The sequence below is a fragment of the Acipenser ruthenus genome, chromosome 10 (genome assembly GCF_902713425.1).
Source record: "Acipenser ruthenus chromosome 10, fAciRut3.2 maternal haplotype, whole genome shotgun sequence".
NCBI lineage: Eukaryota > Metazoa > Chordata > Actinopteri > Acipenseriformes > Acipenseridae > Acipenser > Acipenser ruthenus.
This window is the reverse complement of record NC_081198.1, coordinates 5401239-5472801: the sequence shown is the minus strand read 5'-3', so window position 1 is coordinate 5472801 and position 71563 is coordinate 5401239. Positions and strand designations below refer to the sequence as shown.

Sequence of the window (71563 nt, the reverse complement as noted above, 5' to 3'; positions counted from 1 at the left end):
CGGATATTTATTTATCATAAAAATCCTGTTTTTCTTTACTGTACTAGTGGTTCTATATAATATAAAGTTATTTGTTTTAACAATTTTAAAGCTAATATGTTGTGTTTAGCAATTCACCTTTTAATTTAAAAGTACTGCCGTGGTACTAGCATGATTGTAATGACATCAAAACACGCTGTTTCCCTCCAAGATTGTCCTGTTTTTAAGTCTCGCTTCCAAACGCTGTTGGCAAACTTACTTGCCTCGTAACGAGATAATGCCATTACTACTACTCTCATAGCTATGCAACGCGGATATGATCGGGCTTGCATTCGTGTAGAAAACAAAAGCGTAGCGTGCAGTGTGTGAACAATGCTGTAAAAACAACACGTGTTTATAGTCCCTGTTTGAAATAAGGTACTGTCCACACTACATTATTATTTTGTTTATGAAATTTAAATTCTACTGGTATATAAATGGTGTGAATTGACTGTAGTGTAGTGCTTTCTACAAACCTGTATATATCCCAATTGTACAGATAGAATGCATGTGACAGTAAAGGGAATATCATTCAAAATTTTTCTAGTATAGAATCCCGAGTCTACTGCACGTGGAGCAGCATGCTGTTTTTATGGGGGGGGGGGGTCCTTTGTTAATCTGCGGGGTACACTGAGTGAATCGGATTCGATACATTTGATCAATTTTAGCGTAAACTCGATTGAAATTTGTCATAGCTGTTTTCTGACATGACTGAATAGATGTATTATTTGACATCTGTAAATAAGTGGTTCCTAATGAGTATGCAAAAAACAGCTTTCTGTTATATATGTGATGCGTGCTTAATAACGGCTGATGTTGCCCTATGCTACATTTTATTACGTGGCTTTTTTATTCATTTATTTGAATTAATGTATCCCCCCGCTCTTATTCCAGGATTCTTTTAGTAATTAAGATGGCCACCTCCTGCAGCTCTCAGTTGAGTAAATGCGTTAAGCAGCACTACTTGGATCTCCCGCAAGGTGACAAGGTGCAAGCTATGTACATCTGGATCGATGGAACGGGAGAGAGCGTTCGCTGCAAAACCCGAACACTGGACTCGGAGCCAAAAAGCATTGACGGTAATTAACAGTAGGAAAATGAAACGGCCATTGTATACCTGCAGCAAGCTAGGTTTTATTCTAACTTCTAAATGTTGATCACATCTGTTTGTATTATGTAGTAAGATTTCTGCTTGGCATAACTTGTTTTATTTTAAAATATTCAAGGCTTTTTAAATGCTTTGTAAATACTGAAATCAATCTTGTGCTTCCTCTCAATGCAGATCTGCCAGAGTGGAACTTTGATGGCTCCAGTACCTACCAGTCTGAAGGCTCCAACAGTGACATGTACCTGATTCCTGTTGCCATGTTCAGGGATCCCTTCCGGAAAGACCCCAACAAACTGGTCCTGTGTGAAGTGATGAAATACAACAGGAAACCTGCAGGTAAGCTTTGCTATTCGGAATCCATATCTATCAAAAGCCTTTCTTGAGCACAGTTCAGTTGAGTTTATGTTTTTGTTTTGTTTTTTTTAAACGCCACAGAAACAAACCTTCGTCATTCCTGTAAGAGAATCATGGAGATGGTGGCGAACCAGCACCCATGGTTTGGTATGGAGCAGGAATACACCATTCTTGGAACTGACGGGCACCCATTTGGCTGGCCTTCCAATGGTTTCCCTGGTCCTCAAGGTAAGGGGATAGTCCCCTTTTAAATAACTGCACATGTGTTCCAGCTTCAAAATCTGCACTTCCAACATCTCCTCATATGATGCTTAATCAAAAACTTGTGAACCCCTGCAGGTCCCTATTACTGTGGTGTTGGTGCAGACAAGGCCTATGGGAGAGATATTGTGGAAGCTCATTATAGAGCGTGCCTCTACGCTGGAGTAGAAATCTGTGGGACAAATGCTGAAGTCATGCCAGCTCAGGTGAATACCATGTTTCTTTAGTTGTGCCATTTTTAATTGCTGAACAGTTTTCAAATCTGATAACTTGGCATGCTTTGTGTCATTATATATCACCGTCAATACTGGAAACAAGGGCAGGGCCAGCGCCTGTTGTATTTCATGAGCAATATGCTTTGCTCATGAAGCATGAGGAATTCCCGCAGCTGTTTGTATTGCTGCTCTTCAGCTGTATCCTAGATACTCCTCTCTTTCTAGGACAGATCAAGCTCAGTCTGCTTTTCATACAGGGCTGCCAACTGGGACATGGATTGAGGGGTGTGTGTGGTTTTTTTTTTGACACATTTCGGGGGTTAACCTAAATCTGATTTCCTTTACAGTGGGAGTTCCAGGTTGGCCCCTCTGAAGGAATCAACATGGGAGACCACTTGTGGGCAGCCCGGTTTATCCTACACCGAGTTTGTGAAGATTTCGGAGTCATTGTCTCATTTGACCCCAAGCCGATCCCTGGCAACTGGAATGGAGCTGGCTGCCATACCAACTTCAGCACCAGGGAGATGAGGGAAGATGGAGGCTTGACGTGAGTTTAATCTTGGGCAGTGCTTTCTAATCCATGTGCTTTGCATTGTATTGGATATTGGAATACAATGCATAGTCACTCCGTTCAGGGAACATCTAATGCAATGCAGTCGTCGCACTTCTTTAAATGGTCAAGCAGAGCCACTGCAGTAGAGCAGAGGGGACTTGGTATAGGATGATGCCAGCTAGAAGAATGCAATGGATCTGTACTGCAAAGATTGTAATTAAGCATACCCTGCAGTAAAGCCTGAAGGGCTACAAGTGTAAAATTCATCCTCCATGAGATGAACACCTCTGCTCTGAGGAGGTAATGGAGTGCCATGATGGAGAATATCTCTGGGAAGGATACAGTGTTCTGATGCTTTGTCTGTTTCTCTCTATTCTTAGGTACATTGAGGAGTCCATTGAGAAGCTTGCCAAGAGGCATGACTATCACATCCGTGCCTATGATCCTAAGGGGGGGTTGGATAACGCCAGACGCCTGACCGGTCGCCATGAAACCTCCAACATCCATGAGTTCTCTGCCGGCGTCGCCAATCGTGGGGCTAGTATCCGAATCCCTCGGGCAGTGGGCCAGGATAAGAAGGGGTACTTTGAAGACCGCCGTCCTTCTGCCAACTGCGACCCCTACAGTGTAACAGAGGCACTGATTCGTACGTGTTTGCTTGGTGAAGAGGGGGAGGAGCCTGTGGAATACAAGAACTAAACTGAAAGACTGAACTTCACATTTTATTTAGCTGTGTTTATAAATTTGTTGGGGGGCAGGCTATGGGTCTAAAGCCAGTACTGTACTTTTTTATTCTTTGTGATGTGTTTTTTTTTTGGTTTTTTTTTAGGTCAAGGGGAGAAAGTTTGGGATGAGAAAGTAAATGTTGTCCATGTCTTTAATAGCTCTCCAGTAACATAAGTTGACAGGTCAACTAAAGCAAAATGAATTAATAATAAAAATAAAGTTTTAAAACAAATCTGAACCTGCTGTAGGACTTTGCAATGCCTGGGCACACCAGCATCCTACCTTTCTCTAAATAGAGAGAGAGGGAAAAAAAGCAAGAGCTCGCTAGTGTTAATGGTCAGTGACAACTGGTTTCATGCCCTTGGCAATCCTACCAAGTTGCACCAATGCTTATCATTCCTAAATAACTAGATTGGACTAACATCCCTAGTAACAATTTATGCTGGACACTAATATGTATACAGCTGGGGTGGAGATCTGATTTTTTTTTGGGGGTGGGAGTGCAAGAACATTAAAGTTCCCTGTATTTTGTATTTTGTATATTGAGATTGTTAATCCAGCATGTGACGTGGTGTGTTTAACTTGACCATCTGATCAGACACTAACCAGCAAGACACCATTTCTACAAAATAAAGTTGGTCACTGCCCTCCTTTCGATGTATTTTGTAGAATCCAATTACGATTTGAATCTTAAAATAAGACTTATGAAACTGACTGTTTCTGAGTCCAGACGCATTTTGTTGAATTATGCGTCAGGCTGTCTTGGAGGATTGTAATACTTGTTGCTTCTTTCTGTCTAGCATTGTCTAATAGATTTTATTTGGCATTTTGTTAGTCATTTACAAATAGTGAACATGGTGTTTTATTGAACCATTAAAACATTTGTTATATTTTTACCAACATTTGAATGCTTCCATTGCTTCTGAATTGCAGCTTCACTTTGATCAAGTATGGTGGCTCTGGGTCCTCTAGCTTCAATATCAAAGCACAGTGTGTTCTTTTAAAAGGTGCAGTCCCTCATTCGTTTACACAATGAAAGCTGGTAGTAACAGTCTGCATGCTGGTTTGACTATGTAATAGTAACAACACAGAAGTCATGTATAAAATGAAACACTGCAGTACACTACTGTGCAGAATACATCTTGCTGCCCACAGTGTGTAATGTGTCCAAATCTCCTGTAAGAAGCAAATGAGAAACCTAACACACAGATGGGAAGGAAGGCTGTTTTAAAACCTTTTTTCAAGTTCAATGGGATTGTCACTTGGTGCATGCTGCCCACTGGTGGCCACGTTGTAAATTACCTAGTTTAGCAGGGATATGCATACAGTACTATGAAATACTAACCAATGTCAAAAACATTATAGAAGCCTCCTTTAGGTTTTAATTATAATTACCTAACCTATTAGATATTGTGGAGGCACCAGTTACACACACATTTTTACCATACAGTATAGTGAAAGAAGCGCTTCCAATGATGGTCACCATTGATAAGGTCTTTAGCAAAACATATTGAAGGTATCAGAATTTGGGGATATACTTTGAAAATTTGCTGCTATAAAAGTAATACTTAATTAGTTTAACTTTGTCTGGAGTCCACAAGTTAAGATGAATTTTGACAACTGAGAAAGAAAGTATTATTACCGGTTCGTTTTACTGGTCTGCTTTTTTGAGTGGAGTTATCTTTCTTATACCCGTGCACAGGGATTCAGTGTTAAAAGAGTTCATTTAAAGATGACTTAGTAATTGACATGAAACGTAATAATTGGGCTTGTAAAAATTGTCCTTAACTGACACCGCCTTATTTTATTTAACTTAAATAGAAATAAATAAACAAATAAAAAGTAATTCATGAAACTGGTATATAGTTTTGGTTCAGTGTACGGTTTGTGTGTTTAAAAGTTTCCCTCAAGGCCATTTTCATTCTGAAGTTTGTGCTTAATCATGTCTGTGTTCTCTTGTAACAATGGAAACTAAATTAAAAATGGATGCTGTTAGAAAGCTATAGCTGTACATTCAGTGAAAGGCAATAAAAGTGCAGGCAAATTCATGGGAGGGTTTGGTTTCCTATTGATGAGTCAATGCTTTAAATTACTCACTAGACAAAGAGCACTAAATATATCATTTACCAGCCTGCGTAATCATGCTTGCCCCAACGTCCATTCTGCCTTCTGAACTTGTCATTCTGCAGACAGTTAAAACAAACATCCTGCTGCAATATCCTGTATTCTGAGTTTGGGGGTTTTTTGTCTCCCGACTGAGAAAAAAAAAACAAATGCTTTACTCTCCAAGCTTGTGTAACTGGTGGAGGCTGGGTTATGATCTCCAAGTGAGCGCCTTAACCAGTTATAAACCAGCGCTTTTACTGTGTGGTTATGTGTATCTTATCACCTCATCTCACTAGCGTGGCTCAGAAGTGTATTAGAAGCATTTTTTTAACCTTTGTAACACTAGTAGTGGGAAGCTATAGATGTTTCGCATTCTAATGAGAATACAATGCTAATGTAATGGCATTGTGGGGCAAATTGGAGCCATGAGCATACTGCATTATAACCTGTTCAATGGTATAACAAATCAGCTATTAATACCATATGTCCACTACAAAACCTACTCTATTGGTTCAGCCTTAACTTACTGTAGTTTTAATGAAGTCAAAGGCCCACACTCATAGTTTGTTGTACTGTAAATGTACATTTGAATGTTGTTGCCTCAAGATGTTTTCCTCACAGTTTGCTTCACATAAGATGGACACCATTTTGTGCATTACCATCTGTTATTCAGGCACACAGACCAGTGAACCAATCCATGTGTCCATATACTGTATCAACTATATAAATTGCATGTAAACCAGTCCAGGGGGTGTGTTTCCCGCAAGTAAAAAATTGGTATGAACCAATTCTCTAGTCGTTGGATTTGAATAAACCTTGGTTTAATTAAGACATCTGATTGTTTTAGATTCTATAACCTCAGTTTAATTAATTTATCCAATTAGGTCCTACGCTTCAATTTAGGGAAACCTAATAAACAGAAATAGAATTATATCACATTACATTTTGATGTGATCACAAGATTAAAGGAGATTATTATAAATTAACCACTGAAGCAAATGCATTGTGAGGCAGTGAGGCTGTGCACATTCAGGAAATGTTTTAAACAAAGTCACGTTATAGTTATAGTAAACTTTTTTAAGATGTCAGCGTCAAACAAAACCAAATAGAGCTGCACATACAGTATTTCTAAGGATCATTTTACAATCGTCAATGCAGCCCTATCTGGGAAGTTATAAGTGTGGCTTCTATTTTGCCTATAATATGCCTAAAGTGTCAGCACAGAAAAACATAATTTTGTGTTTTGTTGCTGTATAATGTTTGTGAGAATCTCATCTAGAAATATAAAATTTAGAAGGCTGTGTGGTCCAGTGGTTAAAGAAAAGGGCTTGTAACCAGGCGGTCCCCGGTTCAAATCCCCCCTCAGCCACTGACTCATTGTGTGATCCGGAGCAAGTCACTTAACCTCCTTGTGCTCTGTCTTTTAAGTGAGATGTAATTGTAAGTGACTGTACAGCTGATGCATAGTTCACACACCCTAGTCTCTGTAAGTCACCTTGGATAAAGGCGTCTGCTAAATAAACTAATAATAACAGTGCTTCATTTATAAATACTAAAAGAAGCATATTCAATTCAATGACAAACACATCAATTTAAAGTTTATTTGCAGTAGCATAGCCACAAATAGCAACAAATAGCCACCACCACAACCACTGCATTAATCATTTACCTCTTATTGATAATTCATTTCCCTGATTACATACATGTGTCTTCCTTTCATATGTCTGCCCCCCTTCTGTTTCCTGAAGATTAATATGCGCTGAGACTGGACTGAATTAAATATTGCTTAATCATTGCCAGTAAATGATTCCTCTAGCTTATTAGTTTGCAGTCAGTGCTACCCAGGAGTTTTCTCATAAGAAACCACATATAACAGCTGTGAAGTTGCTGCTACTTTTTTTCCTGTCCAGACCCACAGTCTGTGGAAGATACCTACACTAACAGTGCAGATTGATTTTCAGTCATGGTACTGTACAGGAGTTATTATTATTTTTTTATATTGGTATTTAGAGGAGGTTCAATCAAAAACAATACAGCACATTTCTGTCTTTTGATGGCTCTGCTGTTCAATGGAATTCATAGCCGACACACCATTGCATTTGTTATTACAGGCTGTTTACCATTATTTCAGTGACAAAATATTTGGAGGACGAATGATTATTTAAAAAAAAAGCTCCATTACACTGCATGAAGCACTGGCAAATAATGAAATAAGCACAGAAGCTGCCCATTGCATTTTGTGTTTAATTAGAGCAGTCTAGGTTACTAGATTATATGATGTGGAATTCTGTGGGCGCTGCTTTTAACCTTCCCCTTTTGTATTGGTTCACTTTAGTGAGACTAGCAAACAGTCCTGTCTCATTATTCTTCATATTCTTTGTCTAGTTTGCCAGTAAACAGTCAGGCAAGGACAAACCTGCCTCACACAAAACTTCTTGGAATATGTCTCAAGAACTTATTTACTTCTCTTTCTTATGTGCTGAATAATGTCCCCACCCTTATCTGGCAGGCACAACTGCTGTTTTTTTTTTTTTGCTTTTGGAAAATACCCGTCTGTCAAAGGCAAAAATATTTACAGACTCAGTCCCTTTCAGTACATCTGGGGGATGGGTCAAGAAGGGAAGCTTGTTTTTGGACCTTTTACCTACTTTTCTGTCCCCTAACAACAGATTGAAACACAGAGACGCTATTGGTGGGTCTTAAAACAGCCCAGCCAATTACAAAACACCAGAAATTCAGTTTCCTGTATGTGCTAAGCTTAGCAGTAAGCTATGTTGCTGGGAAGATACAGTTTGAAAATGAATAATATTATAACTTGAGAAATTACACGTGTTATCCTTCCTATAAAACACAGCTTGAAGCTTACACCCAAAAATAAAAGTATAAATGAAAACAAACAGAGGTTTAGTGAGGTATGCAAAGTACAGCAAAGCATAGTACATAAAACCAAAGCAGTGCATAGTGACATTTACTGAGATTTATACTGTAGTTAAGCAGGCAATGCATTGTGAATCATTGCATAGTGTACAGCAAGCATGGGTTCAACTGCATTTGGGAATGGGACACAAATGTTTAAAACAACACGTTATTGTGATTGTTAGACTGCAGTGCAGATAGTTTCATATCTACACAGTTGGTCAGCAGATGGTTCACTGGGTCTCCAGGAAGCCTGACTGTTTAAATTATGCAGTAACCTTCGGTTATGTAATTCTGACTTCCAGACATAAATTGAAAACACAACCATTTACCTTTAATGAATGCCACAGCAAAACAGGGATGTCATATTATTAAAAGTGCTGTATTGTCATTTTGCATTTCTGTTTATTTATTTGTAATTATAATTTCTTTACTGACATTTAAATCACTAGCTGAGCCTGCATACATAATTCACTTATGAAGAATTTCTTTTAGAAAAATACATTATTTATCACAACCCCCCCCCCCCCCCCCCCCCATCTTCCCTTGTTTGAACTGCAGGGTGAGCTAATGCTGCTGTGGACAGCTAGCTGTAACCCTTCACCCATATACTTCATTCCAGGTGTGCTGTGTTTATGACACAGCTAGACACCAAGATCTCTAAATTTAACAGGGAGTCCTAAACACGGTTGGCTCCACCCCTCCTTGGGAAATTGTGCCTTAATCTGAAGCCCAGCTCTGTTTCTTCACACACTAGGATGTCTGGGATTTATTACATGTGCTTCCAATCTTATTGGAACATGAAAACACCACTGTGTGTTCCAGAATTCTGTACATTTTGTGCATTCTCAGTACTGTAGAACAATAATAACAAGAAAAATCTGCCAAAATATAGTTATTATAACTAGCTATTCCTAATTAAGATGCACATTTAATTCCTTCACACAGATTGTCTTTTACTTCACATGAATATATTTATGCATGTCAGATTTTGTCTGTTCTATTTATATTCTGGTCTTTTTTTGGTCCCAGTAATGTGGGCTTGTGTGTTGTTTTGATATTCCAATGAGTCTTATAAACAGAATACCTATGGAAATTAATTATTTAATGGTCATTAATTTATTTTTTTCTTAAAATAAAAACTGGACGTGTAAAGCAATTATTATAGTGATTTAAAAAAAAAAAAATGCATTACCTATTTTGACCTGGAATGAATACACATTTCAAGTGCATTTTTCAAATTTCTCATAGATGGTGATCAGCTCATTTTGCTGTTGAATACACCCACTTCAGTCACGGTGTGTATATTTGTTCCATATTAACTTTCCAATCTATAGATCTACTTTATATTATAATGCATACATGTGCATGCAGTGTTGGGATTCTACCCCTAGAGTTCACAGAAACAGCTTTACAAATTTTTAAAAAATGTAATTAAAAAATCGTGACCAAAGGGGATATACGTTTAACCACACAGTAAAGTGGTTTATTCTCGTATTCCAAAATTCATATTTTAAATAAATACAAACATATGTCAATTTTCCATACTTGATACGTAAAGTGTAATCTGAGTTGGATTTTTGTATTAAATATTGATGATATAGTGAATTCTTCCTCAGAAATGTAATGTGGTCTGTTGTACACTGGTGCAGACTTGGAATTAACAGGTACGATGATAGAACAGTTTTTGGTTTTAGATTAAAAAGCTGTGTTTTATGTATATGACATATTTAATAAATAATACAACTACCATAGAAGAAGAGAAGACAGACATGTTTGACTGCAGTTCTTGATCCCTGTAGAGAGTTCTATTGCAGGAAGTCTCCTGTTGTGACAGGCTGGTTGTAATTGATCAGCTGCTGTTCGTAACTAGCTCATAAAGATAAAAATAAATACGTGGTAAGAATTGTAAGAAGATTGTTGATGGAGGAGTGATTTCTCTGTACTGTATCAGCACACTGGCGCTCCAGACTTTAAGGGCATCAGCAAATAAATTATCAAAAGCTTTTTACAGAGTCATGCATGAGTCACATGCCAAAGAGCTTCCAACAAGTGCAGTATAATGAAATACATAGGAAATGCAATTTAAAAAGTCAAATACAGCTAAAAGCATCTCCAATTAGACCAGTTGCAGCCTGTTTCAGTCCCTGACCTCATTCCAAACCGGTCATTTACTCTGAATACTGCTGTACTGTAAAGATCTCTGGTTGACCGCAGACCAGTTAACCTTGTGTATGCTCCTATATCATCTTGTATGACATATTAGACACATCAGAACTGTTTCATTTGTTATATAGTAGGGTTGTGTGGTCACTGATTTCAATAGAAGGTGATGTTTTCAGTACAGCAGATCCACTGTTTATATCAGTTGCATTGACCAAATGAGGTTATTCTGGGTGAGGGCATTTCTGATGATTGGACTAATTGACAACATATACAGACGTGCTCAGATTTGTTGGTACCCCTCCACAAAAAATGAAGAATGCATAATTTTCTCTGAAATAACTTGAAACTGACAAAAGTAATTGGCATCCACCATTGTTTATTCCATATTTAATAGAAATCAGACTTTGCTTTTGATTTTTTATTCAACATAATATTGTAAATAATACAACAAATGAAAATGACATGGACAAAAATGATGGGACCGCTAACCTAATATTTTGTTGCACAACCTTTAGAGGCAGTCACTGCAATCAAACGTTTTCTTTAGCTCTCAATGAGACTTCTGCACCTGTTAACAGGTAGTTTGGCCCACTCTTCCTGAGCAAACTGCTCCAGCTGTCTCAGGTTTGATGGGTGCCTTCTCCAGACTGCAAGTTTCAGCTCTTTCCATAGATGTTCGATAGGATTCAGATCAGGACTCATAGAAGGCCACTTCAGAATAGTCCAATGTTTTGTTCTTATCCATTCTTGGGTGCTTTTAGCTGTGTGTTTTGGGTCATTATCCTGTTGGAGGACCCATGACCTGCGACTGAGACAGAGGTTTCTGACACTGGGTAGTACGTTTCGCTCCAGAATGCCTTGATAGTCTTGAGATTTCATTGTGCCCTGCACAGATTCAAGGCACCCTGTGCCAGGCTCAGAAAAGCAGCCCCAAAACATAACCGAGCCTCCTCCATGTTTCACTGTAGGTATGGTGTTTTTTTCTTTGAAAGCTTCATTTTTTCGTCTGTGAACATAGAGCTGATGTGACTTGCCAAAAAGCTCCAGTTTTGACTCATCTGTCCAAAGGACATTCTCCCAGAAGGATTGTGGCTTGTCAGTATGCATTTTAGCAAATTCCAGTCTGGCTTTTTTATGTTTTTCTGTCAAAAGTGGAGTCCTCCTGGGTCTTCTTCCATGGAGCCCACTTTCGCTTAAAAAGCGACGGATGGTGCGATCAGAAACTGACATACCTTCACCTTGGAGTTCAGCTTGTATCTCTTTGGCAGTTATCCTTGGTTCTTTTTCTACCATTCGCACTATCCTTCTGTTCACTCTGGGGTCGATTTTCCTCTTGCGGTCGCGCCCAGGGAGGTTGGCTACAGTTCCATGGACCTTAAACTTCTTAATAATATTTGCAACTGTTGTCACAGGAACATCAAGCTGCTTGGAGATGGTCTTGTAGCCTTTACCTTTACCATGCTTGTCTATTATTTTCTTTCTGATCTCCTCAGACAACTCTCTCCTTTGCTTTCTCTGGTCCATGTTCAGTGTGGTGCACACAATGATACCAAACAGCACAGTGACTACTTTTCTCCATTTAAATAGGCTGAATGACTGATTACAAGATTGGAGACATGTGTGATACTAATTAAAGAAACTAATTAGTTTGAAACATCACTATAATCCAATTATTTATTATCTTTTCTAAGGGGTACCAACAAATGTGTCCAGGCCATTTTAGAATATCTTTGTAGAATAAACAATAATTCATCTCTTTTCACAGCTTCTTTGCTTTATTCTATGACATACCAAAGGCATGCAAGTGTACATGATAAATTAGCTTTTAATTTCATCACTTTTCAGGAGGAATGAAGCATTATTTCAATGAGCTGTAAGGGTACCAACAAATTTGAGCACGTCTGTATAATTGTAGATAAATTATGTCACTTCTGTGGCATGACTAAAACAATTACGTCTGTTACTATTACCTACCAACAACAGTACTGAGCAAGCATTTCTTCTGTGCAAAGGTACAGTCAAAGCCCACATCCCCTGATGCAGCTACATCAACAGAGCTATAAAACCCACTTACTGAACTCTGAACTGTCAACTACTCCTGTAAGACAGTGCACAGTGTGAGACTGTTTGCTAATGCGAGACTGTTTGCTAATGTTCTGAACAGATGTTTATATGGGATGTCAGACCTTTCATTTTTAATATATTTAAAAAAAAGAAAGAAAACGAATTTTAAAAGTGATTCCAGTTTCTCATGCCTCTAGACCCAGAAAGGAAAAATGTATAACTTGCCATTAAATCATCAATGCCTTCTCAAAAGGGCAGGGTGACTTGAGAGTTTGGAGGCACAAATCCAGAATACAGTTGTATTCCTATATTTTTTTTTAGTGGAAGCATAGATTTATAAAAATGTTTGTTTTAAAATCAGCACCGTACAAAATAGAAATCAGTAGTTTCCTTTGATTCTACAGCATGTGCATGGAATATAGTGGGGTGCTGCAGCCGGATTTCAGACTTTAAATTCAACACATTTTTGGTGTTAAAAGCAAAACAATGACATTACTCCATGCTTGATGGGAGATTCAGAATAATTTTTTTAACACATATTCCTCCCTTGTTTGACTTTTTTGCAGTCCGATTGGATAGTTTCACAAGTTTAAATACACAGACGTTATATAACAAGTTCATGGTTGATGATAACATGGAATAAGGATCTCACAAGCTGTGGCAATCCAGACATTGAGGGATGAAGAAGCAGTGCTGTCTCCCTGTCTATCCACAGCCTTTGGAAGCTGCAGGTTTTGTGATGCACAGTATCAGTGGTAGTAAATTATGAACTTCAGCTTTTTGCGATGTGGACTATTGTCCAGTTGAGACAACCAAATTAATTTTACTTGAGACTGAACCCAGGCTATATTGAGGTTGAAAGGCTAGTGCAGACACACTGAGCCCCCGGAGAGTATTTGTCTTTGCCCATGCCTTGCATCAAGTTCAGTCGAGAACAGACAGTGATCACAGATTAATCTGGTGACGAGAAGAAAGCATGGCTTGTGACAGTTTTGTTGACAGTTTGCTGATCAGTACAAAACGTGTTCTGTGTTCCAGTTAACTTTTTTTTTCTCCATGTAAAACAACAGCAGCTGATTGTGAAACATCCCACATTCAAAACAAAAGTTTGTATTAAATCTCGATGTCAACATCCTCCAGTGCTCATGGTATTAAATGATACCACCACTTAGACTGGCCAGCTGGCTTGCTTAAAGAACAGTGAGGAGGATGTCACTCCTAGCCAAGAACATGATGAAATTCGCCGAGTAGCCCAGTGAAAACAGAACATGGAGGACTGTGGTTTATCAGTCACTGTGCGTAGGAAACTAGTCCTTTGTTTTCTGTTTTAGTTTCTTCTCTGTTGGTGTTTACTTTTTGTCTCTTGTAAAGACAGCCATTGATCTTGTAACCTATTTGTGTTTATTTCCATTTCCTTTTTCATTAAAAAAAGAGTATACATGCAGCATATATACACACACAACAGATCATTATAGATCAGTATTTTAATGCTAATAAACATAGCTCAAATATACATTCAAGGGAGCATTTTAAAATGTAATACAAAAAAAAAAACTAATATAAACAATTCGCTTCAGTGAACAAAGCTGGATTCGAACCCGGGTCTCCAGAAGTGAAAGTCTGATTCATTAACCCATTGCTTGATTAGTCTCTCTTACTGGCACAAATTAAAGTCTTTTAGCAACTATAGCCTTATAGCATTTCTTCCAGTTATTAATTACATTCTGAAAGTACCGTCATTAAACAAGAAATACACAATTCAGAATCTAGCCTATTTCATTATTTGTTGTTTGGTACAAGTTTTTAATGGAGTAAAATTCTAATGATATACTACAAAAACCATTAAGGTGCAGATACAGATTTTCTGAGGTTCCTCACTGCTAAAGATTTGGGGGGTATTGGCTAGGGGTCAACACAGTTGTAAAATTCCATTAGATTTTTAATATGTCGCTCGTTCAAAAAATATATATTTTTTGCTCACTTAAGAATCTTTGACTAAAATATACAATAATTATTTCTATGCAACATTTTTAATAAACTCACTGCAGCTTGAAAAACATGTATATTATGTTACCACATTCCCACAGGCTGCAAGCCAATTGAGTCAGGTTTCCCTCAGTGTATGACAGACAGACAGAAATGCAGTCAGTTGGACTGGTGTTGAATTTCTCCGCAGAAGTCAACAGATTGAGCAAGAACATTATTTTCTACACCAGGTGACACTGTTGCCTGGAGCCTAACTGACATGCTAACAAAGCGCAAGGTTAAAAAACTAATTAAAAACAAGTGTTACATAACATGGATATATTTACACATCTAAAGATACTGAATTAAATGCTAAATGTAACATTCTCCATTTTCTACACACTGTTGTCTCAAAACTAGGTCATTCTATGCTTTTCAACCTCTACAGATATATATGTGTTACATGGTGCATTTTGGATTTGATATCATGTTTAATGTATATTTTAGGATATATACAAGTCATTTGCAAAGCTCTTGTCCTCTACAATAAACTAGACAAGTGAATAAAGATACATAGAAACGTTAATTGAACACATGTAACAAAAACTTATATACACTGTCCCTACACAATGCATGTGTAATACATTGTGATGAGTAATTCGTAGCAAATACCCACGTTTTATAAGAAACTCTATCGTTCAATCAAGATGTGTTTTAACATAAACACGGATTAGGTTTTTTGTTTTTTGTATTGGCACTGAAGTTATCCTGGTATCCTGCTACACATTTTCATTGTGGCTGTCAGTCTGGCACATTTTGGAAGAGAACTAAAACAATTGCATCGGCATAAAACTACCAAGAAACTACTGCAGGAAGGAGCAAGGTATTTTTCTTGCACATTTTGCCAGTGGGACATTTGTTCCATTTTACCCCCAAAAAGCAAGTTTCTGCAATGACTGCCAAGGCTGGTACAGTAGTGACAAGTTAAATATGGTGCCAATCGCCATTGAAGACAAATGACATTCTAGTGTTCTAGGAAAGAAAGTGTTAATTCCTTGATGTAAAAACTAAAAGGCTGAATGTGGAAATGTTAAACCGGTAATCATGTGTAATTTTATGCACCTGGTAATTATCTCTAAATATTTTCACATATTCATTGGTGAAGCTTTTGCAAAAGTGTTTGATAAGGTAGTTGTGGGAAGGTATTTTTCTGTGCATGAGAAACCCGTTTTAGAAACCTGAGCCTGTATTTATGGAAGCCTGATAGACCCCTGTTGTCTGTGCACACCACTAACGATACAAGATCCATAGAGGGACTGTGCAAAACAAACTGCTGTAGCACATGAGAGATTTAACAAAGCCCTTGCAGGAAAGCTATTAATATGGTGGTATGTACAGTAATGCATGCCAAGAACAATACACCACCTTCCCTGGCATCTTTATATAACCTGCATATCCTTCAGCTTTCAAACAAGTTTCCAAAACCAATATCTCCGGACCTTAGCAACAGTGGAAAACACAGCTGTCACACCTCATGAGAAAGGGCCTAAAAGCACATATTTATTTGGGAACCTCCTTAATATATAGCAGCCCTCCGCAGGGAAAACAGTTGTGTTTTTAACCTTAGAAATGAACAACCTATTGTCTTTAGAGGCCTTTACAGATCACATGCAATAATAGCCAATGCTAGTTGTATGTCAAAAATAAAATAGGGGGCAACAGTCCAATTGACTTACCTCTCCATGCTTACTTAATGCAGCTTTGCTAAGAAACATAGCTTAGCCACTGAAGTGCCACTGCATTGACATTGAAAATAATTTGACAAGGGTATGGAGAATGATAATTCCTTATTTTCTAAGAAATTCTTTTGGGAGCATGTTGACATGAGGGGGCGAGCTCCTAGTTTCTTACTGTATTCATTAACAAGGGGGGGTGGGTTCAGCGCCAGCCAATAGAAAATGGATTAGAGAGGGGCTGCAAAGGGGCACAATACATTCAATTCAACCAGAAGGGGCACTCTCAGGTCTTGGGAATTAAAAGAAAGCTGAGATAACGTCTTACAAACTGCTACAAAAAGACAAATCACTTCCTGATGGAAACATGGAATGAAAACATGAAGGTGCTTTTAATAGAATTAGCCACCGTGGTTACAACACACTCGCTATGCATCTCAATATACTGTACTGCTGAGAAACAGTAAAAGGGTGCAATGAGAATCCTTGCATTCGCTCCCCCAGTTGACTTGGTTTTTAGTTTTTGCACAATCAGCATTTATGTAAACAGGGCAAGCTCTTGCAGTTGGATAGAACCCGACTCTGAAAACAAAGCAACAGTTGAGTGAATTTGGAAACTACTGAGCTCAGCATAACAAGAGAACTTAATTGGTACCCTAAGCACTTCTGTCAAATAAGCATGTCTGGATTCATGCACATGCTAACTAAAATGTGTCTCCACACGAAGTTATAATTTGTCTCTTTTACTTTTGGTATATTTATGATGCCTATGTCTCACCAGGTGGAGGAAGAATGTCCTTTGTATTTCCATAAAGTGCATTGGTAAGTTTTTCATCACTGTTAGAATTTACACACAATACTGGACAGATGTCATCAAAAGGCAGAAGTTGGTTGACAATATTGAACGATACCAGTAAGATGATTATGTTGCTAAATGAATCAACAACCTTACTTTTAAGACCTATGGTACATTACTGACTCTCTTTGAAAGAACATGCATGCCATATTAACACAGTGGGACATTTTTAAGGAAGCTTTAAGTATTTATTTTTAAACTCCGTACTGTACAGGAACATATTGCTATGCATTCCATTGTACTGTGTAAGAGATGTTACACTGTGCAAAATGTAGCTTACATAATCTCAGCCTATTTTCTGACACACAAGAAAATATCACTATGAATGAGTGCTCATAAAGAGTGTTACAGTCTCTGACTAAGAACTTTGCCAAAGCAAAAGGATATTATTATTTATTTCTTAGCAGACGCCCTTATCCATTATACATTATTTCACATTATACAGATATCACTTTATTTTACATACAATTACCCATTGTTACTAGAGCAATCTAGGAAAAGTACCTTGCTCAAGGGTACAACAGCAGTGTCCCCCACTGGGGATTGAACCCACAACCCTCCGGTCAAGAGTCCAGAGCCCTAACCACTACTCCACACTGCTGCCCAAGATAACCTTGATCTGTTTTCCCTTTTCATTAAAAAGCATTATGTAACATCTTCACAATACAGTAACATGATTAGCATGTGTCCTGAAATTCCACTCCTATCCATATACAGTGTAATGAATTGGCATCACAGCCCATTGAATTGAATGGGAAGGCAAGGGTTAGACTGCAAACCATATGGTTCAAAGATGCATTCGACCGAAGAGCAAGCTCTGTAGTCAAGAGATAAGTATGGGCCATATCAGCCACTAGGAGGAGATTCATTAGCATAGCCAAAAAATACAATCGTTTCTCTGATTGTCTATAGTATTGTCTAGTTCAGTTGTTCATAAATTGTAATGTATAAAACAAATATGTTATTGTACACAAATATATTTATTATAGCTTTGCTTGCAAAAATGCACTTTGGTTTCTGCAGACAAGATACAATACTAGTGTTGCATAAGAATTATATTGAACATCACTCAGCAAAAATTAAGTTCCATTTAAAAAAAGTTTATTGTCCTAACATCAATTTCAGGGGTCTACCCAATAACCTGAATAAGCTTTTCATAAACTCCCTAAACAGGTTACTGTCTGAGTACCTTGCACAGGTGTACTACAAAACTGGTTATTTTTTAGCAGACGAGGGCTTTCACTCTAGCACACTAAAGCACAAGGCCAGTTTATCAAAGTGCTACAGTGGCATTAACCAGAGAATTACAAAAGTCAGTAACTGACAGTCAAGAACAGAGGTAGGCAACTCCTGACCTGAAAGGCCATTGAAATTGGACAGTAAGCCACACAGAATGTTGCAAGCCATATTTGTACAGCTATTTACACCATGGCTTTTACTTTATATATTTTTTTGCAATTGGCACAGACGGCACTCTATCATGCACAAAATGTGTGTACAATAATCTGAAATAAACATGTTCCTACTGATTTCCATGAACTCAAAAATCAATAACTGGACTGCATTTCTGTGTTGTAATGTTTAATTCATGCTGTTTACAATTCAAGACACTCAATATGTCCTGGGGTTTTTTTAATTGCTGACACTGGAACACTGTGGGCTGGGATGGGATTAGTAAATGCAGGTTTGTTCCGATTTCTCATATAATGCATAAAGCTAGATCCAGATTGTAGACAGTTTTATGTAATGGTTTTCTTTGAGCTAGAGTTGTTTACCTGCTTTTCAGCAGAGGTGCAAACTTTGCACTGGGAACAAAACTTAATGGGGTGATTGACAGATCTCAATAACCCCATTCACTGTCTAATTCGCAGGCCTTCAGCCCACTTTTCACAGCCTGGTACAAAATATGTTAATGGTTTTTTTTTAAGTTAACATTATCAGTTTTTTTTTTTAATCTCTTAAGATTGAACTATCGCTATAAAATAAGGTCAATGTGACATTGACAACTTTTCTGCCATCATATCATCCTGATACCCACTGTATATAGAAAACCCAGGTTCAGTGCCAAGCCAAGCTCAGCATGTAATCAACAGACTATTGCTTCTTGTATAACATTATGACCTTGTTTTTCACACTTAACAATCTGATAAAGAGATGTCCTTAGTTTTACCTTAGAAGATCCATTGTAAAATTCTATTGCATTGCTTTTTAAATGGCATTTCTGACTACAATTGTAAATTAAGCAGGAACAGCAATCTTATGAATTAAAGCTATGCTTCCTTACACAGTAGGCTGCATCCTGGGATATTTGAATTAAAACACAATCCTTTGGAAACTATTCAAAATGTTAACATAATTATGTTTGGGGATTTTTTGCATATAGTTCTGGGGGAATACAAGCATGTCTGTATTTTAGTTTTTTCACAAAAAGTGATGTTATTCAACTACAGTATCTGACATTCCAATCCAACAAACCCCAAATTCAGTTTTGGTGGAGGTTTCATATTCAGGAACACCCATTTCATACCTCTATACCAAGAACGAAATGCATCGGAAGATGTGATCACTGCAGCAGAAAACACATTGTCAAATTATAAAGAACTTATATCATATAACAGATATAGTATGAACATGTTCCATGCCCTCATAAAAGTTTACAATGGTAATTGTGCAGATCACCGTGCTTTTCTGATGCTTTCTTTGCATTTATTATGCTTCACATGCGTTAGCCATGACTTTTACAATGCTTTAGCGCACTCATCTGTGATAAGCTATTCTTGCATGTGCTTTACCTGGCTCCCACTGTGCTCCTGCTATGACTTACAACTTTGTATTCCTCTGGAGACTTATACACACAGCAATCGATTCTGAATAAATGTAATAAAGAGTCAATTGTAGATAGTGATACTGACACTCTAATGTTCTGAGTTTTATAGATTTATAGCTTCATGGTTGTCCCTTTCAATTCAGTACAAATATGGTGCCCTTGCTTGACACTCACAACACAAAACATACTTTCCATTTTACAAAGATTCAAGGAGTCATAATTCTTGTGTTATTCAAACTCATTTAGTAACATCCAGTTTAAGAAAGATTGTCATAAAAAATACCAATAAAATAACAGATCTGAAGATTTGATGCTTTTTATACCAGGGATTGATAACATTGATGTAAAGACTGGTGTGTATGGGGGGGGGGGGGGGGGGGGGGGTTAATAAAGTAAAAAATAGTATAATTGCCTTTTGTCCTACACTTGTACTATCGCAGTATTATGCAATAAATAATATTTATTATTTTAGGTTTGTGTTTTGCTACAGATTATTATTATTTGTTTATTTAGCAGACGCCTTTATCCAAGGCAACTTACAGAGACTAGGGTATGTGAACGATGCATCATCTTCTATGAGTCTCTTACAATTACGTCTCACCCGAAAGATGGAGCACAAGGAGGTTAAGTGACTTGCTCAGGGTGAATCAATGAGGCAGTGGCTGAGGTGGGATTTGAACCAGGGACCTCCTGGTTGCAAGCCCTTTTCTTTAACCACTGGACCACACAGCCTCATTATGCAAAAGTACGGATTGTGCAAAAGTACAGATCAAATAGAACATATGCTGCCCCCAGCAGCTGTTTAAATCTGTCTTTAAATGTCCCATTTGAGAGAGTTCCAACAAGAAAGATTTTGGATTGCTTCAATCCCTAGCCTAATCTGACCAAATCCTAGCATTTATAGTTCAGTTGGGAACATGCAGATAAAGAATTGTACTCAGATGTTTGTTTGTGCATAAAGTGCAGCAATTAGTAAGAAACATAGATTAATAAAATACTACAATATTATTATCAAAATTGTATTAAGACAATTAAACAATTTGGCATTTGCTGGCATTTGAAAAACAAACGTATCAGCTCCTTAAACAGAGCAATAGTCGTATCTGTCCAAGCAAGTCCAAGCAAGGGCTGTTCGTTTTGCATGAAGTTTGGTGCTCAAGATCAACTACAGTAAGACTGCTTTACTCTTACCTTGTTGCATGGAACAAAATTTGTAAAATGTTTTTGCCACAAATAACAAAGCTTTTCATTAAAAAAAAGAAAAACTACATTTATTAGCCATTGCCAATGCATTTATTAACACACTATACTGGCTCTAGTTTATAATGGATCTAGTTGTTTTTTTATCTGGCTTCCTGCAAATCAATATAAAATCACCAAATTATGAAGTTTGCATCCTTATTTACAAAACAGATTTTATCTCATTTTTCTCAGTTTTACTCAAAAACCAAATTCAAACAAGATATTACTAAGAAAACCAGGGAAGCACACAGTTAGTCTATTTTAATCAGTTTCTATTATTTTATTTTATTTTTACAGTTGGTTTATTTGGGGAATAAACTCATATCTGTGATCAAAATTGACGTCAATGCCGATGTGAAGTCTGAGAGATTCTTTAATCTTACACACCAACACTAATCTCCTCATCAGATGTGGGTTCTTTGGTCCATTTCAAGTGTAAGTCAGTGCTGAAGACCAGGCTGTGCTTGGTGATAACAGTTAAGCTATTCACCTGTATAAAACAGCAAAGATCTTGTCAGCAAAGGTCTTGTCAGCATGGTCAGAAGCAATGAACTTTTGGTAGGTTGGGTCCCGTGAAACTCAGCTCCCAATAAGCTAGTTCTTCTGATCAATACATTTGGACACGACTGGTATTCAGCGTATTGAAGTCTCCATCCTCTGAAGCCATTATCGGATGTTTACCACTCCTTAAATAAGACACAATGGTTCATGTTTTCTTGGTTGCAGTGGTCATCTGGATAAAGATGCTCCAGATGCTGTATTATATATTTGTTCATGCATCCGCTACCACTCCCTTAATTTAATTTATTTGCAAATAGTAAAGTAAGAATTAAAAAAAAAACTTACCTTATTTAATAACTGATAAACAAGGTATATTTCCTATTAAACAAACAACACCAATGTACTTAATATTTTTTTCTGTAAATCACTCTTGTAAGAAGTGAAAAACTGAGAGACGCTACAGTTGCTGAAAGTCATTAGTAGAGGTTACTACAGTACGTCTGTGTGATTATCAGGAAGTAAAATCTTCCAAAGTATTGGTAAATCATTGAAAGCTGAATATACCACAGTTACGAACTTATTACATAACTGACTTTCTATCACTACTGTAACTACAAAAAAAATACTAATGTCAATTTGTGAAAGAGAAATAATGAATCTTGGTTATAAATCTCCCTCCCGACCTGTGAGGGCATTGTGTAAAGGGAACAGAGTGCCCCGGACTGGATGGTCTAACAATTCATTCCAGGGAAAGGGGGAAGTCGGCCATCTAGAAAGGGGGCGGTGCCACGGTACACCAAGTCATCACCAGTCATGGTACAAAAGGGGAATTGGCTAAATGATCTGTTCCTTTGTTATGGTTGCGAGCGAACCCATGAAGGAGAGTAATAAAGTAACCGTGAGTGATTAGTGTTTGTTGGTTTTGCCGTGTCTAATTGTACTCATTTGTACTTATTAGATGGCTAACACGTACCGGGAGCTGTCGCTTAAGGCCAGCACCAACCCAGGCAACACTTCACCACTGTGCGCTAATAAATTGTATTTCACCACTTGCATGTTAGCATTCACTCTGGACTTGTGATCGTGGGTGTGTCTTTGTGTGTGTTATACTGTGTTTATTATTTCAGGACTGTAACCCGTTGTTTGGAACAGTGCAGTACACATTGCTGTGTATTGCCTGGAATTATTCTTTGTGGTCGCTAGACCAGGATTACAAAATAACCGTCTGTTTGGATTGTGAACTTTGTTATCTTCAGTTTCGTAATCACATCACCTCTACATCTGCACACCGAAAACCACTTTATCACACAACTTAAAGAAAGTAGACCACTAGCCTCTTGGAGAACAGGTCCATGGTTTAAATTGTATTTAAAGCAATATATAGTACTGGACTGGTCAAAGTATGTACTGAATGTGCTGAAAACTCAATCAACTTCATCCAACAGACTGGTGCTGTCCTGCAGTGAATGAAGCAGTGTTATTGTCCCACCCTATATAATGTAGTGGTTACTTTCTGTAATTAATTAGGACCTTCCATTATTAAACAGGCTGAAGGATATTTAATGATAGTAGTAAACTGGCTTTTTATTTCATGGCATCTTATTGGCTAGTACCCTTGGCAGGGGGGTACATTACCTTTCAATAGAGGACCAGCAAATAAAAAGTACCAAAGTGCCTTTTCACCTGGACATCCTAGAACCACCTACTCATCAAGTTTTAAACCACAACATTTGTTTATGTCATTTGCCCATTATCTGAGCACAATAAGACCATCCAGGGTGGGCGGTATTGGGAAATACTGGACCTTCCAGGGGCTATAAGGCCCTCCGCCTCGCCATCGGGCCGCATTACGCCCTTGGGTATTGCCCAATACCACCCACTCTGGAGGGTCTTATTGCTTACACAGTCTGCATGCCCTGTCGATTCTAACAGTCTGTGACTTTGAACTCCATGCAAATACCATCACTATGAAGCACAGGCATGTCTGACGCAGATTGTAGTGCAGTTTAAAAGGTCTAATTAAGCTTTTATGATGAAGCCCTTCAAACTTTATACAGCTGTACTTTGGTTGTTTTGGAAAATAAAAATCAGGCTGCATTATCACAGATTCCGAAATGCCACAAAGACACACAAACTGAAATTGCTTTGATACAGGCACACTGGCAAACATCTGGGGTGACTGACCCTACAGTCCTAAAATCCTAGTGACACCATCTCAACTTCTTAATTAAGATGACTGGGACTTTTCGACCCCCACGCCAGCAGTTCACCTGGGATCTCTATACAGACTGACAAGGCTTTCCAGACTAATCTCACAAAGTTAATTGACTGATTGGGTCAGTGACAGAACAGAGAAGCTACGGGAGAGTTTTAGCTGCTTGATTAAAATACATTTTACTGCTCTAAAATAAAATAACTAGTGCTATACAAAACAGAAGTACTCTGATACTCTGAGAAGTTAAAATGTTGCAGAGAGCAATAACCGCTAAAGGTTCTATGAACAGTTTTTGCATTAAGACAAGACCATTTAATCCTGAATATGATTCTCTGGTATTTTAATTGGTGGAGCGAGGGTTTTGGTTGTTTGAAAACACAAGGTCAAAATATTTTCCGACTGGTTCACCCACAAGACTAAAGTAAACACCTGGATTTTTCACTAGAGTTGCTAAGAGATGCATATCATATTAAAAGTTATTCTTAAGTTCATAAAAAATTAATGTTTACCGAGGATAAACGATACAATTTAGTTTTTATGTTTAATAAGAAATAATGTGTTGGGAAGCGGGTTTGGGATTTGGTTGAGTCATTTGGCTTTTGGTGTGATAAAAATGTGCATTGGTTGGGCCATTTTCCCCATGTCCCCTTGTTCAGTTTTAGATGACTTGCTTGATTCACACATGTAGCATTTCCCTCGTGTCCTCATTCAATGTAAAACTATGACATTTTAACTTGGATCAGATCATTCTTTGAGCCTTGGAAGATTATCATGATTATTTGTTTTGTCCAGTGGTTAAAGAAAAGGGCTTGTAACCATGAGGTCCCCGGTTCAAATCCCACCTCAGCCACTGACTCACTGTGTGACCCTGAGCAAGTCACTTAACCTCCTTGTGCTCCATCTTTCCAGTAAGACATAATTGTAAGTGACTCTGCAGCTGATGCATAGTTCACACACCCTAGTCTGTGTAAGTTGCCTTGGATAAAGGCATCTGCTAAATAAACAAATAATAATAATAAAAAAGGGGAGCATCACATCATTAAAACAATGTGTACTTGTTTGCCCTGTATGCCATTGATTTGCAGCAAGTCATCTCAACTTTGCCTCTCTCCTTATCAGTTACTTTTGTCAGTGTGTTCAGTGCTGTGTTTACTTTTCAGTCCTGGGATACTGTTCATCATCCCTAACACTGCAGTATTCTCCCCAGTTCTCCTGTATCTCTGGAGAGAACAAGATGTCCAGGTGATTATGCACATTCAGTATTGTATACCGTGGGAAATACACAAGAAACCTGGGACGCCATTATAGTATTTAGACTGCAATTGGAGCTGATATAAAGCTGAAATACAATATGCCATGGGCTCTCAAGATACAACACACCCATGGTACTCACAAGGCAGCCCTTGAATATTAACAATGAACTAGAAGACTGCTCAATAATAATGGCTGATATGCATACTAATCTGATAGAGGGTTACAGCAGACAGAGGGTTATTTTAGATCGATTGTTTAAGTCAATTTTTAATTTTAAAATGACACACTAGTTCTGGTGTGATTCCTTGCTAACACCTCTGTGCAATACGAATACAGGTAATCATTTTTAGGGTGGCGGCATCAAGATCCGCTGCTGTTTAGATAAAATAGCCCAAAATGTCAGACCCACGTCTTGAATATGACTGCATCATCTTTGCGTTTGGTTTCTGGTTTTGTCAGGATTTTAAATGAATGATGCAAGCCGGTTTCACCTGCAGCCTCTTCTACTATTTTCTAAACAGAATTAGACATCATAAAGGACCAACAATAAATGGAATATAAAGTGCTGCACAATTAGCAGGCATTTCAATATGTTAGTTAATGCAGTACTGTACCTACCGTAAATGGCATGCAGTGGGGACGATAATGTGTACCTTTAAATGTGCGGACCCCATTTGCCAAAAGCAAAATAGCAGTGATGGGAAATCTAATTATACTATTCTCTGGCAATAAGAAGTACCAGTCTGTGTTCCAGTTAACGTCAGCGTATCTAATCTTCTTTAGTTCCTGAGGGCCTATGTGTGTTTCAAATTGAAATCTATAGGAGTGGTTTGAAACTTAGCCAACAGAAAGAAAAAAAATGAAAAGGAGTTTCCATATGGCCTCCTGCAAGTTTTTAAAAACAGTACATGGAAATTCCGTGTGAGACTGAATTCCTACAAACATCCACAGACTGAAAACAGGCACATTGTTAAGAATCTGCACGCTATTTAAGCAAAGATCCTGTTAACACTTGAAGCCAAAATTGAATTTCGTAGGCCTGGAAAAAAAAAAAAACATTGTGTGTGTGATTTGTCTCGGGTGTCTGAACTTTAAATTGTGTTGATTTAGATTTTCTCCAAAAAGATATTACTGTAAAATCCCATCCTGGTGGCAAAAGTGTAATGCAACTAGGAAATGCTAGGAAATTCACTTTCATCCATACTTACTTATAAGTCATTATAAGTCAGCTGTGTCAGAGTGCTAACCAAGGCTAGACCACTGGACTGACATAAAGGCAATCTAGTCTGTAAGGGTGCAAAAAAATGTATTTAAAGCATCGTGCCATTATGCAGTACAAATAAAATAAGATATCTAGATATCTAGATATCTAATACTTTCTTTTTTTAAATCCTCTTTCAACGTGCAGTCTTGTGTCAAGACTTTAAGCTTCTCTTTCACTAAATAGCACGTCATTCATGTCTTAAATGTGTCACAGGTCATACAAATGCTTCACCTTTTGGAAGTACAGATGGTAGGCACTGCTAGAATAATAATTGCCCCTTGAGTTTGATTAAGCTAAAGGATTTGAAGTGTTTGAATAGAATCTCATACCCCTTCCGAAAGATTTTGTAACATGAAAGGGGATGCGGTTGAGTAGCATATGGACAAAGTAACTATGTTTAGAAACCCACGGACAGGTATGAGCAGCAGGTTAGTCTGGGTTAGCTGTACATTTGTCCAAGTCAGTGTCAGGACATCTCCAGTGGTCACTGCAGTGTCAGGGTCAGATCCAAGACTTGTGGAATTTGAGCCTAACAGCATTTGGTTTCAGAGGAGATTGTATCACTGGGACTGAATTACATTTTCAGTTCAGGGAGCCACTTTGCCAAGTCAGTGTTGCCATGATGCTTAAGGTAGTTTGCCAGTAATTTAGTGCTGACAATTTTAAACAGCCATTTTCTTTAAATGTATTACAGTTAAACTGGTTTAAGGTTTTGTAAATTTGCTCTCTATCTATTTTGTAAATTTGCTATCTATCTATCTATTTTTTTTTTTAAAGAGTGATTTGTATGGTGGAATTAATTCATAATTATGTCTTGCATGAACTACACATTTTCCAGGTTACTAACTGTGTATATCCTTTTAAGTGAATGAACATTGCCTGTATCCCCTTCGGTCACAAATTTGTAATGAAATATTTAGAAATTTTAAAACTGTATGGAATTCGATAAGTTTCCCTGCCTTAACTTTTAACATATATGCATTATAAAATAGATACATAGATAGGATTGTATAGACAATTGTGCCCACGGTGACTGGAGGGGATATAGTTGATTCCCAGTGGGAGCTATAGATAAATCTCTATGGTTGAAGTAGACAAGGTTCCTTTCTCTATGTACCCTCAAAGACTCAAGGTAGCAGTGTACTGTATTGTCAAACTGTGGAGTGTTTCCAAGCCCTGTTGTTGCTTTCTTTCAACCCGTGGGAAGACTTTTTAGAGGTGACTGCAGTCTTTTATATGTTAACTGGCACATTTTACCACAGTCATATTACTTGAGACAAAAGAAAGTGTCATTTTAGACCGCTGTACTGTGTTTCACTTCCTCCTTTATTTATTTATTTAAGACTCAACGTGACTAAAAGAGTTTTCTAAGTTATTTTATTCCAGATACAGCCTTGACAGAGAAAGCTTGTTGTTTTGTTTTGTTTTTCCGCAATCCATGGATGAACTTAGAACCTAGATCCAAAATAATACTGCATCGGTGCTGCTAATTCGTCATTGTTTCAACCCTGAAACCTGTGTTTAAATTCGGGTTAGAGACTGAAATACGTGAAAAAAAATCAGTCTTTCAGAAACTGTACATGGCAAGTATTCTGCCATCTAAGCTTTGTAGTCCTTGGATGATTAATGCTGCCTGTTTAACAGTTCCAGCAGGGGAGGTGACAACTCTGTAAGGTACCTGGCTACTGGCCCTGGTGAATGAATGCTTATCTGGTGAGGTTTGTCCAAAACTTCATTTTAAAATATCCTTATTAATGCTAGCTGATTTGAAGAGTTTTTAGTTAATTATGTGGATCTTTTTTTTTTTTTTTTTAAAAGCATTCATTCATTTCAAGCCCAATAGCTAGTAATGTCGTTTTCATTAAATGATACACATGTATTTTTTACACATTACAGTTTTAAGCAGTTTTCATCACCTATAAAAGGCAGCTGGCTACATATGTATTTTAACCCACCTGAGTCAATGTTTTAAGGTGGGTAGTTTCCTTGGAATTGTGAACATTCAAGTAATCAACAGCATTGGTAACCAGTTGTACAGTCCAGGTACATCACAAGTAAGTCACAACAGTGTTGGGTTTTCTCATTTGAAGGTACAATGTTTATCATTTGAGGGAGTAATTCATCTCAAATGTGCATTTACATTTAACTGCACTTAAATTACAAATGTAAGTACATCATAAGTAATTAATGCCACAAATAAAATGTTATAGTGCCACAAACAAAAATGTTCCAAGATTATCTGGGCATTGCCTGCAGAACAAGTTACATCCATGAGACAGAACATACTGTACAGTACACTCTGAAACATAATGCCAGTCAGCTTTCCAGGAGGAGACAAGATTTAACAAAAAACAACCAAGCAAACAAAGAACCATGTGATTAGAACTGGTTGATCAGACTGACAATACATAGAGTCTGTTTAATAACCTTCTGACGTCAGCTGTGCAACACTTCCACATGTTTATTACAGAAACAATCTGCATTTCATAACAACTTCAACACAGAGGATTAAACAGGTTTATGGAAGCTGAAATGTGGTAGTGTAATCAAAAACCGCTGTCTTTTATTTACGTACTACAGAAGTAAGACCTGTAGGGCATACAGTAAAACATCATGCTTCTCGAAAAAGTGAAATGGAAAAAAGTCATATCGGATTGAATGGTTTATAAAAAATGTCAAATGGTTAAGAAATTAAATGAAAAAGAAAATGAACCAATAGTTCCACTTTACAAGGAACAGCCCCTCATGGTTTTAGACAAATGAAATCAGATAATGTACAATACAGAAGTTTAAATTCAACAGGGTCCTACCTCATCAGTGTTAGAAAGATATTTAAAAGCATTTAGATCAGCTAATTCCTCTACATCCCGAGAAATGTCTATTAATCCTATTTTGAACTCAAACATTGCTGCAGAACATCTGTAATGCTCATTCAGTAGAAGATGTGTTGAAGCTGCATAATACTGTAGTTTCAGTATTTTCATCATGAATGGTAGCAATAGAGACCTTAAAAAAACATTCTCATGGCACTTTGTAGTTCACTGCAGGCTGGAAGACAAACATTCCAGTTGCTTTGCCTGACTTGGTCCAGCTTGCATTGTGAAGAACAGCGAAGTTCATCAACCTGTCAATGTTTAAAACAGAATCCAATACAGATGGGTCAATAAGTTAAGAAAAAATGCATCATTGTGTAGAATATTTTTTGGAGCTGGAGTTTACATGAATAAGGTGCCAACCAGGAAAGGAGCTTATGCAGAAGTGTTAAACAGGCAGTTCTTGTTGCTGGGCAGTTTAGCTGGACAAACTTGTGTGTGTGGGGGGGGGGGGGAGGGTCAGTGTGTGTCAAAGCTGCACAGCTTGACAGAATAGATCTGATAATACAGCACAAAAAAAAAAAAACACAGCAGAAAGCCTTTCAGAACTGGCCAGATCTGGATCCCTCTACCTCTCCCTTCAACCTCTCCTCTCGTAAACAGCTCTGTTAGCCCTCTTTCCTCCACCCCTCTAATTTGAAACCGAACCCTGACATCTATTCACAAGAGGCTTTTCAGAGTTTTTATTCACCCCTTTAGATGAACTTGGGAGCTCTACGCTGCCAATAAAACGTCCCATTCTATAAGCTACAGAATGGTGGAAAAGGAAGGTTGTGTGTTTTTCTTCTGCAATCGTACACACTGGTTTATTGCAGTGACAGCAAGCAGCTATGACATGTGCTACTGTCCCCAGTCTGCTATCTGATTGGCTAGCTGGGTTCCATGGTTGCCAAGCAGCTTGGCAACCGATACTTTAGAAGAAGAAAAAAAGCACAGTATACACTTTGTTCCTCTGGCTTTTGAAAGCGTGGGTATTATATGATTTTATTCTAGCAACATGGGTCTCTGTCTCAGACTTGGTGTATGAAAAATGTAATTCTTACTGTACAATCCTTTGAAGGAACTGAAATGTGCACTTTGAATGGAGAATAATTGAATGCGATTGCTTTTCTTTTTGGAGAGACACAGATTCCATTCTCCTCAAGCTTCTCGGAAAGCCGGCTTGTGTTCTTCCCTTCAGTGATATTGACCACGATTGATCAGTTTGGAAGTGCACCAAATTAAAATGTATATTTCCCTGTAAGAGGCATGCTTACCAAATCTGCCCACCTGTTTAAATCCCCTTAGAAAGCATTTAATTAGAATACAAGGCATGGCCCAAATAAGTAAATACTGCATCTATTAAGAAGACATATTACAAGCGTTGAAATAACAATACTACATACTGTGTGTAACTTCAACATCTGAGATGGCTGTGTGATTTGACATGGTAGCTACAGAAATAACTACAGTGGGTTGCTAAGTAGTGTTCAATTTCAGATATAAATTATTCATAATGCAGGGGAAAGAAGAAGTTTCCAAAAAAGCAAAAAAAAACATTGAATCCCAATGCCAACAGTCAGGACTGTAGTTTCCATTCAGATTGAAAAATGAGGGTATGAGTTCCACCAGTGCGGTAAAGCCAGTTTGAATAACAGTGCATACCTTAGCTTTTTACTGAAACAGGGTCAACTGTGCATTTGAACTAATATTTCATATTTCATATTTATACAATGCAGTAAAATACAGTGAGAAGATATGTATTAATAGAAGGGGGACTACCAGGAATCCTTATTGAGATTATGCATATTGTGAATGCTAATAATGCAGATAAGGATGTATCTAATCTATTACAATAGAATGACACATTTATTGATAACACTAAATAGTAACATATCAGTGTGACAGAGAGTGAATGAATCCTAGTCAACAATCTCCCTCCTTCCCTGTGAGGACACTGTATAACCGGAACAGAGCGCCCTGTAATGGATGGTTTGGCAGTTCATTCCAGGGTCAGTCAGAAGCCGGCCATCCAGGAAGGGGGCAGGGCCACGATACCAGAAGTCGTCGCCTTAATGCAGTAGGCGATGTGTCAGTCACGGATTGGAGGAGACGTGATTGGCCACGCCACCGAAAGAGGGCGTGATGGAGGGTATTTAGGGGAAGTGGCCCCAGCAATCTGTTCCTTGGTTTATGGTTAAACTACAAGGAGCGAAAAGAGCGAGAATAGAAAGTACCGTGAGTGTTTTGTGTTTTGTGTGTTTGTCAGTCTAATTATCCGTGTTTGTTCTCACTAGATGGCTATCACAAACCGGGGGCTGTCGCTACACACCGGCACCTTTGTCCTTTCACCATACACCTGCACTAGAGCAGCCACTGTCCGGAGACGTGGCCGTGTCTGTGTTGCGCGTAATTATTCAAGTGTCTTATTATTTCGGGACTTTAACCCTCGTTTTGCACGGCGCAGTACACATTGGTGTGTAGAACGTGTACCTATTATTTAAAGTGTTGTTGACACGCAGCCTAGCATCAATAAAGAGCTATTTTTCATTGTGAACTGTGTGTGTCTATTCCGGAGCACTGCATCATCACTACACCTGCGCACTGCGACCCACTCGTCCACAGTCACATACAGTGTTTTCTGTACATAACCAATGCTGTTTCCAGTAGCAGATTAGTTGAAAGTTACAGGAGTGAAACATTAATCTCTTCAGTATATTAGTCTTTTGTTTCTTAATCTCTATTTAACTCAGTAATGTAAATGGCATTATTTGTGAATTGCTTGATTAAATTGTGAATTGCTTGATTAAATTTAATCACAGTGCTATGTTGTTCACAATCATTCGGAGTGGTTCTGTTTCTCCAATGTGGAGATGTTATCATTTTTCTTATTTTTTATCAATCAGCATGATGGCAAACATTGAAGAGTAGAGTGCATTCCAAGTGTGAACATTTTTTTTCAACAAAATATGAAAAGTCTAGACCCGTGTGTGACACCAGACCAATAAATGCCAATTTCTGAAAGCGTTAACATTTAAAATAAACAAATTCAATTGGTTGACTGGCTTACTGGTGTATTGATTTGCTGATTAAATAGCTGGTATAAAAGACACTTTCTAGGGTTAATTTTTACTCCTTTTCTGGGTGAAGAAACAGTCAATCCTCTTCAATAAACAAAAGTAGGGCTAACAGATTCACCAGAAAAGTAACAAATCATAACTTCAGACAAGCTTACGTCAGCCAGAGCATTTGCATTAAACACAGGTGAGAGATTGAAAGTCAATGCCTGGGTTTGGCTTCCCTCTGACAATGTAAGGAAACGTCAGTACGGAACACAGGAAACACTTTTACACTATCTGAAAAAAGACCAAGTATAGCACATGCAGACTCAGGAATAGCGAGTTCATCTGTGTTTTTATAAGGAACATCTGCCTAGCATGCTGTATAACATCCTGAGTCAGTGAAGGGGGAGGGTCAGGCATCTGACTTTCCCACTACAGGGATTAAATTACTTGATGTGCAAACAGATTAGGACATGGGAAAATCCAGCTGTTAACTAATATACATTCTATACCATTGTAATCAGCAATTAAAGATTACATTGTGGGACAAATTTCCATTTATTGTATTGCATAGAGAAATGCAAAAGTATATAGACTAGCAACTGCTCTCGGCTAACCTTGAGGTAAAAAAAAAAAGGGTTTATTATTATTTGTTTATTTAGCTGACGCCTTTATCCAAGGCAACTTACAGAAACTAGGGTGTGTGAACTATGCATCAGCTGCAGAGTCACTTACAATTACGTCTCACCCGAAAGACAGAACACAAGGAGGTTAAGTGACTTGCTCAGGGTCACACAATGAGTCAGTGGCTGAGGGGAGATTTGAACCAGGGATCTCCTGATTACAAGCCCTTTTCTTTAACCACTGGACCACACAGCCTCCTGTTTAAGATGCACAATGAATTTAGTAAAAAACACCATTTTAAAACAAAGTACTTTTATATTGCATCTACAGAAACAGAGGAACAATATTCTTTTTGGCAAGGACCATAAAACTGTTAACTTGATGCATAGGTCAAATTAAAATAGGGCAAAACCAAATACTATGGTGTGTAGCAACCTAAACCATTGTAATGATCAAGTAATAGAGAACATTAGAATTTTAGAGCAAAATAAAAGCAGCTACTGTTCTTTACCATGCTTTATAGGGCTTTACAATACCATGATTTCTCTATACTATAACATGGCATAGTGTATCAGTAAAGGTAAGTGAAATTTCAACATACTTTCAGAAGGCTGTGGAGTCCCTGTAATCACATTAAAAAAAGTAAAAACTGAGCTATTCAGGAAAAAATTCCAAATAGACTCCCAAAGGAAGAGGGGGTTTATCGTGTGACAAAACAAAGAAAAGGTACATAGCTTCAATGATGTGCAATTGCGATGAACACTGACATGTTATTCAACCTCTTTTGAAAAAGTCCCCGTTGCTGAAATGCCAAGCCAAAGTGTTTGCCTTTGCAACAACACAAGACCATGGCACGCTGTAACTGCATCACCCCACTCTGGCTCCAGAGGCCCGCAACAGCTAGATGGGACAATACAAATGCTGTCCACCCTGCCCGGCTAAATAAAGACTGATTATTCCCCTTCTTGGCAGAGGGACAAACCTCTCCAGTGGACAGACAGGGACTCTGTTTATCGGGACCTTGTTAGGGGGTTTTGCTTCTCAGTGTCAGCTTTGCTGCTTTTGAAACACTGTGGGAAAGTCATTAAAGTGTAAAGTTGTCCACCTTTATTAAGTATTTAAAATTGGGAAGGGGGGATGTTTTCTAATACTCAGCAATTTTTATAAATGACATATTTTTTTAAAAGCTTACAGATACAAAGCAGCAGCATGTCACATCCCCAATACACACACACTCACGCCACTCACATGGAACTCATGAGGACTTCTCATTGTGTATTATTTCTCAAAGTATCTATCCCTGTCACTGAAATTAAATCTATTAAACGACCTACAAAATAAAGTACACTATTACAGTAACTCCAATATATTTCTAACCGAACGATTTTAGGACATGAATGTGAGCTCTTATCTTGCAGGTTTATCTGAGGACCTAAACTGAAGTATGTGCAATGCAATAATGACTTCTACACGTTCTTGCAAGCCTAGACAACAGGACAGCAAATAACAAACTGATAACAATCCACCGAGATGGAGAAAAAATACAAATGTGTGCACACAGTTGTGCTGAATGCAGTCCAGACGTATTGCAGTGCATGCACAGTTTAATGGATACTCTGAAAATCAGCTGCAATCTCACTGCTACCTGATCAGGAAAAAACATATACAAAACCACAGTACTGTATTACCTGCAAGGTAATGAAACTGCTAACCAGTGTATTAATAATATATATGTGTGTACCTATTATTAGCACTAGTACCTCATTTTCTTTGCTGAAGATCTTTTGATCTTTCACTTACAACAACGTCTCACCCGAAAGACAGAGTACAAGGAGGTTAAGTGACTTGCTCAAAGTCACACAGTGAGTCAGTGAGTGAGCCCTTTTCTTTAACCACTGGAATACACACCCAGTATCATAGTGCCACTGCTTACAATGACATTTAAGCATGGCTTGGGTGCAATAGTACCCAATCTCCTTTGTGACAAGACAACGTCTTTATGACAAGAGAATATAAAACCATAAAGCACCACCTTCAAAATTTCATAACGAGGGCTTAGAACCAGAGAGGCGTAAGTGATAATTTTACAGGAGAGAAAAAATATGATTTTGATTGTTTGTTTGTGCTCAATTGCCATTTATTAATACATGCACAGTATCAATATAATTTTGAAGAAAATGAAAGAGTTTAAAATAGTTTTTAATTTGAAACTATTTTAGAAAGTAAGAATAGCACCAGAAATGTTGCTTTAAAAGTTAGATTTTCCATAATAACACACTGAAATGAATACCCATTGCAGATAAAGTGTGGGTTTCTTCACCCAGACTTGTTTTTCTTCAATTTAATATCAATTAATAAATCAATATGCATCTTTAAAATATAAATGTTCACATATACATATTTCATATATTATACTGGAAAAAACAATATTTTCTACAATTGACATGGTCTGGTTCTTATTCTGTAGTGAATTCATTGCTTGAATCCTCAATTTAACCGAGTAAAATATCCACAAAAGTTAGATATTGTTTTATACAAAGCTTTATTTTACAGCTTTTTTCAACCATTTTGACTCATCTGCTGTCACTCAGCCATCCCATAATGCAACACAGTGCCAGGAGGGTGTAAGTGTGCTAGTTACACCCTCCTGGCATTAACCTTACCTAGATTTTGCAGCTGTGTCTTTATTACTTTCTCACTTTATTCAATGCAGTTTGTGATTTCAGTGAGGTCCTTTTGGCACTAGATAGATCTCATCAAGAGCTTTAATTTGATATATAATATGCCATTTTGAAAAAGCCTGGTTGTCCCACCTTCTTCAAAATAACCAAATGTGTCCAATACAGTATAAATGAAATGTTATGTGGTGCATCTTGTGAGGTATAGAGCCCTCTGCTGTCCAAATCTATTATTGCAAACTGTTTACCAAAGACTCTACTACTGAAGCATGGCCAGGAATGTTAATATTTTTTAATGAAAGCAATATGGAATATATTAAATTCTGTATCCAGTCAACAAATATTTGCAGAGTAGTGGCCCCCAATAATCTCCAAATCTCTCAAACAGAACGAGCTTAGATGGGCTGAATGGTCTCCTTTTCGTATTTTCTAATGTAAATCTGCCACTAGCCCCCCTTTGTAATCAAAGTGTTCAACCAAACACTGTGAAGACATTATTATTACATACATTTAGAAACTATTACTTAATACTGCAGAAAAATAAATATTTGTTAGAACAAATGTTATAGACTGAATCAAAATTGTATACTATAAGGGTGTTTTGTCCCTTTGGATGCTCTTTAGCACCTTATTCAGCATATACATTCCACTATATCAAATTGATATTCTCTTTACAGTTAAAACAGCCCCACTGAGCTGGGGTACACCCTTGGCATTAGTAATAGACAAAGTACAGGAGCACTTTGTATGACTGATACAGACAGGCGTCATGGCAACAAATGAGCAAAACAATTCGATTGCACTCTGTGTTGACTATGCAAACATTTAAACACACCATTACATTTCCATTTAGCTGCAATAAGAATTGCTGCTACTTTTTTAAAAAAATCCTGTCTAATGCATATTTTGCTCTTTCTGGTAGTAATGTTATCTCTATACATTATTCTCAGTCACACAACTTCATGGGAATGAATGTTAATTATCGAATTTGGTCACAAATTAAAATAACTTGTTCTCATAGAGCACACTTGTACATTTCAGCTGCCCCTTTAAAGCCTTCACCTTAAATGTAGCCTCTGCTCTGTCCACTTTGCTTGGTGGATCAGTGTTTCTTGAGCCCCTGGGCACTCTCTTCTGAATGGTCACTCTAATCTATACATGACCTTTCCCATGCTTGCTACAGTATGTTGTTTTACTGGACTGCAATCTAGCAATAGTCTCCTTTAACATTGAGTTTTTTTTCATTTGCTTTCCTTTTATTTTGCTGCATATTGTTGTTTCTGTGTTATGTTAACTGAAAAAAGTAAATCATATATATATATATATATATATATATATATACCTGTATACATAACTGCTGGCGGTTCAGATTGATCTCAGATGGATCTTTTTCCTTCAGGTTTCACTGCTTTCCCTGACTGGCTCTTTCTAGCTGATTACACCCCCAGCTGAATACTAACAGAAATGGCTTCAGGCTTCCAAAGCCAATAGCATGAGAAAAGTAGATGTCTAGCAATCTGAGCCGGCTTATCGGCAGATAAGCTTTCTATGTACTGCATCAATGGAAAGGACACAACTTCTACGTCACACTTGAAGAGTATCAGAGCACATTATTTGATCGTGTTTGCGTTTCTTTTTTAAACACATTTTTATTTCTGATAAAGCCCTGACCTAGTTTGCTTTGCTCAGTGTTATCATTGACTCGTTGGGGTAGGAGAAGTCACAGCTGTTTGTGTTCTAACTGGATATCCATTCGGTTCTGCACTTTTCCCATTTCATAGTAACACAAATGCCTTGTTTACACAGCAAATCTATTTTTACTCAAGTGTGTCTCTCAACAGCAATGAAAGAATCCGCAGCCCATCCATTCGCAGTGGTTCCCTTCTGAGGCGGCCCAGGCTCAGTTTGTGTTGGCTTGGTTCTCTTCATATAGTTTTCTAAGCTGCAAATAAACCTAATATAAATGAAGGGGCAGTACATGCATTGGGTCAAGGATAACACATGTCATAAGACTATAGCAGTGACTCTCTACATGCATGACTGTGCAATTCAGAATACAAACCAGAACACTGTCAAACTGAACTGCTCCTATCTGGAATGTTTAACTACTTTTTGATCTGTGTGTTTGTATTTAGGCTTAGTGAGTTCTATATTTCTCACTAGATACATTATGCTGGCATTGAACCATTTTAAAATTATTTTGAGGGTTATGTAAGTTCACTAGATCATATGGTATCCTGCTGGCATCAAATCAAATTAAAACTGATCATATTGACATTATTTTGTTGTAATAATGGGGTTTGGTTTTTCCCTTCTGGCCAAAGCGTGAAAACACTCAGATAACATAGAAAGCGTCCTATTTATCTAAACCACTGCTGACCATCATCTGTTCTCTATACTCCATCAATACAGGTTCATGGAAAGTGGAGGTTGTCCAAAAATGGACCAGAGTTTTTGTAGGCATTAAATGCAAAGCAGCCACTCATTCACACTCAACATTCCCAATCACACAGCAGTAGAATAGTGGTGCCAAACAAAAGATGTAGAATGCAGATTATAGGGACCTACTTTTTCATTGTACACGTGTACTATAATTGGGCTCACTCCAAAAAAACTAAACAATAAAAATGTCAGTTAAATAGACATACTGTAGATACAATTGAGGAATTAAAAGTCTCAGAACACCTTATCAGCATTTGTGCAAGTCAAGTTCAAAAGCATACAAATGTTCTCAACTACACCTGAAATGTTCTCAACTGGCATAAATAGCAGTGTCAGATCTCCTCCTCGTTATCAGATACGTTCAAGTGAAATGTAGGCTATGTGTTATTTATTCTACAAAGAACATGATATTCCCCTTTCGAAAGTAGGTAAAAAAAAAAAAAAAATTAACTCTTTAAAGACCAGGCTTTTGTTTTTGATCCCCTCAAAATATTGCTTTCAGGGTGCTTTCATGGTACCCCTCTTTCACCACAAACCAAAAACCTGGAAAATACAGACGACCACCAAAACATTACATATGGGAAATGTATACCAGAGCCATCGCGAGGGAGAAGGAACGGCAGCTTACCAGCAAGGGGCAAGAACCTGGGTCATGACTTCAAGTCATACACCAATTCTGAAAAAACTTCCACTTATAGTGGTACAGCGACCTAGTGGAGTCTGCCCTAGCGCTCTGCAAACTACCCACAACTGCGTCTGACAGCCCTAGGGCTGTCCAGCGGTCCAGTTCAGGGGCCAGACCCATAATTGGAACCTGCCTGGTTCCGGATGCCAGAGAGTGCCTCTCGTCTGACTGAGGAGATCCAGGCAAAGCAGGATCTCCCAAGGCTGGCCTTGTATGAGCTGGCATAGGGTCGAGAACCATATTCTCCTGGGCCACCGAGGGGCCTCTAGGAGAACTGTTGCTTTCTCTAATTGGACCTTCTCCAAGAAGGCTGGGAGCAACAGTACTGGCGGGAACATGTAAAGGAGCGTCCTGGGCCACTTGTGGGCTAGGGCGTTGACGCCAAATGGACCGAGGGAGGGAATACCATAGGGGGCAATGTGTCGTCTCCGCCCAGGCAAAGAGATCGACCTGCACCTTCGCAAATCGTTCCCAAATGCGCTCCACCACCTGCGGGTGGAGTCGCCATTCTGACGGATGTGCACCCTCCCTCGACAGGAGGTCCGCTGTCCAGTTCGCCACTCCGGGAAGATGCGTCACCTGTAGGGACAGCAGGTTCCGTTGCGCCCAAGTCAGGAGCTGGAAGGCGATGCCATGCAACCCCGGGGACCGGAGGCCGCACTGGTGGTTGACATACTCCACCACTGATGTGTTGTCCGTTCGGACCCGCACATGTTTTCCATGAAACACCGTAAGAAAGTGCTGGAGAGCCAGGAAAACAGCCTGCAGCTCCAGCATATTTATGAGCAGGGCTGATACGGCTGCGGCCATCATACCCAACAGTTTTTGGAACCGCACCATGGGGACCTTCGATCCCTGTTGGAACAAGGAGAGGCAACCCTAAATAGCTGCTACTCTGTCGTCCGACAGGTATGCACGCATCGTACTGGAGAGGGAGCTGCTGAGAAAAGATAGAAAGAAAAATGCTGAATCAGGAGTCACTGATTCCGTGAAAGCGGCAAGCCAGCTTTCAGCCTGAAAGGCAAAGGAAATGCAGTAGACTCATGCTCTTTTTCAAAAAACGCTCAGATACCAACACAGAGGGTCTTACTTTACCGTCTTAAGAAGCAAAAAGAGAAATGGCTTCCGTGGAATAACGGTTTTAATCCCTTGGTAGGCGGGACCGAGGGTGTCATCCCAGGAAGGGTCCTATCGGCAGCTCTGGTATAGAGAGCTCAGAAAATACCTACCAATAGGCAGGCATATCCCATATGTAATGTTTTGGTGGTCGTCTTCGAATTGAAGGAACTGGAATTTCTTGCTGTATATTTCTTACTAGATAAATGGTGCTGATCATATTAACTTTACTTTGCTGTAATAATAGGGTTTGATTTCCCCCTTCAGGCCAAAGTTTGAAAGTGCTCCAGAATGCAGATAACATTATGTAGATCAGACCTCATCTGTTTGTGTTTTTCTAAACCACTTAATATTGTGCAAAACTAACAATCCCTTTACAATTATGTTTGTGGGTGAAACCTAGAAAGGAACATAATCCTGACAACAAAATAGATAGAGGCAGGTTTGGTTGCTAAACACTTTAATAAAGACTACCAAGCTATGTGTTTCAGGCTAACCTAACCTAGTGGAAAGGAAGGAAATCTCACCTCTTGTAAAAACAGCGCCATCTGGTGTATAAATACTGAAACTACTTTTGGCTTTTATTTCCCAGTGCAATATAGCGTACACATTTAGGCGTCTGCCAAATAAATAATAATATGTACAATACCTTTTTTTTTTTATTCCAACAACAATATACTATTGTCCATAGTATATAGTATCCAATAGTAAAATGGCAATAATACATAGAAAGCTAGGAAGGGATGAAGGCAAGCAGATGGCAGGTGTCATGGAAAGATGTTGCTGGTGCATGTGTGCTTTGTAACAGTACTATATGATTTTACTACAATTTACTTCAGCATTTAATACACAGGGTCATACTACAGAAATAAGATGCTACAATAAACTTCTGTGGTCAGCAGTCTGTATTGGATATACTGTATACTATACATCAATACAACTGCATAAGTGTTTCTGGAATGCATATAAAGTTTAATGTTTTCACTATATTGTACAAAATATAATACACTGGATGGACACTATAGCTAGTACACCTCGCTAAATGATATGTGTTTTGGTTGTAGTATAAAATATAAAAATATTGAGTCCTATTTCATAAATAATTGCTAAGAACTCGTGAACCTTTACATACATGAAACCCTTACGTTTGCACTCCTGTTGCTGAATGGGAAAGACGAAATTCGCCAACCCAAAGACGGATTTTATGGAGAATTCTGTGCAGGCATCAGTCGAGGCAGCTGTATTTCTGTTTTCCTGGTCCCTGCCAGGGTGAGGAGCTCTGTGCTGCTGTGCTGGCACTGCCAAGTGCAGCTGCTGGAGATTGAGGCATTTTCAGATTGTTAGCAATATCTCCACAATCGATTTTACAAATGTGCGCAGATTACAATGAATGCAGAGCGGTGTTAGGTTTTCTGGAGAGGTGCGAAGGTAAGTGCCATGCACGTGAAACTTAGATTTGTTTGTGTGGAATGCACGTTTCTGGAGCCTTTTCTTGTTTGGTGCTGAGGCTAGCGTGTGTGCTGTAGGAGGACAAGTACAAGAAGCAGGCTGTAATGTGGGTACCGATATATAAACAAAACTAAAGCAAGTGTGAATGGAGCACATGCAGATTGGTGAATGTACAGTTACTGTACAGAAAACAACAGGAACTTGGCATATTTGCAGTTCATAAAGTAGGCTGTGTGGTCCAGTGGTTAAAGAAAGGGGCTTGTAACCAGAGAAGGTCCTCGATTCAAATCCCACCTCAGCCATTGACTCATTGTGTGATCCTGAGCAAGTCACTTAACCTCCTTGTGCTCCGTCTTTCGGGTGAGACGCACTTGTAAGTGACTCTGCAAATGATGCATATTTCACACACCCTAGTCTCTGTAAATCGCCTTGGAATAAGGCGTCTGCTAAATAAACAAAATTCCTAACATACTGTAGTGGTGTAAAATGTATCTGTTCAAAGACATCCCACAGTGTTATTGTTGGCTATGCTTTATGTGAATATATAATTAATAATAATAATAATAATAATAATAATAATAATAATAAACATTTGTAGATGTTTTGCATACAAATTGCCTGTATTCAAATTCCCACATCTTGGTGTCCACCAGTAGGTGGTACAATATTCTGCAGGATGCTACTACCCTGTTTGAATTATTTCCACTTAATTTTATCATTATTTTTTTATCAGGAATTTGTTTGTTGGAAAATACTTATTTAAACATTTATTTAAGCATTAAGCATTATGCACCCACAGTTATCAGCTATACCTTTTATAATCCCAAGTCTTTAACTCTTCATTTGCAGGCTAAGAAAACCCCAATCATCATGAGCTAAAAGTATAGAGAGAGATTGAGATTGATTGATTGAGAGGTTTGTATGTCTTTTGACGTCATAAAACAGTATTTTGTGAAAATAAAATGTCCGACAAGGAAGGTGAAGCACTTTGTTCTGGTGGCGCTGATCTCCTGGAAAGCAGTGCCAATCATGATGGCCAGCACATCATGCAAGGTGAGCATGAAATGGAGAACCACCACCTGTACATCCATTGTGAACATGATTCCCTTGATATAAATGAGGAAAACTATACTCTGGCATGCCAGGACTGTGAACAAGAGGAGCACGAGGTGATGGCAGGGGGCTTGCTTCATAAATATTCAGACTGTGTTGGCGCTTTTCCAGAATACGCAGTTCCTAAACCAGTGGTGGAGCTCACCGCGGATCCATCTAACCACCAGGATTCCAGGATAACGAAGGGACAACAGAGCAAGGCCCTGAGCAGACAGTCTCAGATCCCCCTCATCACAGTGACCACCTTTATTTGCGGGGACTGTGGAAAAAACTTTGTAAGGAAGTCAGACTTTGTCGTGCACCGCCGCATTCACACAGGGGAGAGACCCTATGAGTGCTCATTTTGTGGGAAGGGTTTCTATCAGGCGTCCATGGTGCGCAGACACGAGCGGACTCACACAGGAGAGAAACCCTACCGCTGCTCAGAGTGTGACAAGTGCTTTGCACGCTCCACCTCCCTCCTGATACACCAGAACACGCACACCGGGGAGCGTCCCTTCGAGTGTCCCTTCTGCCAGAAGACCTTCTCGGACCCCTCCACCCTGCAGCAGCACCGCAAGGGGCACATGGGCCTGAAGCCCTTCCTGTGTGGGATCTGCGGGAAGTCGTTCAGCCAGTCCTCCAGCTACACCTTCCACAAGGCCACCCACACCAACGAGCGGCCCTTCAAGTGCTCCCAATGCGGGAAGGCCTTCATCCGCTCCACGGCGCTGCTCAAGCACCGCCAGACCCACGTGCCCAAGTCCTTCAGCTGCGAGGAGTGTGGCAAGACGTTCCCTAAGCTGTCTGGCCTCAGGTCCCATCAGAGAATGCACAAGCAAGGCAGAAAAATCGAGAAGGAGCTGCTGTCCTGCCAGGAACGGAAACTAAGCAGTTTGAACCCTCAAGATTGCTGTTTTATAAACCAGCAAGGTTCTAGCTGATCTAAAGGTGGTCAGGGATTTTTTTTAAATTACTTTTCCAAAGGTGGTCAGCTGTTGCTCCAGCTATGTTTAACTGCTCAACAGCATACCTTTAAACTGGCAAATTGAAACCACCCTGTAGGTTAGGAAAAAATTTGATAAAAATACAGAGGGTATTTAGATATATGATATCTATAGAGTGTTTTAGCAAAAACAGTGTTGGTTATTCAAAGTACACCATGCTAATTTACTGACCAGTAAAATTATGACTAATTACTACTTGCTTTGTATAATACAGTATGTATAGCACTGCAAAAAATCAATTTAACTGAATGTATGTGGATTTGTTTTAATATTGTAAAGCTAGTATTTTGTAGACACAAATGCCATTGCAGGTTCCTTCTAATGTTGACAACACTACATTGTTTCTAATATGTGTTCTCTGTTATCATGACGTTCTGGTTACTAGGTCATCGAGACGCATGAGTGGCTTCGTCTCTATACACGTACACATGCACACAAGACTCAACCCTCATTGTGCTAGTGTGGATCACAAGGGATAGAAGTGCTGCTGGCTTTGTTGACACTATTTTCAGTACTGGGTAGATAAACAGACTAGTGGCTTGCCCATATGCACTTTATAGCTGTTAAACCATATATATATATATATATATATATATATATATATATATATATATAGATAGATAGATAGATAGATAGATAGATAGATATAACTGTAGTGTACAAAAGGCACGTGAAAGAAAAGGTTTTTAAAAATGTACAGTTTAAAAGATTAAAAAAAATCTTGTTTTCAGGATGTTTCGGGCAAAATCCCTTCTTCAGCTGTTTAAAAAGAAAAGTAAACAGTGCAGTAAATTTGCTGTTATTCAAGAATTGTAGTTATACAAAAATAATTATAAAAATGTGTATTATTAATCAACAAAATGTTTGTGAAATGCATCTTTTGTATGCTTACATTGCCACGTGTATTTACCTTTGTATGTCTTTGTTTACCGTTCTGTAATCATTTTAAATTAATTTAAAAATCCATTGTTATAATATTATAGTGCATTGTTATGTTCACTTCAGGATTTGTACAGCATAATTGTTTTTTTACGTGGAAAGGAAAACACTGTTCTACATACTTAAACAACTTTAAGTTCATTAAAGTCCATATCTCACATAAAAAATATTTGTTTTGCTTTGGGGTCGTACTTGGTTTATTTTCACGATGAGCAAGAAATTAAATCTCCATGATGAATTTTAGAGCACAGTTCATTACATGATCCCCATAGGACAGGAAAGCAAAAATATTAGTGCCCACCCGCCTCCCCTACAAACTTTATTCGCAGAACATGTTTAACTCGACGTTCAAATATGAAAGTGAGAGTCCTAAAGAATACGCATATCTGAATGAGACGTAAGAGCACTAAACAACTTTTTATATTTTTTGGTCATGGCAAAACCTTTGTCATGCTCTAGAACTGTAGTGATGTAACGTCAATATTCCCAAAATCACCCGCAGAAATTTGCCTGTCTTAAAGCCTAGGTCACGGAAGCTTTCATGCAAGTAAAAGGCATTGCAATAGCCAGCTTACCCACGTTCTTGTCTCCAGTTAGCAGGGTCCTGTAACCTGTGAAACTCCTCCCACAACACATTCTGCGTTTCGGTCCTGTGGTGAAGGGAGGGCTGCAAAGCAATAACACTTTTAAATATATATATATAAAAACAGTAATTCACCGGGACGCACGGGACAAACTGTTGGGAGCATGTGGTTAATATATTTGCATTGACAAGGTAAGCGATTGCATTGTGCTGTTTGTCATCTTTAGCAAAAGTGTTGCAGCGGCCTGCTTTGGTCATTCCTCAAAACAAAAGAAACGCGGCATGTGCAGACAGGTCTGTGAAACTGGACTGTTATGAACCTGTTTCTGTGAAACTGTTTGAATTCCTTTGCAGTTTGACAACTCGCGCTGAGGTTGGTGTTAAGAGCGCGTTTACTGGATGAGCCCATTGAAAACAATGACTCACCAGTTATTATTAATATTATATTATACATGTTGGAAAGAAATGTAGCAGCAGAATTGACAACCGTGTCACGCTTTGTTATGACAGGTTGGTTGGTGAGTTTATTTGGTGACCAGTCTCCCGTTTTGGAAAATCCTTTCGAGTGGTATGGCGCTTGTTTGTATTTACAGGTGCATTCCACGATTTTAATTTATTGTTGGAAAAGTATTCAATATATAAAATAATTTGAGGTGCATTTGTTTAAAGCAATAAGGATACATGTAACCTACATGAATTACCTAAATTAACCTTTATTATGTACTGAAAATTAACAGAATGTGTCATTAAAAATGTCTCTGCATGAGTATGGAGCACTGTAAATTAAATGCATCTGCAATAATGGTGTTTTTCTTTTAAATTATTAGGTGAACACATGAAATGGTTTAATACTAAACCATGATAATATGAACCTATTAAGTAGCCAGATGAAAGTAAATAAGCATCATGGATGATCAACAGCTGGATGAACAATCTGATGAAACACCTTGCAGCAGTCATTCCTCCTCCAGCACCTCTAGGAAAAGGAAAATGACAGTTCCAAGGCAAATTAAAAACAGGAACAAAGCTGATTTAAAGCTACCTGATGATAACATTTCAGCCTGCTCTTTAGGAAAGAGTGCGGATAAAAAGCATGCAGCAGTGGACCCTCTTGGCAAAGGTGAGGCGGCGCCAAGGTCACTGTATCACAACTTTACTTTCATCAACTCTGAAGGTGTTGCAGGTAACTATGACGTTCCATCTGATGAAGACTCCAATGGATTGTCCTCTGCTAATTTTGACAGGGGACGAGTCGAGGACAGTCTAAATGGGGTGTCAAATAAAACAAGGAAGGGAAAGGACCTGGACACCATGGTTCATATGCAGCGTGATTCTGATGGTTCGTACAACCACAGCTTCACCATTGTGCACATGAAAGCCAAAGAGGAGCAGCTTGCTGATAAGGTGGAAAGCCTGTCTTTTGACTCGATAGGAAGGAGCAAGGATGAGAGTGGGGATCGAGAGAAGAAGATCAAACTAAATTCGGAGGAGCTTAAACAACAGGAGCCTACAAAACAGACAGAGACTGTCACAGCTAAAGTAATCAAGAAAAAGAAAGTGTCAGACAACACCGGCAAGGACACTGAGAACAGGCCCTACAAGTGCATGCAGTGTGGCCGAGCGTTTAAAAAGTCCAGCAACCTTCTGAGCCACATCGAAACTCACAGCGGGCTGAAGCCGTACTCGTGCGAGCTCTGCGGGAAGGCATACTCACACCAGGGCACGCTGCAGCAGCACAAGAGGCTGCACACAGGGGAGCGGCCGTACAAGTGCCCGTACTGCGACAAGACGTACATCTGGTCCTCGGACTTCCGCAAGCACGTCCGCACTCACACGGGGGAGAAGCCGTATGTGTGCGCGGCCTGCGAGAAGGCGTTCGTGCGCTCCTCGGACCTACGCAAGCACGAGCGCAACATGCACAACAACAACAAGCCCTACCCCTGCCAGGAGTGTGGCAAGACCTTCAACAAGCCACTGTCTCTGCTCCGGCACCAGCGCACCCACCTGGGGGAGAAGCCCTTCCGCTGCTCCGACTGTGGGAAGGAGTTTGCGGTGGCCAGCAGGATGGTGGAGCACCAGAGGACCCACACTGGGGAGCGGCCCTTTATCTGCCCCATCTGTGGCAAGTCCTTCACCAAGTCTTCCAACCTCTTTGAGCACCAGACCCTCCACTCGGGGCAGCGCCCTTTCAAATGCTCGGAGTGCGGGATGTCCTTCGCCCAGTCGTCCCGGCTCATCCGCCACCAGCGCATCCATACCGGGGAGCGGCCCTTCGTCTGCCCCGAGTGCGGCCAGGCCTTTGCCCGCTCCTCCACCCTCAAGCGCCACCAGCAGATCCACTCGGACGAGAAGGCCTTTCTCTGCACGCAGTGTGGCAAAGCCTTCCGCCACGCCTCCCAGCTGACCCAGCACACCCGTGTCCACACTGGGGAGAGACCGTACCAGTGCCCCCAGTGTGGGAAAGCCTTCACCCAGTCCACCCACCTCATCCGCCACCAGAACAAACACAGCCTGGAGAAGGTAGAGTCGGTGTTGGAGGAGACAGACTCGCTTTATAACTCTTCTTGCAGCCCACGGCCGGCCTCTGGAATCATTTAGAATTACATTATTATTTATTTTTTTATTTTTTTATCAGCAAAATAAAATTTAAAAAAATTGTTTAAAGGATTCAGACATTGATGGGTGGCTGCTCTGTATGTCAGGGGTGTTGAGTTCAAATGCTGTTGAGCCATTCCATTAATATCTGCATTGTGTTCCAGTTCATCTAAAACACAGGGACCCTGATCAGCACTCATCCTGGATCGCCTTACCTAAGATAACATTAGGTCGTGTGAGTCAGGGGTCGGGGAAACCAGCCGCAAGGATTTTGATGATCAGTAGTAATATTCAGGGAGGTAGGGTTCTGTATCGTAAAAGGGAAAAGCTTTTCTAAAATAAAAGATAATGACACGGATAACTACAGAAGACCTTAGTTTACCAGCGATGCCCCAAATTATGTAATTCCTATTTTATGTCATTGTAGCGTGTTGTGCACAGACCATAAATGTTCAACTGTATAATAGCTGTAAATGTACGTGCACTGGGAGACATGGCCATTCTAAGAGGTGCACACAGCCTGGTTTGAACAAAAAATTATATAATCCTAAAAGACACTATAAATGTCAACTGGTAGTTCGTTTGTGATTTTAGCAATTTTAGACAGATTTTAATCCTGACGAATGATACTGATAGCTACCCGGGTACAGGGGTTACAGGTTTAAACTGAAACCAAGTCAAATAAAAAAAATTAAAAAGAATAAATAAATAAAATTTACAGATCTGATACACTATAAATTATTTGCTGCTTTTACCTGGTGTGGCTCAAGAATACAAACTATATTCTACAGTGGCTGATGGTAAATCATTTTGCATGTGTCAGATGTGGTTTGACCACAGTGGAATTCAGAAGAATTGTTCTGTTGCATGTGAACCATTGTACCCTGACAGTATCACCGGGTAATTCACAGCAGTGCACTTTTATCTATTGTAATATCAGTTACACAGTCACAGTATTTTAATGTCAGGTGTTTCCCTTCATCCATTGTGTTTCTGTAATTCTAATTCACAGTAAAGGGACTGATGTGACATGAATGTTAAACAAATGTTGAATTTCTAAAACTAGTTTGTTAAAAAAAAAAAAAAAAAAAAAAAAAGCAGCAATTCAACTGCTAATGTAAAACAATATATAAAACCGCCTTTTTTTTTGTTGTTGGATAAAAACTTAGGCAGAGATAACGCTCGGCTTTATTAAGAGCACATTTTGAAATCCTAATTTAGGTGGCTTTTCTAAATGAGAACACTAATCACGGAATATACTTTTTGCACTTATGTATTTGTCAATGAGAGTTTGGAGAATGTTGCTTAACTAGTGAAAACGAGCATTGTGTTAATAAACTGCATACTATGTAAAATACAGTTTTACCATTTTTAATTTATAACCTCTGAGTTACAAATTCCACTGTGACCCTTAACTAAACCTTATAGAGCATGAAGCTGTGTTTAAATATTGTACAGTAGATGTACCGTATTACTGTTATCGTTTTACTGAAGATCTCAGCATTTAAAGAATTATTCTTTTTTACTTTTTATTAAATGGCACCCAATAACAAAGACTGAGGTTGTGTGTTACTGACCTGTTTTCACAAGTAATCATCTGTGATTTTATATAAATATATATATATATATATATATATATATATATATATATAATCTCAAACCTTACAAATAAAAAGCTGTCCATGTCTGTATTTTTTTTTTATTTAAAGAAAAGCAAATATATGCATTTCTTAAATGACAATATATAAAATAAAACATAGTAATAACAGCATTGGTATTGCAGATTAGTATTTAAAGAAAAGCTGTTTATCGTGGTATCAGTAACACTTTATCAATCTTTATATTATTAATCAAAACTGTGAATAATGCATATGTTCAAAGTTTGTGAATAGGCTAGAAGTGCATGGGTGAATATTGGTATGCATCGCACATGGCATTACCCCTGGTACAGGCAGCATACAAAAGATCCATGAGGAGGGGGGTGAATAAGGTATTGCAGTATACCAGTCTGGGAATGTTAATCATGTTTATGTTTATATATATATATATATATATATATATATATATATTTCAGGGATTAGGTGAGGTAGATCATGGGATTTGGGATTACAAGTGGTTTTAACTTTTAGGGTGTTTTATAATACAGTTTGAGGGTCAAGAAACACACATCTATTAGTAATATACCTTTTTTTAAACTAGCAGTAAAGTGCAAGAATTGTTCTGTTTGTCTTGAATACATTTGTAATAGGAATTGTTTATAGGGGGGGAGGGTGTAAATGGAAAAGCCTTTTTTTAAAGCATTCTGCTAAATTATTTTCATATTTTTACAGTATTAAAAAGTAGGCTGCATTGAATACCCACATATACAAATACAAAATACCCTTTTTACTTTCAGACAACTGTTTTGCAAGTTATAAAATACTTTTACCATACAATTTTATATATCTTATGCATTTGCTTGTTCTCAGACAGATGCCTACGGTCCAAAATTACCCAAAAGCTTACTATAATACTGTGATCATGATTTAATACATAATGGTACTCTGAATAGCCAAGTTGCTCCCACTGATGCTGGCTGTGCTCTGACCTGAGAAGTGTCTACATGTCTGAGAACACTATTACCGAAGATACTGGTTCTCCTGTGCTTTACCATCAGGGTCCCTAAAAAAAAAATATAAAAGGTTTCAGGTAAATACTTTGTAGTTGTTGCTTCATATTAATCAAAGCTGCTACTATACTGGTTTGAATCATGTATATCTGTATGGCAGATCTGGAATAAATGCCCATGCGTGGTTTCTGAGATACGTAGCTTCGGCAGTGCTGCAGGGGTGGCAAAGAATTGTGTTGGTGCCTTTTTGGGTCTGGTCATCTTTGGCGTGTTATTGTGGATTGCTACATTAAGCTGAGCAGGTGAACAGGGTGCTGTGCCATGCTTTGAGTTTATAATGAGTGACCACTTACCTTTGTGAGTGTGGGAGGCCCTATCCCAGGGACTGGCCTGCTGTCATGTAAAGCATTTTTTTTCCCTATGCAATAAATTGAATGTATAATTAGATAATGACTGAAACAGTACATGCCAGCTCAACATGATTTTTTTAAAACATTTTTCAGTAAGTAGAAAGTTTATCACATTTTAGCTTTATGCTGATTTGAGAATGGTTAAGATTATGCCGCCCTGCTTAATAAAACTAATGACAACTGAAACAGTTTGGGGAAACGGTCCAAAGGTTACTATTGTCATATCCCTTCAGAAATGGTATGTTTTATATTTATTTGATTTCCTTGTACCTGTGTTTTTAAACTGGAGATACACTACAGGTTTGGTATCTACTGAACTAAAGTTCCTATAGCTGTTGCATGTTGTCTTGCATATGAAATGTATTTACCAGCTTTTCTAGAAAATGGGTTCCCTCCTGCCGATAATGTGGGTGCCTGGATCATTGTGGGGGGAGGAGCAGATGTAGAGTTTGGCTGCTGGGGAAAATAGACTTTTCATCTACCATGCAATAGAGTTAGGGCTTCTATCACATTATAAAAGCATGCTTTCAATAAAAGGTTCCACAAATGTTTAGGTACAGTATCTGAGGCTTCTTATTGCCTAGTGTAGAGACTAGATAAGGCAAGCAAGGTCAGGTTTGCTGATGTAAGCCAAGCTGATAGAAAGAGATGTACCTTGACCACAGGATCAGTTTCATTCAGCTCCTCTTTGTTGCTTGCTTGATTCTGTGGATGGTTTTCAGGCTTTGACCTAAACCAACCAAACCAGCCAAAACGAGAGCCCTGAAGAGACAAGTGTTGAATCACAATACAGGCACAAGCTAGAAAACACAGAGAGCATCACAGTGTCCCGAGACGAATGGCACTGTATTGTATATCTACCCCTAATGGAAAAAACATTAAAGTACAGGATTGCTTGTTATTTTCCCAGTGGAACGACTTTCGATGCAGGTCATGCCCAGGTGTAAAAGGGGGAGTGTGTATCCTCTTTATACAGACCTTGTCAGTCTGGATCTTTGCTTGTTCTTCTTCTCCCTCCTGATCTGCAGGTTTGGGCTGGCTGAATTCAGACTGGCTTTCTTCTTCCTTGCTGGTGTAATCCCCTGGAATGGAGTTCTGATAAACCAGAAACATGAATCTCAATAGCAGCAGCGGAGCACAACCTGAGTATGTGTATGTTTTCAGGGTTACCTGACATGATATCGTACATGACTGCCACACTACTTACCATTCCATAGGCTGACTCTGTCTCCATTGGAAACCCTTCCATTCCACTGCCTGTGACAAAAAAGGGTTTTGGGAAGATAGCACTTTTAGTGGGGCACAAAAAGAAAGTATGGGATATCAGATGCTGTTGCATGCAAGTTTTAAACTATTTGCTTTTAAGCTTGTTTATAAAATATGAACTATTTATTTAACAGTGGACTGGCTTAACCCTTCACTAATAAGTGTAAAGCGACTTGTTTTACTGTGGCAAACATGTGGAATCCTTACCCTGAGCCAGGTGCTGTGGGGTGTGATCTGTGGTAAACTGGAAGGGGTAAGCCTGACCTTCAGCCTGTGGGGGCACTGCAGGTATACTCTGCCCCTGCTCTATTACTGTCTGTGGAGGGGCGGTGCTCTCCTGGGGGAGGCTGGGCTGGTACGTCTGTAGTTCGCTGGTGACAGGGAGGGGATTCGGAGGATAGAACACAGCTGGCCACTGCCCTTGCAACTCCGAGGCAACCGTGGGTAGCGGGAACTCCTCTTTATTTATAATTTGACCTGCTGTCAAGAAACATAAAAAAAAGCATGAAACATATATTGTCTCTTCACGTTCCACAAAAATAGCTTCTAATCAGCTCCGGAAACACTCAGTGTTACCTGTGGTTGGGCCATTCTCTGTGTGTTGGATGCTGGTTCTTGGAACCGGTTGTTGATATTTTTCAGTGTAGCTATCGTCTCCCATCTAAGTAAATAAAAAAACAGAATTACATTTCTAGATATGATGCATGTGTTCCAAGACAATTTACCCCCATAAATAAGTAGATGATGCAACCCAGGAATCCCTGGTACTATAAAATGCTAAAAAAAATCCAGCTGTGGCTTATCGCTTCAGGTATTGGTTGATCAAATTAACCCTGTTAGTAGCACCTTGGTAAACTGAAGCCAGCATGTTTTTACCTGTAGTTGTCTGTGTCTGACCCGCAGTTGCTTCAGCCAATCAGGCTCTATGGTTTGCTGCTCTTCTGGGCTTTCGTGAACCTGTGGATCTGATAGTTTCAGTCTCTCTGCTAGCTGTGGAGGTAGAATAACAGGTTCAGAGACTGTTCAGTGTAATGGAAAGAACAACCAAAAACTTCAGTGGAACCTTCATTTCGATTTTCCAGTGGTGCCTCTTTTTAAGACATTAGAAATCTTATTCTTTTAGACGAATGAATGACACTTTGTCAGCATCATTACTCATGCAATCAGAATACTCCAGTCCGTTTCAGTTTGGCTTACTGTACCTTGATCAGCTCTCCCAGAAGCACTTCAGAGCAGGCATCAAGCTTCAGGATGGCATTGCCAATAACCTCACAGTAATGGAATGCTTGAGAGGCGAGTCCATAGTCCAGCAAGCGGCATGCGTAAATCAATTTATAAACCTGAAGAACGGTAAAGCAAAGCTCTTCATTTAGCTTTTGTCTAACACCAAAGAGGCACGCAGGAATGGTTAAGTGTTGTTTTCATAAGCACTATAAGTGTAGATCAGCAGCTATATTTAGATCCACTGTCGTTAAATTAAATTAAATATGACTCCATTGTTCTATAGACTTGTTTAAGTGTTAACTATAACATCTTATTCTTTGCTTAGAAATACTTTGATAAGGTAATGCATATTTCTTTAAAATGATGGCATAAAAATGTACCTGGAAAGAGGGAATACAGAAAGTTGGCTTGCCCAGTTGCTGGCAGTACTCAAACACTTCGGTACGCTGGATAGCTGAAGTTCTGGCAAACTTCAAGAAGGGCAGACTGTCAAAATAAAGGTGGCTTTAAAAAAAAAATCCCTATATTTTTTTGAGCGCTTATCTGCTTAATTTTTCTCAACTGATTTTCTTTGATGAAGACCGTGTAATGCTTACCTGTGGTTGCTGCCTAATAGTACCAGCTTCTCTGATTGAACTGTGTACACACCAAAGTGAACCCGTCCCATCAAATAGCAGAAATGGGCAGCGTCTGTCAAACCCTTAGCAGCTAGGAAGGCAGGTAAAAGGTGCATTAGTAAAGTGTTGCTGTAGTGCTGTTCCAGTGAAAGTCTGCAGTAGGGTGTTTTGAGATTAACTGCCATGCGTTTCACCTGTCTGTACACTTTTTAAAAGCTGTGGATATCATACAGAGAACAAACTGTAAAAACCATTCAAAGCCTAATGAAACAATCATTCAGGTTCATCTTTTTGTCTTACCGAGCGTGTCCCCGGTGGTAATGAGAGCTTTTTGGTTTAGCCCCGGATCACCCGTCTGATTTGAGAGAATCACAGAAAGGTGGGGTCTCCAGTCTCCCCACTTCTCATCCCCACAGCACTGGGAAAACAAGCATTGAAAATATTTTTATTTGATTTATTTTAAACATATTTAATTACGTCAGTGCATATGTAAGGGGCAATGTTGTGTGCCGATACGAATTCTGTCCTGTCGGTGAGATAAGATGAGGTTAAAAGCTCTAAAACCATGAATGCAGAGGATCCTGGCACTTTTGCATTGTGGTTAGGACGCTTGCTTGCGGTGTGCAAGGTCGCTGGTTTGCACCCAGCCTCCGCCATGTTACACATACAATTTGGATCTGCAGTACAATTCCTTTTGAGATTGATGCAGTTGCAACACTGAACCACCCGGTGGCACTGTCCGCTAGGTTAAAACCACAATCAAAGAAACCACAGTAATTGTGCTAGGTACATTAGTTTATGTAAGTTCATGTATTGGTTGAATTATGTTGTTCCATTACACATGCCAGTTCAAACCACTCTGATGTTTCACCTACTGTAGCTACTGCAGGTATCCTCCCCGAGAGCAGCTGAAACAGTGTTTGCAGAGGATCGCTGACAGCCAGGCTGCCTGTGAACCTGGAGAACAGTTGAGAAATACAATCACAAACCTGTGCAGGAGAATATTTTCAGTAGCAACATCTTTTTTCTTTGACAGATGAAATATCAATATATATACATCAAATCAAGAACAACATACGTCAGTTTCTGCTGGTTGCCTTCTCAATGACCTGAAGGGACGCACTGAGACAGGGAGAATGCTTTGAACCCCCTTGGTATGAATCTCAGTGGTATGTGTCATATCACTAACATAATTTGTACTTATTTTTGCATTTTTTAGACGTGTATTCATCTGTAGCTTTTACCAACACCCACGTCAGCTTAGTCCTTCACTGACTAAAGGCTAATGAACATTATTTTATCAAGGTACAGGTTCCCTAGTTACCTGTTTAACACAGTGGTGTAGGCCCTGTTATCCATTTTACTGGCCAAAAACAAAGCATGACCCCAGAGGCCACTTCTCATCGCTGCCTCAAGAGCTTCCTGCAGGGGGGCAATTCACAATCAAGTTAAGAAACTTGCAACCGCAGCAGATAACCTTTCATCCTCAATTAACACATTAATTGGGCTTTTCAAACCCCACATGGTTAGAATCTGAACTGTTTTTCACTTAACCAAAACTACCTGGCACAAAACACTGTAAAGAACACATGGACTCAGACTGAAGAGAAATACTACATATGCTTTGCTACAATTTTACCATGGCACTTTAAACATATAGCTCTGGCCAAAAGTTTTGCATCACCTTGAATTTTAGGAGACATACTAAAAAAAAATACATTATATGAACATAATTTTGTTATTTTATTTAAGAACATGTAATCAAAGAAACTACAAAATTAAAATTGCAATAGTAATAGCCATAATAATAGTACAGTATTTCATGTTATATTTCGAAATATCACATTTGTCCATTTTCGTCGGTATACGTAAAACTACAAAGCAGTATGTAATTCTATATGTTCACATAACATTATTCAGCAGGTTTCAATCGACTTTATAAAGCAAAATGAATTAGGCAATCAGTGAGTGAAACAAGATGCTTCTTACTTTCTTTCTCCCAGCGAGCAGCAGCGTGGTGTATTTGTGCAGTGCCTGGGCAGGTGATTCCGCGCTGCGTGTGGTTTCTCCAGTCAGAAGGTCCGGCATGTCCGTGCTGTTGCCCAGTGGAGTCGTCTCTTCTGTCAGGTCTATCAGGCTCCCTGTGCCTTCCTCGCAGTGCCCCGGGTTCTTACTGTCTTTCATCAAGAGCTCGGCTATATCCGAGCCGACGATTCTCTGAAAGGGAGAACGCAGATCCCTCTTTTAACCCTTTAAAAGGCACAAGGGACACGTGTTTCCCACAAATAAAAATTATGCTAGCTTTCGTATTCGTGCAATGAAGTGTACGAAGCAGGTTGCAGATTTACTGACAGGTTGGATCGTGATACTTGAGTCACTCTTAAATGTATTTTAAGAAGAGACCATTTGAACAACCGCTCAATTCCTTGTGTACCTTAAGGGGTTAAATGGCATCAAAAATACTGTTTTCATTTTAGAGGATCTACATCGATCATCTCACTGGGGTTACACTCGTGCTCCGAAAACAGGCTTTTTTTTTATCACAATTGATTTCCTGTGACTAAAACTAAATAAATGAATTAATTTACTGTGTGCTACAGATCAGTGGTTCTCAATCTACAGGGTCACCAAAAGGATTCAGACAGGGGATAATGGCAACAGTACATTGCAATAGGTCTTTTATAGAAAGGAGATTTTGAATTTGAAATGCTTTCTGATTAAAAATACCATAATGTGTATTTTTACTGTATTATTCCCATATTGCCTGTTTATATAGTATAAAACTGAAAGTTTGTAAGCCACTGCTGTGGATAGATTCTTCTTAACACCCAGATGATGAACCTACTCCATTCTGTCTGCACAGCAGTACCAACAGGTTCCAAAGGAGGGCAGCAGAGGGCTTGTCTCTCAGGGACTCCTCTTTCCAGCAAGCGTCGGCTCTGTGCTGGGAAAATGTTATTGCATCCACCTTGTGGAGATCTTCCCTGCAAAAGACGTAAATCTTCGAGTCATCATCCACTATCTATGAATCATATATATCAGGATGACTAATGCAGAGGGACCAGAAATGTTTACTAATAGGGAACTATAAACACATTTACATTTTCAACCAGAACTTTGAACAAAAAACAATTTGAAAGTCTTTTGAGAACAGTGCTCAAAATTTAAAAAAATAATAATTTTAGAAATGGGATGCATTTTAGAATACAAATGATAAATTATGCAAATATGAAAAAATCGTGTCCTTGTAAAGATGATTTTATTTGTCAAATATTCTTACTGGCAAGTGTTTGGAAAAAACGCATCAACCAATGGATGTATCCTTGCCTGTGACTGATCTAACATTACCTTACTAAAGGACCGGGGAACGCCCTCATCTCTTCCTGTTCCTGGGTGTCAACAAGAATCACCTACAAAGACAGACACTTGCTTATAAACTAGAAAGGTGAATTGAATAACTAATTACTTTGGATTGCTTTACTACATCTTTCTAACCCAATCTCTTGGTTTAGAGGAAGATACAGTAGTTCCAAACCTACCCTCCATTCCACATGCCACATGCCACATGCCACAAAAAACACAAGAGCAAAGTACATTAATTAATATTTGTATAACTTAATTACAAAATTCGTCTCTTGATTTAAATGATATACCTATCAACAAACGGTCTTGCAATTGAGCAAAAGGGTTTGTTGAGATGCTGGCAGTGTAAGTCTTAACCATAATGAGAAACCCTACCAACCCACCCTCTCCCCCTCAAACAGCGGTGTTTAAGGTTAAAGGTTACCTCTAGGCTGTGTATCTCAATGAGCGCCGGCTCTCCTTGTGAAGGCAGGTTGGGACTCACTCGGACCAGCTGACCTCCAGGGCAGAAACTGACCCGGACATGGGGCAGAGGAAACTTGAGAGGGGCACTGAGTGCAGGGATCACTGCACTCTCTTCCAGGACATAGCAAAGATAACAAAACAGGGTTACTCTGAATGGCCTGAAACAGGTCAACACCCTTTTCTACTGTGTTGCCTTTGAAGATAATTTGGTTACATTGTCACTAGCTATTTGTAACTTCAACAATTATTTAACTACATTCTTGCACTAACATAAAAAAGTAGCAAATAGTTCTCTTTCTGTAGGTTAAACACTAATATGGTGAAGTAACAATAATATACAAATATCGATAAACTCTGCAAAGATTCATTAAACTATTCTCACATGTTTTGAATTTCTTTTAAATAATTGCTGTTTAACCTTTTTCTCTATATTTTGAATATTCCATCCAGGTGCCCTTTTAACCCTGAAATATTTCAAATTACAAATGCTGTGCGCCGTCATACATCATCTTCACCCACCTGTCTGAACAGGACTCCAGTGATTCTGTGGAGGATGGTGGCTCTGGTCAGTGGAATCAATATACTGGCTCAGCTCATAACCACTCGAGGACAGTCCAGAGGCTTTAGCATCAGCAAGGCAGCCTGACCCATACAAGGGGAGCTATAACACAGTGAACAATACAAACAGATCGATGTAATACGTTGTGCATGATTAATAAGGATCTAGTATCTTCTTTAGCAAAAAAAAAATCATTTAAATAGCATCAATTTCTCTGGAAGTACAGGACAAATCGAGAAAAAATATCATGTTATTCAGAAATAATTCACAACCGTTGAAAATGTTGTCCTTTCTTCCTTTGTCATGCATATATAATTCAGACATAGGCATGTTGCAGCATGTAGGTACAGCTCGATATTACAGGAATATTGGCTTCTGGTTAGAAATATAACCCTATATAATCTATTATAGCCTTTACCTTTTTGCAGAACTTCAAGAGCATTCAGCAGTTTTAGTATTTACCTGGTCGGCTACTTCGTTTGCAGGGCTGCCTATTATTTGCATTCTTCAAATTTCAGCAGCAGAACTTTTCGCTGCTACACATCTAGGTTATAGAACTGTTTGATAGGTGCAGCCAACAGAGGCTTTGGGCTCCCATGTATTCTATGCTATTATCTCGGAGGTAGTTCTACTCAGTGTACCTCTCCGTGATCACCTCCAGTCTCCTCTGCATGGCCTCCGCTGTGGTTTTTCTCTGAGTTGTAGTCATACTGGTAACTCCCTGCATGCTCATTATATCTGAAAAGGACATGTGTTGTAGTTTGACTGTAGATACTGCACACCTGCTTACTGGCCTCAGACAAGACAGCCTGGTCCCAGGGAAGCAAGTTCTATTGAACAGGCAGTGTTAAAAGATTGAGTGACGTATAACAGAAGAGTATCATATGAAAATTAGCAATATCTGTTGCACCCAAGGGTTATGATAGGAGCAGGAATCACTTACACCAGTACTTCCAACCCCTATAATATTCTGTTATGTTATTAACTGGACGCACTGACCTGTCTGGGTGAGGTTCACTATATATATCATGAATCCTCTCCTGTTCATATCGTCTGTCTTGGTATGGGCCTTGGTTCCAGTAATCTTGGTGGGGATTGATGGGATTCCATCGCTCAGCATCTAGACAAAATACAGCCCATTTCTGTTTTGCATAATACAATTAGCTTTTAGAAAAGATACGGAAAGCACAATGGTTTAAACATATGCATGTTTACACAAAAGCTATTAGAGCTTGTATAGAAGAAATAAAGACTGAAGCTTTGCACAGTTATAAACATAAACTTAAAGACATCAGTATCATGAGGAAGTAGTTCAGCTTGCCCTACATCAACTATATGTGCAAATAAAAATGTAGTTATACACAGGTAGTGATTTTAACTTAGATCTGATAAATATTACTACCTCTGTATTGATGCTGTCCTCTTTGATAGCCATAGTCATAGTACCCATAATCCTCTCTGGGGTCGCGGGCTGGATAGTTCTGAGAAGGATAATCGTAGCCCTGCCTAAAAGACACAAGAAACAGCAACATTTCATTCAGGTCTGTTAGGTATATTTTAAGGGCACTGAAGCGATGAGAAACTCACTGTTCTTTAAGAGAGATTTCTCAGATAAAACAAGCCTCCATAATTACACTCAATTGCATTATTTTAAGAAGTCCACCCAGGACATTTCAAAGTTTCCTTCCCTTTTATTCTCAGGGCTATCCTAATTGTGGCAATTTTTATGGCTGTGTAGAACTGTGGTATATGGAAGTGAAAAGACTGGAGGAATTGGCAGGAGCCCTCTGACCGCTGAACTATAACATTTCTAAAGATACACTGGCCATAAAACCACTAAAATAAAAAGGCTAAATGAGTACTGGTAAATGCAGGGCGTGGTCAGTGTTGTACCCAGACAGCCTGTCATGCTTCCTGCAGGTAAAGAGATGCTAGAGTGGGCGACACCAGGAACTGCAGTCCCGCCATTCATATTTGCAACAGCAGTCATTAAATGTGCCTGTCTAGTCGGGAGGAGTGAACACTAAACTTTATGATAGAGGCTGAGCAAATTCCACTACACTACTCATTACAAGTAGCACGTAAAGCAGGTAGCCTTTAGAAAAAACTCAAAATAAAGCTTAAAGCTTCTTCGCTACCCACAAACAGAACAGTGCAAGCAGGTTTCAGTGTTTTCTGTCTGATGAAGTAAATAGCACAAAAGTCTAAACTATACAAGAGGGTAGAAAGCAAGGCACCAATTATATACTAGACTAGCACTGATATGAAGTTTAACAGTATAGGGCAGTGGTTCCCAACCCTGGTCCTGGGGACCCCCAGTGTCTTCAGTTTTTCATTCCAACTGGGCTCTCAATTACTTATCTACGCTCTTATATTCAACTAATAATTAGCTTAATTTGACTTTTTTACTTAAACATTTGCAGATTTCAAGTTAGCTATAACATTTTATAAGTAGCTTAGACAAAGAGAAGGAGATGTGATACCTTTTTATTGGACTAACTAAACAATAATTAATCGTCTATGTGACTAATAAGTAACTTGAAATCTGCAGCTTTTTAAGAGCTGAGAACAATTAAAAAGATATAATTAAGCAAATCCTTAGTTCAATTAAGCGTCTAGTTAAGAAGACACAGGGGATCCACAGGACCAGGGTTGGGAACCACTGGTATAGGGGTTCTCAGAGACTGAGGTTGACTACCTGTGCATTTGCATAGACCACAGTATACATGACCAGCCATATATTCTTAAAGATAAACAACTAAGAGCCCTTAAAGTCTGCAGTTTGGCCTCCATTATGGCAGCACCCTATCACAGATGTATAAAACTGAAACAGCCCACAAAGAATGAAACGGGGGTTGTTTCTAATGAAGTATCTGAAGTTAAGAAAGTGTTCTCGACTCACCTTGAATGGGATCTTCCCAATGGCTTCTCTGTGTGGTACCCTGGTCTGGAAAGAGGAGTGCTCATGTAGGCAGGTTGGAGGTCTGGTCTGTGTGGGGGGCTGCTGACAGGGTAGCCTTCCCTGGGACCTGACTGTGCCCAGTGTCCAGCTCTGGGGTCTAGGTTTGGGTGATACATGTCACCCTGGGTTCCAGGCATCGGGGGAGGCCTGTTGTTGCTGTGGTAGCCATCCCTGGTGTTAGGCCTGTGTGGATAATCAGATTGGGAGGGGGGTCTTTGTGAGTAGTAAGACGGTGTCTGAGGCTGCCTTGGGTCATGCCACTGATAACCTCTGGAATCCATCTCGTCTCTGCTTTCTTCTGATTTAGTATTTTTCAGGTTGCATTTTTTGCTGCTGATGTTCCAAATTTAAATAGTGTGCCTGGGTGAAAACAAATCGTAAACAGATTTTGTGGAAATGAATGTATAACAATGTATTCTGTAGACAATAGGTAATATTTTGTCAAACCATTCAAATTTCAGATTCAACATAAGAACTAATTACCAGTCGCAGACTTTGGAATCAACTCCACTGTTAATTCAACAACAACGTTTCTATTTAAATGCAATAAGGAATACAGCACAGTCATAAAACACTAATGCCTACACATATTTTTGAATACTTTCCTTTCAGTTTATTTCAAAGTGAAGACTAACAAGAACACTAACTTAAATGACCAGCCGTAGTGTAAGTTTAAAAGCTTCCTCTGATACAATGAAAAAACAAATCTCTTACCCTGGCTGGCTCTGCTTCACCTCAGCAGCTACCCTTCTGACATGCTACCAAGCACCAGTACTGTACACTGTCAAAGTTCACCTGCCACATCAGCTCCCTTGAAAACACGGCACACGCTGATATTCACTTCACTGTGTCTTTCACTTCAGCTAGTAAACCAGGGTAAAGTACAGGTGCAGCTTGTTTGGATAGCGATAAGTGGCCCCACTGCTCTTAACTAATAACACTTGCAGAAATGTACTTGTTCAGCAGCTATTGTAACGATCTCGGCTCCTGCAGGCTGGGGTTTCTCACAGGCTGAGGTGGGACACAAACCCAGGACCTCCCGCACTGAAGCATAGCGCCGATACCGCTGTAGAGAAGAGCCGGCTCTCTTGCAGTGGCTGGTATCGGGCTCATGTCCTCATATTTGATTGCGTCACCTACCAACCCTGACCCCAACCCCCGTGCACGCTACAATATATTTGTATTATCACAGCTATTTTAACACAAAGCTATTGTATTACTGTTTGATTCATATATTGTACAGCATAGAACCCCCACCCCTGTTAAATATCACCTTGAACCATGCGCATGATGTAACTCCAATGTATGTACCCAAATATAAACAATAAATCTATACTTCTGGAGTGGTCAAAGTAAAAATGGTTTGGTTTGCCCTTGTAGCTGATTGAAAGACTAGTCATATATTATACATATTAAAAAAAAAAAAAATTATAAATAAATACAATATTTACAGAAGAGTATAGTTCATGTTTTTTAAACACTGTGGTCTCTCCAGTAATTCACTCACCCCAAATTTCACAGTAAATAAGGGATTTTCCACAATGCACAATTTTGTTCAATTGTTACAAGATATCACATTAGTTTTACATACAATTACATTATTTTTAAGTACCTTGCTCAAGGGTACAGCAGCAGTGTCCCCCACCTGGGATTGAACCCACGACCCTCTGGTCAAGAGTCCAGAGCCCTAATTAGTTAGAAATAATAATCATTGTATATTAAAAATAAAATAAATAAATAAATAAATTGGACAGTATGCTATATTATGGAATATTTTGTTTTATAACAACAAATGACCGATGCAAAAATTAACAGTGAAGAGCTACAATAATTTAAAAATGTATCAACGTAACATTTAACAAAATATAAAATGTTCAATATTGAGTTGCATTGCGAACCTTACAGCATCCTGCTTAAAATAGTTGGATACATTATATCTGCATTGCACTCTAAGAGAGATTGACGCTGGACCTTGGGTACCATTGGTCTCCAAGTCCATTGGTAAGGATGACAGAGAGTGTACTGACCAGGGCCAGATGTAAAGAACACATATCTAGCAATAAACATGGATTCAGAAGTAGCGCAACTGAAAAGATATGAAAAGTCAAAAGTTGTCAAAATGCCCAAATGATACCGATACAATATGCTGTTATAAAAACTACTCTGATCCGGTAGTTCGTTCTAATTATGCGCTTGTAGAAAACTCTATATTTACAAACATACTATTTTGCATATGGCTATTGCTGCGTTTTCTTTGTGTAGTTTACTTACTTCGGTATTTAAATGAGTGGAAAACTATCCGTGCAGAATCAAAGCAATGAAAATGCAATGTATCTTTCCCCGGATCCTTCTGCCACGTAGTTGCTCGGAACCATTTATCTGGAGCATCGAGTACCCAAGCGGAATAATGCAGGCGGGGTAGCTGCTGTAAAAACTCCAAGTACTTTACAGTCATGCAGGACAACCATATTGAGAAGGGAAAAATGTTAAAATCTCTAGCAAATATAAAGCATGAAGATAATAAACAGGTTTACTGTAGCGCGCGTACAAGCTGCAGCAGAACAGACTCACAGGTGAAGACAAGAATGGGTTTTGCACATACCTGATTTTTTAAATTGTAATTATCGAAACATTTGCACTGATGATAACGCGACAACATAAAGCTAAATGTTCTTTGATTTAGCAGCTAAATGTGCAGTATTAAATTAATGCGATGTCACTTCAGATCAGAAATACAAGTGTCGGTGCAGTTTGTTGTGATTGGAGAGAGCGAATAGTTTTAGTAATTAAAAATGCATGTTAAAAGTCAAAATTAAAGGGTTTTTTTCTACTCTTAGTAGACTCCCTGGAGAGAGCGCACAGCCCCCCTGTTGCTAGCGCATACAATTAAACTGGGAATCGTGGGGTCAGAATTTGTCCGGGATGTCTTTCCAGAAGATGGACGGGTACCGCTGCACGAGATGAAAGGGGGCTGGGGGGAGATTGCTGGGTGCGGTCGCTGTGAAAACCGGATCAGGGGTCATGGGGGGGGGGCTGCAAAAGACTAGTTAAACTGAAAGAGGGGTGCTAACAGCAGGAGAGTGTTTGCTGATAAGTATATACAAATAAAACAAAACATAAGCCGCGTAGATACAGAGAATAACACCTACTGTAAAATACAAACAGGCTGTCTTCAGATTTTTTAAGAAACTAAGGGGTTGATTTGATAACCCTAAACCTAGTCAGAAATTTACAGTACCAGCCAGGGAATCCACATGGATTGCATGAACCAATAATTTGAATCCTGGATTAAATAGGGATAGGAGGTTAATGCAAACCAGTGATGTGGACGCTCTAAAATGACCCAGCTGTGATTTATCTTTGCAGGGTATAGAAGCCCCTAAGCATAAAAAGAAGAGATACAATCATGACGTGAATGGCACAGATAAGTGATGTATACAAATGCCGTCTTTTTGTGCAACGTGTGTTGACTTTGAGTGTATAACTTAATGCAAAGAAGTTCTATAAGTTATTATCTAATAAAATGTGTATTTCAGAACAGGTCTGATTAATAGGACAAGGACAAGGAATACAAACTTGCTGAATGAACAACGGTGAGCTATGAGACTTACATTAAGAGCACAGTTTATATTACCACTACCACAGTTTGTACTATCAAAGGCGAATCTGTTGGAGTTGCAGTTAACTGGGGGGGGGGGGGGGGGGAGGGATGGTGGAAACAGTGTTACAGAGGTAACTTCAATCTATTGCGTCAAGTGTGTGGAAAGAAAAGCTCCCAGCTACACTGACTGCTAACTTGGGAACTAGTGCTGTGTCATATTATTTTTCTTGTTCTGAAAAATAAGGTGGTAAACTTTTATATCAATACATTCTTCCGCTACCTGTCAGACACCCTCCTGCTGATGACTGCAAGATATTTATTTTCAAAGCTAAGAACCGTTTTCTGCCAAAAAAGAGGGCTTTGTTGTGTTTTCCACAGCTTCAGTTAGCAAAGACGGACTGTCTTGAGTTGAGTTAACCGCTAAATTGTGCAACGACTCTTTTCTGCATGTCTGACGTTATTGGATCACGTGATTTCCCGCCTCTGATATCAGTACTGGAGTGGTGGTGTTCTTTGGCTCGAGTCCACTTTCAGATTGATGTCATATCCTGGGATCTTTTCAACGACCTGTATTTTTCCTTTGTGGTTCTCGTTTGTTCTATTTGCAGAGCTGTCCAAAGTCTGCACAATTAATATTGCTAAGTCATCTTGTGTAGGTACCTGGACTTTTTTTTTTTTTTTTTTAGCACATTAAGGATCTAATAATACCTTGAATGTATTCTTGTATTATATACATTAGATTTAGGTTCCAGTGCATTAGAACAACTTGAATAAATATATCCCTTGGAATATACAATAGCTTGTTCTTTGAATATAATAATAATAATAATAATAATAATAATAATAATAATAATAATAATAATAATAATAATAATAATAATAATAATAAATACAAGCCCAATGTGTTGTATAAGCAAATACTGGGTGCAACTGTAAACGGTCAATTACTTTTCAAGGGCTTTGGAATTTCATGAAACAGCCAAGCATTTTTCTTGGAGTTCACAACTGTAGTCTCTCGCGGCGGCTAAACATCTCCAAACTGCACAGCCCTTGGCATTGGGTTCGGCATCTACCCAATCAAAGGTAAACTGTAGTCTGTTGCTATGTGGTAATACAAACGTTTTAAGATAGCGTGTGATCAAATATAATACAGATAACATCTGAGAGAATATTGAAAACACAATCACAATTATTTTGAAAGAAACTTGAAACGAGTTTAATCTTGGCAAGTGTGCATATTTTAATTTCCAGTAGTAGCAAGCACCGTTCTTTTTTAAAAAATACGCTTTTAAAATGTAAAACAAGTTAATCGGCTTCTCGTCGAGTATCTCCAGTAAACTCGAAAGAGATCTGAGATAAATTACGAACTAAAACAGGAGATTAAAATTATTCTATGAAAGATTTTAACCAACGGTTGGATTCAAAAGCTGAATAAAGGGCGATACAGTAATTAATAAAAAAAAAAAATACAGAAACCGGTAATGAAACGTTTGTGTGTGAGAAAAAAAAAAAAGTTTTCTTATTTATTTTCTTGCTGCAATATCTGCGTAGCGGATTTTTATGAAATGCAGTTATTTATTTTGTATCTATGAGAACGCAATTGCTAAGGCTTCATGTCCCAAAACTGACAGTTTGGAATACCAATAAACATTTTGACAGGTAACACCCCCGCCACGCCACACGTACGCACGATTTAAGGATCTATTTTGAATTTCAAAACCAACTGATTTGTATATTGCTAGAAGTCTACGGGATGTTTTTTTCAAAGCGCTTGTTCTCTCTCTCCATAACTTCAGTAAACTGACCACTCGGTGTCGCCCTTTATCTGATTTCCGTTTTCGTACTTTTGTTTGCAAATGTTTAAGGTGTATACAATATGAATTCCTTTCAGTATTGACACATGCAAATTAAAGGGGTCAGGTTTAGGTCAATCTAATATCTTCAAGTCTTATTTGAAAAGAGGTTAACATTTTTATTTAACAACATAAGTAATTAGTTAAATTTAAGCAAATGCACCGTGCAATTTAACACAAACCTTATCACTTTTCAATGAAATACAATATTTTAATAATGTGCACCAACATTATATAATAACAGCAACAAAAAATAACCTTTTCATACGGGCATATTCAATTTCACAACCCAATAAAGCCCTCTAATGCGTCTATTATTCCATGGTCGCTAAAGGATATGTGTTTTCAAATTAAATTCTCCACCTAGCCTTGCATTTTACAGTATTTCGAGCTATCTCAATGCAAATTACAGCAAAGACTTACTGTCAATGCTACATATGGGGGGCGAGGCCAATCGCCAAGACTCCTCCCCTTGCATCGATTCCTCCAATGAGCTTGTTCTTGAGTTGTTACTACCACCCATTCCCCCAAATCACTCGAGGCTATGCACCGCCAGCTAATTAGCATGAACCAATGAACTTTCATATGCAAATAGCCGGCAATGTCCCTGACGATTGTTCGTCGTTTGCTCGAAATTTATCTGCTGAACACCGGTTTCTTCTCACGTAGACAAGAGTTGTCATTGATCTGTAAGGGTCTGAGAAAGACGCTTGTGGGAACTATAACTTACACTCATTTTCAAAAAGCCTGTCTTACTAGAAAATACTTGGATTACTTCATGTGCAATATGACTTTTGAGGAACTAAGTGGAGATCAGACTACAGAAAGGTACCTTATTTATTGTTTGTCCATTTTGTTACTAATCGTTACGCGATTGTGTTTGGGTGTATAAAGATTATTTTTCACAGTTTCCTTTAGTATTTTTTTACTCAGAGTCGATTGTCTCGTCTAATTATTTCTAAAAAGTTGTGTGGAAAGTAGTTGGACAGAGTAACCTCGTGACATCAGTCGGTAGCGTTTGCAAAAATGAAAAAACAGCTGCTATTAGAAAACTGTAAAAGGTTAATCAACAGACATATTTTAAAGGAAATATAGTTTTCAATGTATTTTCAGCTGAAATATAATATTATGATTTAACTTTACAATTAACACATTTACCACAGCAAGCTGAGTTATATATGTATGTCCTGTGAGTTTGTTCATGGTTAGCTAGCTTGGCTATTATTATTAACTCTTAGATTGTAAGCGGAAGTTTTCGTACTGGTAGTTAATCAATTATGGCATTGGTATGGGTGTAGTTTATCACAAAGAGACCAGATGTATAAACATTCCTATTTGTATTTTATTCATAGCATGGATACAGTGGGGAAAGCCCTTGAAGAAGTTATTAGCTCTGCATTACCTCAAGGATGCATAACTGTTGGCGTTTACGAGGCGGCAAAGTCACTCAACGTGTAAGTATTATATAGTGTTTTGTAAGCAAATGCATTACATTGTTGTTGTTTTTTTAACCTCTATTTAAAGAATGAATGTAGAATTTAAACGCACAACTCTTTATTTTTGCAGTGATCCAGACAATGTGGTTTTATGTTTGCTGGCTACAGACGAAGAGGATTCCCAGGACGTTGCTCTGCAAATCCATTTCACCTTAATTCAGGCATTCTGCTGTGAAAATGACATTAACATCTTAAGGGTGAACAACATGAGGTGTCTGGCAGAGCTCGTGGGTGGAGTGAAGCAAGGAGGGGAGCCCATGGACCTCCACTGTGTTTTAGTCACTGTAAGTGTCAATTCCTGCTTGGTCACAAGGCACATTTCAAAGTCAGGGTGCTAAATGTAGCAGGAGCGCTTAGGTGGTAGATATAACCAGTTCATGTTTCTTTTTCTGCTGGTATTGCCTGCTGTTATTGGAGTTAAAATTACATTTATTTTATATTTTAAAGTACGTAATATAGGAATTATGTTCTTTGCTTCTGCTTTCAGCTCATATTGGTAGTCCTACTAAACAGTCTGTGGTGTGGATGTGGTCTGAGAAGTCATTGTGTGGGATTCAGTGGCTCTGCTGGCAGAATGCTTTGTATTTCCTGCCTTGTTGCAGGCTAGATGTGCTAACAGTTGTTCCAGGAACTATGCTCAAAGGGGGGGGGAGGGAGGCTCAGGAATCTTGTGAATGTGATCTGAGTACTTGGGAGACCAGTTAGCTGAATTCCAAAGCTGAGTCCTAATATATGCAAAGTTATTTTGATTTATTTTTGTGTTCATGTATCCAATTCTTGAATGCAAAGATATCCTATAATGTGCAGTGTGTGTGAATGCAGGCTGTATCATTGTTGAGCCTATGTGCAGCTAACAGTACAGCATGCCTTGGCAGAATCAATGTGCTGGTTCAGCGTTTTAACCAACCGTTTCTTTGTTTCTTTCCAGAATCCACACGGATCTACATGGAAAGATCCAGCTCTGAGCAAAGTGAATGGATTCTGCAAAGAGAGCCGCTGTTTGGACCAGTGGGTGCCGGTGATTAACCTTCCAGAAAGATGATGCAAAGGGGAAACAAAGACTTTTTCAAGGAATCACACTGGATTTGCGTAATTCTCAGGAGAAAATCCCCCAAGCTGATGCAAAACATTTTATAAAGTGACCAGGAGGGGATGGAGTTCAGTTCAACTACAGGAATGGATGCTCTGCCCAGTGAAGAGTTGTGACCTGGCAGTTTGGGCACCGCTAGGACTGGGGGGGGGGGGAAACAAAACAAGTTCAGTTAAAACTGATTTGTACAGAGAAACAGATACAGGAAACAGAATCTTGTGGGGGGCCTAATCAGCATTTACTGGAAAGAGATTTGACATGTGTGATCTGGTAAACAGCAGGATTGATGCAGTAGCGGTGACATGTGGTTTGGGACTGATTTAAGGAGATGTGATGGAGTCAAGGATTTTTTTTATATATATATATATATTTGAGAATTTAATATTATTTAATGGGGGGGCTAAAGAATAGGAAACATGGAATTTAATGTTTTAGTTTTTTTCATTGAGAAATGTTAATATTCTGGCCTTTCTTTCAGAATGTGCTTTTGAAGTTATTTAATTTTTTATATGAATTCAAATGTATTTGTGTTTACATTTTCAAACATCATAATACCTGTAAATAACTGGCATGATTGTAACATTTGTTTTAATAAACTATTTAAACTCAATGGTTATGATGTGTGTGCATTTACTGTCCAACATTTTATCAGTATCTGAAACACACTGGTGGTTCAGAAGCGGGTACAAAGAGGCCAGTGCGGGCTTGAATGGGCACTGCATGGTGAGTGGGGTGGGTTAGGAGGAGGATAAACCACTATCCATTTGCTACACACAGGTTTTCCACAATGGCTGAGAGTATCCTGTTTGGTCAAAATCCATGCCCACCACCACTGTCTGAAAAGTGTGGGCTCCATCCTGTTTGATGGTTTTGATTATTCAGTTCACTTTTGGCCGGATACAGAATGTTTTGGGTTGTTTCCATTTGGTTAGCAAGATTATTCACTTATTACATAACTGGATTGGAACAATTTTCACTTCCTGCTGATGAATTATTTAAGAAACAGCACATCAAAATACAGGGTCACATCCAGAAACTATTAAATCCAGTGCTAGTATTACACAGGGAAGCCAATATAATATATAATCTTAGTATGATTAAGACTGTCAGCAGGTTCTTTGCCTTTAACACACAGGGCGTGACAGATTGGCTGTGATAACTTATATCACTGGAGCCAAAGAACGTGTCTCGTGTCCAGAACTAGAAGCTGAAAAGACAAGCAGGCAGGTATGCAGATTACACAACTCTTGTCATATACTAGTGATGCAGGAACTTTTGATGCAGGCATGTCACTGCTGTAACTTCTAATGCAAGCAGGGCAATCACCTTGCTAACGAACAGCAGGTCAATATCATCTTAGAAGTAGCAGATAAAATGGCATAAGAACATAAGAAAGACCCATCTTGCTCGTTTGGTTGTTAGTAGCTTATTGATTGTAGAATCTCATCAAGCAGCTTCTTGAAAGATCCCAGGGTGTCAGCTTCAACAACATTACTGGGGAGTTGGTTCCAGATCCTCACAATTCTCTGTGTAAAAAAGTGCCTCCTATTTTTTGAAAGCCCCTTTATCTCATCTCCATTTGTGACCCCTGGTCCTTGTTTCTTTTTTCAGGTTGAAAAAGTCCTTTAGGTCGACATTGTCAATACCTTTTAGAATTTTGAATGCTTGAATCAGATCGCCGCATAGTCTTCTTTGTTTAAGACTGAATAGATTCAATTATTTAAGCCTGTCTGCATACGACATGCCTTTTAAACCCAGAATAATTATGGTCGTTCTTTGCAGTCTTTTGTAGCGAGGTGACCACAACTGAACATAATATTCTAGATGAGGTCTTACTAATGCATTGTAAAGTTTTAACATTATTTCCCTTGATTTAAATTAAACACTTTTCACTATATATCCAAGCATCTTTTTTATAGCTTCCCCACATTGTCTAGATGAAGATATTTCTGAGTCAACATAAACTCCTAGGTCTTTTTCATAGATTCCTTCAGTTTCAGTATCTCCTATATTTTTATTGCCTGTGTGCAGTACCTTACACTTTTCTCTATTAAATGTCATTTGCCATGTGTCTGCCCAGGTCTGAATGCTGTCTAGATCATTTTGAATGACCTTTGCTGCTGCACCGGTGTTTGCCATTCCTCCTATTTTTGTGTCGTCAGCAAATCTAACAAGTTTGCTTACTGAACAAGAATCTAAGTCATTAATGTAGGTTTGGGTTTAGCAGAGGACCTAACACTAACCCCCGTGGTACTCCACTGGTTACCTCGCTCCATTTTGAGGTTTCTCCTGTAATCAGTACTTTCTGATTAGAAATACTGTACAATAACCAAGCATGTGACCATAGCATATCGTTTACACAAGAAACTGTTCTAAAACTAAAGTCTGAGAAAAGCGTGATGGTTCCAGAACAGTAATCTGAACTAAGCAGACACCTGCCCTTACCTTAATTAAGAAGCCACACAAGTTTAGTCAGGTTTCACTGCATTTTCAAATGTTTCCTGTAAATGAGCTTTTTGAGGTGTGGGTCCAATTAGTGAAATTATTTGCTGCACACCTTAAAAAAACGTTCAGGATGTGA

The 71563-nt window shown here is 38.9% G+C and overlaps 5 protein-coding genes across 12 annotated transcripts in view; 4 read left to right on the top strand and 1 right to left on the bottom strand.

Annotated features, from left to right (window-relative positions):
- LOC117410715 (glutamine synthetase) overlaps positions 1–4137 on the top strand; it is a 4465-nt gene extending 328 nt beyond the window's left edge. The window contains exons 2-7 of the mRNA XM_034017483.3: positions 913–1097; positions 1301–1462; positions 1562–1708; positions 1820–1947; positions 2304–2503; positions 2890–4137. Coding sequence (XP_033873374.3) covers positions 932–1097; positions 1301–1462; positions 1562–1708; positions 1820–1947; positions 2304–2503; positions 2890–3208 — 1122 coding nt within the window. The 5' untranslated portion in view covers positions 913–931 and the 3' untranslated portion in view covers positions 3209–4137. The remainder of the gene's footprint in view (positions 1–912; positions 1098–1300; positions 1463–1561; positions 1709–1819; positions 1948–2303; positions 2504–2889) is intronic.
- A 36937-nt stretch (positions 4138–41074) lies between these two features.
- LOC117405947 (zinc finger protein 239-like) lies at positions 41075–44545 on the top strand. The gene is made up of 2 exons (XM_034009502.3): positions 41075–41231; positions 42102–44545. The coding sequence occupies exon 2, from the start codon at positions 42215–42217 to the stop codon at positions 43286–43288; it is 1074 nt and encodes a 357-aa protein (XP_033865393.3). The 5' UTR covers positions 41075–41231; positions 42102–42214; the 3' UTR covers positions 43289–44545.
- A 213-nt stretch (positions 44546–44758) lies between these two features.
- Positions 44759–49029, top strand: znf648 (zinc finger protein 648). 3 transcript variants are annotated; one of them, XM_034021833.3, is made up of 2 exons: positions 44759–45065; positions 45701–49029. In XM_034021833.3, exon 2 carries the CDS (start codon positions 45780–45782, stop codon positions 47469–47471), a length of 1692 nt encoding a protein of 563 aa, XP_033877724.1. In that variant the 5' UTR covers positions 44759–45065; positions 45701–45779; the 3' UTR covers positions 47472–49029. The 3 variants fall into 3 exon arrangements, with proteins under 3 accessions (XP_033877724.1, XP_058887568.1, XP_058887569.1); XM_059031585.1 differs by lacking the exon at positions 44759–45065 and adding an exon at positions 45149–45167; XM_059031586.1 differs by lacking the exon at positions 44759–45065 and adding an exon at positions 45228–45246.
- Positions 49030–49153: 124 nt separating this feature from the next.
- Positions 49154–63334, bottom strand: sec16b (SEC16 homolog B, endoplasmic reticulum export factor). 6 transcript variants are annotated; one of them, XM_059031581.1, is made up of 27 exons: positions 63214–63334; positions 62555–62629; positions 61657–61753; positions 60883–61302; positions 59383–59486; positions 58980–59100; positions 58622–58718; positions 57941–58082; positions 57381–57532; positions 56942–57003; positions 56439–56577; positions 55583–55810; positions 54918–55015; positions 54469–54550; positions 53894–54011; positions 53573–53684; positions 53357–53462; positions 52955–53092; positions 52629–52742; positions 52329–52413; positions 51960–52232; positions 51694–51743; positions 51465–51581; positions 51141–51248; positions 50855–50942; positions 50430–50494; positions 49154–50129 (listed from the first exon to the last, which is right to left on the bottom strand). In XM_059031581.1, exons 4-27 carry the CDS (start codon positions 61221–61223, stop codon positions 50121–50123), a joined length of 2949 nt encoding a protein of 982 aa, XP_058887564.1. In that variant the 5' UTR covers positions 61224–61302; positions 61657–61753; positions 62555–62629; positions 63214–63334; the 3' UTR covers positions 49154–50120. The 6 variants fall into 6 exon arrangements, with proteins under 6 accessions (XP_058887564.1, XP_033877713.1, XP_058887566.1 ...); XM_034021822.3 differs by having other exon boundaries at positions 50855–50939; XM_059031583.1 differs by having other exon boundaries at positions 51960–52229.
- A 3675-nt stretch (positions 63335–67009) lies between these two features.
- Positions 67010–69592, top strand: LOC117404259 (growth arrest and DNA damage-inducible protein GADD45 alpha-like). Its single transcript, XM_034007088.3, has 4 exons — positions 67010–67224; positions 67749–67850; positions 67963–68176; positions 68821–69592. The coding sequence occupies exons 1-4, from the start codon at positions 67175–67177 to the stop codon at positions 68932–68934; spliced, it is 480 nt and encodes a 159-aa protein (XP_033862979.3). The 5' UTR covers positions 67010–67174; the 3' UTR covers positions 68935–69592.
- Positions 69593–71563: the final 1971 nt, after the last annotated feature.

Bases quoted from the DNA above. Each gene is read 5' to 3' on its own strand.
- LOC117405947 (XM_034009502.3), top strand. From the start codon at position 42,215: ATGTCCGACAAGGAAGGTGAAGCACTTTGTTCTGGTGGCGCTGATCTC.
- znf648 (XM_034021833.3), top strand. From the start codon at position 45,780: ATGGATGATCAACAGCTGGATGAACAATCTGATGAAACACCTTGCAGC.
- sec16b (XM_059031581.1), bottom strand. From the start codon at position 61,223: ATGGATTCCAGAGGTTATCAGTGGCATGACCCAAGGCAGCCTCAGACA. The intron at 53,093-53,356 runs GTACATTTTTAT...ACCGTTCTTCAG, and splicing joins TCTGTATTCCCTCTTTCCAG to GTTTATAAATTGATTTACGC. The intron at 50,943-51,140 runs GTACATCTCTTT...TATTTTCCCCAG, and splicing joins AAACTGATCCTGTGGTCAAG to CAGCCAAACTCTACATCTGC.
- LOC117404259 (XM_034007088.3), top strand. From the start codon at position 67,175: ATGTGCAATATGACTTTTGAGGAACTAAGTGGAGATCAGACTACAGAA. The intron at 67,851-67,962 runs GTAAGTATTATA...TTATTTTTGCAG, and splicing joins GCGGCAAAGTCACTCAACGT to TGATCCAGACAATGTGGTTT. The intron at 68,177-68,820 runs GTAAGTGTCAAT...GTTTCTTTCCAG, and splicing joins TCCACTGTGTTTTAGTCACT to AATCCACACGGATCTACATG.